At 39.4% G+C, this 72,089-nt stretch overlaps 2 protein-coding genes across 2 annotated transcripts; one reads left to right on the top strand and one right to left on the bottom strand.

Annotated features, from left to right (window-relative positions):
* Positions 1-31,686: 31,686 nt before the first annotated feature.
* On the bottom strand, positions 31,687-38,579 carry C3H11orf87 (chromosome 3 C11orf87 homolog). The gene is made up of 2 exons (XM_055273029.2): positions 38,526-38,579; positions 31,687-37,421 (listed from the first exon to the last, which is right to left on the bottom strand). The coding sequence occupies exon 2, from the start codon at positions 37,162-37,164 to the stop codon at positions 36,571-36,573; it is 594 nt and encodes a 197-aa protein (XP_055129004.1). The 5' UTR covers positions 37,165-37,421; positions 38,526-38,579; the 3' UTR covers positions 31,687-36,570.
* Positions 37,626-39,789, top strand: LOC134736262 (uncharacterized). Its single transcript, XM_063636651.1, has 3 exons — positions 37,626-37,630; positions 37,679-37,852; positions 38,242-39,789. The coding sequence occupies exons 1-3, from the start codon at positions 37,626-37,628 to the stop codon at positions 38,699-38,701; spliced, it is 639 nt and encodes a 212-aa protein (XP_063492721.1). The 3' UTR covers positions 38,702-39,789.
* Positions 39,790-72,089: the final 32,300 nt, after the last annotated feature.

The following is a 72,089-nucleotide window of genomic DNA, read 5'->3' as shown; positions in this document are numbered from 1 at the left end:
TAGGTATTTCTCCTAATACTATTCCTCCCCTAGCCCCCGACCCCTCAACAGGCCCCAGTATGTGATGTTCCCCTCCCTGTCTTCATGTTTTCTTATTGTTCAGTTCCCACCTATGAGTGAGAACATGTGGTGTTTGGTTTTCTGTTCAAGTGTTAGTTTTCTGAAAATGATGGTTTCTAGCTTCATCTATGTCTTTGCAAAGGATATGAACTCATCCTTTTTTATGGCTGCATAGTATTCCATGGTGTATATATGCCACATTTTCTTTATCCAGTCTATCATTGATGGGCATTTGGGTTGGTTCCAAGTCTTTGCTATAGTAAACAGTGCCACAGTAAACATACGTGTGCATGTGTCTTTATAGTAGAATGATTTATATTCTTTTGGGTATATACTCAGTAATGGGATTGCTGGGTCAAATGGTATTTCTGGTTCTAAATCCTTGAGGAATCACCACATTGTCTTCCACCATGGTCGAACTAATTTACACTCCCACCAACAGTGTAAAAGCATTCCTGTTTCTCCACATCCTCTCCAGCATCTGTTGTTTCCTTACTTTTTAATATTCACCATTCTAACTGGCGTGAGATGGTATCTCATTGTGGTTTGGATTTGCATTTCTCTAATGACTAATGATGATGAGCTTTGTTACACATGTTTTTTGGCTGCATAAATGTCTTCTTTTGAAAAGTTTCTGTTTATTTCCTTTGCCCACTTTCTGATCGGGTTGTTTTTTTTTTTTTTTTTCTTGTAAATTTGTTTAAGTTATTTGTAGATTCTGGATATTAGCCCTTTGTCAGATAGATAGATTGCAAAATTTTTCTCCCGTTCCGTAGGTTGCCTGTTCACTCTGATGATGGTTTCTTTTGCGTGCAGGAGCTCTTTAGTTTAATTAGATTCCATTTGTCAATTTTGACTTTTATTGCCATTGCTTTTGGCATTTTAGTCATGGTGTTTTAGTCATTTGCCCATGCCTATGTCCTGAATGGTATTGTCTAGGTTTTCTTCTAGGGTTTTTATGGTTTTAGGTTTTAGGTTTTACTTTTAAGCCTTTAATCCATCTTGAGTAAATTTTTGTATAAGGTGTAAGGAAGGGGTCCAGTTTCAGTTTTCTGCATATGGCTAGCCAGTTTTCCCAACACCACTTATTAAATAGGGAGTCCTTTCCCTATTGCTTGTTTTTGTCAGGTTTGTCAAAGATCAGATGGTTGTAGACGTGTGACATTATTTCTGAGGACTCTGTTCTGTTCCATTGTTCTATATATCTGTTTTGGTACCAGTACCATGATGTTTTGGTTACTGTAGTCTTGTAGTACAGTTTGAAGTCAAGCAGGGTGATGCCTCCAGCTTTATTCTTTTTGCTTAGGATTGTCTTGGCTATACGGGCTTTTTTTTTTTTTTTTTTGGTTCTATATGAAATTTAAAGTAGTTTTTTCTAATACTGTGAATAAAGTCAATGCTAGCTTGATAGGGATAGCATTGAGTCTCTAAATTACTTTAGGCAGTATGGCCATTTTTATGATATTAATTTTTCCTATCCATGAGCATGGAATGTTTTCCCATTTATTTGTGTCCTCTCTTATTTCCTTGAGCATTGGTTTATAGTTCTCCTTGAAGAGATCCTTCACATCCCTTGTAAGTTGGATTTCTAGGTATTTTCTTCTCTTTGAAGCAATTGTGAATGGGAGTTCACTCATGATTTGGCTCTCTGTCTATTATTGGTGTATAGGAATGCTTGTGATTTTTGCACATTGATTTTTTATCTTGAGACTTTGCTGAAGTTGCTTATCAGATTAAGGAGTAAAAACAAGTATAGTTTTTTTTTTTTTTTTTTTTTTTTTTTTTTTTTTTAAGACGGAGTCTTGCCCTGTCGCCCAGGCTGGAGTGCAGTGGCGCGATCTCGGCTCACTGCAAGCTCCGCCCGCTGGGTTCACGCCATTCTCCTGCCTCAGCCTCCCGAGTAGCTGGGAATACAGGCGCCCGCCAACACGCCCGGCTAGTTTTTTTTATTTTTAGTAGAGACAGGGTTTCACCGTGTTAGCCAGGATGGTCTCGATCTCCTGACCTCGTGATCCACCCACCTCGGCCTCCCAAAGTGCTGGGATTACAGGCGTGAGCCACCGCGCCCGGCCAGTTATTTTATATTCTGTTGGATAATGCAACTTCTGTACCAGCTGTGGTTCTGCTTTTATTCATTGTTTTCTTTCTTTTCCATGGGTCATTTATTGATATGAGACTGATGACTTTCTGGAGTTCTCATTATGATTTACAGTTGAGCCACCAGCTTTGTTAACCATTGGAGATCACTTTTGCTGCATTATAGCTGTCAGGTTATCAAGTAACTAGAGAATTCTAATTGTTCTCTGGTACCTTGTGACTGGTAACTTTCTGTACCTTGTGAATCTCCCTCTTCCCTACTGGTCTGCGCCCAGTCTTCAGAGCACAGCCACCTTGCATTTGATACAGGTCTTTAAATGACTCAAAGGCAGTTCTCTCAGCTCTCTTGCCCTTTCCCCAGGCCTTTGGTAGCTAAATTCCTCAAGGGCCTCAGATGGATTTCTCTCATGTTGTATGCCCTTTCCTTTTTATTAAGAGTGGATAACTTGCATTTGAAGTAAATCCCCATGTGCTTTAGAGGTTGTCTCTTTCAGTTCTACTGTTCTATTTCCAGCCTGTAGTATACTACCCCAGAGACCTATGTGAATCCCTGAGAGAGAGTTGGAAGGGGGATGCAAGTTGACTCAGTGGCTGGGGCTCCTTAGAATTATAATCTTTCATGCCTATCTACATGTTCTTGAGTTTCTTAAAGTTTCAGCTAATTTCTCATTTTAAAAAAAACAATGGCAGATTCCTCCTCATATTATTCCATCTGGGATGAGACTAGCCATGGATCTTCTGTTTTATGAAAGACTTGTCATTTTCTAGAAGCTAGTTAATTTAGGTTTTGTTTTATATCATATCTGCAGCTCTTTGATGAATTAAAAATAGAAACTTATTTTTAGCTTATTAAAATTGTTTTAGTTATTAGAATGATTTTTCTACCAATAAAATCAATCTTAGAACCAAAGATATGCCCCTCAGGAGAGATCTATAACCATGCATCCCAGTATTCTATCTCAAATTTAAACATCAGATATCATATCATAGGAGGTAGTGAGGGCTACCTTTGACATTAACTACAAATGCTATGAAATTCTCATTTCCTTGAAACTATTTTAGATATTTATTTACAGATCTTTTTTCTTGACATATTTATATGTAAGCTTTACAATAAGTCCTAACAACATCATCGATAGCTTCTTGGAAACTCCAACTTGAAGTGAAATAATGTAGAACAAAATTGACAAAATCAGTTTTTATCATAGGCTAATTGCTATAAACAAGAGTTAATTTCTAAGGTATATTTCTGCTTACAAAAACACCATCAAACTTCAAAGTAAGCATCAAAACACTTCTAATATTAAACATTGAAATAAAAAAGAGCTATGCATACATTTAAGAAAGATTAATAAAAGCAAATGAGATAATTATTTACCTAGTTATTCCAATTCAGGGTTGCAGGTGGCTAGAGCCTATCCTGGCAGCTCAGGGTACAGGTGGGGAACCAACCATGGACAGGACGTCACTCTACCACAGGATGCACTTACACACATACACCCACACTCACTCAGGCTGTGAGGCTGTGACAATTTACAGATGCCAGTTAACCTAATGTACACATTTTTGAGATATGGGAAGAAACCAGAGTACCCAGGGAAAACCTACACAGACATGGGGAAAATGTGAAATCTCCGTTAAAAAAATCAATTTTTTCTCATCGACATTACAACAAAACATTGAAGGACCTGTACTATCTCTGGGGGTTAGTATATATTGTATGCTCACTATGCAGTGTATGAAGCATTATTTTTTGGAAAATAATTTGTAATCCCTATAACTAGTTTTAATGTTTCTGTACTTCTTTGTTCACAATCTCAGCCAACACTTACTACAGCATGTAATAATGTCTTCATACTCTCCCCACAGAATGTATTTTTAGCTCTGTACTTCTAAAGCCACGAAACTCTAATTAAAGTAATATCTAAGTATTTGCATATCATGAGGCTGCTCATATTTTCACAGATGGTTCCTCTCCATTGTCAGATGTCTATATTTGCTGCTGGGCCGTATAAATCCTGTGACAGCCTCCTCAGAGTATCATGCTGCTATGGGAATAAATGTTTGTTTGATTTCCTATTGTTTTAGGGATATCTATAGAACTGTGTGTGGGCCTCATTAGAACACTATTCTTCTGTGCCTTATGTTAGAGTCACTTGGATGTTTGGCTGTGTATGTTCCTCCCTACTAGGATGTCAGTACTTGGCTATCAGGGACTGGTCTTTTTCAGTTTTGCATTCCGCGTTCCCAAAACAGTCGGAGCTGCTACACAAAGCGTATACACTTTGTACAGCACACAAAGGTATCTGATGAAAATGGTAACTCAGGGTTGAAAGTGACTACTAGCTCTACTAAGCAAGCTTTGTGCCTTGGTCCAGAGCTTGAATAAAGGTGTGAGTTTTTATTATTCTGCCAAATGACTTATCTCATAAATTATCCTTCTAGAGGTGGTGACTTTTTAAAAAAAATTCTCAAAAGCACAATAGTATTGAGTGCAGTGCCTTGCACATAGTAAGTGATCAATGTATATGCATATTTTCTTCAGTTGAATTGAATCCCATGAAAAGCGTTAAGTTGTAACTCTGCCTTTTTGTTAGTGGTTCTAGGAGATCAAAAATGCTATCAGGAGTCCTTTAAATTTGACTTTCTAAGGAATTCTTTCCATATACCCGAGCAACTCTGCTGTATTTCCATCCCAGCAGAGGATATTCTGCCCTCCAGACATGCTAGAAAGTTCTGGAAACATAATACACACGTCCCATAGAGAAAATTTTTATCATTAATCCCATACACATTCCTGAGTTCAAGATCAGTTGCAAATCAACAGAGCAGACTTCCCCCTACTTATCCTTTCTCCAAAGTTCTGTAAAGTAGAAAACCAACATAAAAGAACACAAAAGGGTATTTCCTTTATTCTGGTACTTGCATACAATTGTGCCTCAAGAAAAGCTATGTCTGTAGCTAATCTTAATGGCTATTGCAATCATTCATGGAGTCTTAAATACACTTACTCGCACACTGGATCCACATGAGATACTGACTCCATGCCAAGTTGCAATAAAGGAAGCATATTTGTTTGTTACCTACTATGCTTCATTTACTATACCAGGTATGAGTATATAAAAAAGAATAAAACATAGATCCCACAGGAATGCTATAATTGTGTCAGAATGGCAGTGGGAGAGATAGTGTAAAATTTCTTTGCAGGAAAAACTGTATGAAAATGAGCTTCTCATTTCATTATCAGTATTCACAGACAGCTGACAAATTTGTCTCAGAACTCCATGAGAAAGAAGACCCTCCCCTTGTGAAGGTCTAATTTCTATCTGAGCTCTAGATTCACTTCATTTCTGACTCTTTGGGACCTCACTCCAGCAGTTATTTTCTCTCTCTCTCCTCTCTATAAACTTTCCCACTCTTCTTGATACGTAGCTTCAAAAATATCCCTTCACTCAGCCCATATGTCTCCTTCTGACCATCATCATGCATCACATGGAGGGCTGTAGCAACCTTTTAGGTCATCTCCTTGCCTATGGACATGATTTCCTATGCAGCCAATACTATACTGCTAACATCCAAATCTGACCATGTTACTCCCCTGCTCAAAACCTTAAAATTCTCCCTAGTACAAAAACTTAACTTTTTTGCATGTCAGGGTTCTTTATAATTTGACTCCACGTATCTCTGTAGCCCAGTTTCTACCGTCTGTTTTTAACCTCCTCTCCTTGCCTATACCTTGCATGCTACGCTTTAACTTTTCTTTACCAATGCATGTCATCATCTGTTGTCTCCAATCATTCATAAGAAATATCCTTCTTCTTCATTACCTATCCCTTATTTACCTTATAATATTCAACCAAGGTATCACTTTGTCTGCAATATCTTCCTTGATAACCAATTCTACCTTCATCCTGTACACTCTCTAACATTTTACACACATTTTATTTTATTTTATTTTTAACTTTTAGGTTCAAGGTTACCTGTGAAGGTTTGTTACATAGGTAAACTCGTGTTATGAGGGTTTGTTGTACAGATTATCTCCTAACCCAGGTATTAAGCTCAGTACCCAAAAGTTATCTTTGCTGCTTCTCTCCCTCATCCCACGCACCACACTCAAGTAGACCCCAGTGTCCGTTGTTTCCTTCTTTGTGTTCATAAGTTCTCATCATTTAGCTCCCACCTGCAAGTGAGAACATGCAGTATTTGGTTTTCTGTTCTTGCATTAGTTTGCTAAGGATGATGGCCTCCAGCTCCATGTTCCTGCAAAAGACATGATCTTGTTCTTTTATATGGCTGCATAGTATTCCATGGTGTATATGTACCACATTTTCTTTATCCAATGTGTCATTAATGAGTACTTGGATAGATTCCATGTCTTTGCTATTATAAAGAGTGCTGCAATGAACATTCAGTTGCATGTGTCTTTGTGGGGGAATAATTTACACATATTTTAATAATAATACCTAGGTCGCATGCAAATCGTCTGTTTCAGCATCTGCCTTCCTCACAGGCCATAAACTCCTTGAACACAGAGACTGTCTTTTTATCTTTCTATCTCTAAGAATTTTCATAGAGCCTGGCACATAATAGACTCTCAATAGATTTTTGGTGAATACATAATTTAATTTTTTTCTACATTTTATCTGTATTTTATTCTATTCTTTAAAAAGCTTACTCTGTTGCATGGGCAATAAACAATAGGGAAAGCAAGAGTGAAAGCCCTACTTAGTCATCTGAAAAATAAAAATGATCACCTATTTTACAATAAAATTGGTTAGCAATCACTTTTAAGTCCATTATTTAGGCAACCAACTGTGTATGGAGCATCAATCAGTTACTGCCATTGAAAAAACAGTTCCAAGTAACTTTGTGGATGTTACACACACACACACACACACAATTTGACAATGTATTGAAAACCTATTTTGTCCCATGTTTTTTCTCCCTTCTACAAAAATTTATTAATGGTTCACAGTGAATAGGTGTTGTGCTAGGTGATGAGGATGGAGCGATGAAGGATGAACAGACTCAGTCTCTGCCATTGGGGAACTTTAGTGCTTGTAGAATGCCTTCAATCAATGCATTATGCCCTCACTTCTCTGGAAACTCAACAACGCTTTCTTCTGTGGAATCATTGCCTGACTTCTAAAGAAAAGGTTAGGTTCTCCTGGGACTCAGTACCTCTACTTGTACCATCTATCATAGTGTCTTGTAATGATCAATTCATTTCTCTTCCCTTTGAGTATAAGCTAAGAAAAAAAAAAGAAGAGGAAAAAATGTTTTAAATTTTTTCCCAATGCTCCAACAGGGCCCAGTGAAAGGAGGCAACGAATAAGTATTTTTTAAGAAAATGAGCAAATTATCAGCTGGCATTAAGCCTGGCACTCACTGCAGTCAAATGCAAATATTTCACCATCAATAACCAAAGCCTATGGTGTAGTGTCCTGTTACTTTAAAGATAATTTCCAAAAAGATATGTTTTACCACAAAGAGAAATGCTATTTGAATTCTTCGAAGCTGCAGCTTTAACATGTAATTTTTTTATTTTTCTTCAGAATAAGAAGCAGATATAAGATTTCATTGCTCTCCTGCTGTTAACTTATTAGGTGGTCTTCAGGCTATTAAAGCCTGACATCTCATTACTGTCCTATTTATAACGATGCCATTGATTTATATATCATCTTAATGTGCCCTCTTCGTGGTAACTTACTGTCTCTCAGGAAAGAGCTAAAAATAATGAGTGTTTGCTGAACATATAACAGAATTCATTTTCCATCGGAGGCCTATAGTGAGAAGGCAATAGGAGTAAGCCATTCATCCCAGAAATTTAAATGCTAAATACTTGGAGGGGAAAAAAAACTTAAACTCCACAATAGAATCTTGACTATTTTTTTGCATTTAGATAGGCTAGATAACAATGCTGGGCAGACTGTATACCCGTGTTCCATATAGAATTATTTGCAAGATTAAGAAAATATGAAGAGCTTGATGGTATTATAGAAACACTGATTTCAAAATGTTAAATAAATTATATTTGAAGAATGTATTGTGTGCTTTTAGAGTATTGTCTGGCAATTGAATTTGGTTGCCTATGGCAAAGAACTCAGGGGATTAGAGAAACCCTAAACTATGGGATCTGGCTTGAAACTGAGTCTGGTTAGAAATATCTAAAATTTTTGTCTAGTTAGCTGAACAGACCTGTAGAAGAACAGGGAGATTAACAACTGTGCTAGAAAGTGCAATTAATATTTCCGCTAATCTTAGTGGATTAAACACGTGTATTTATCTTTGTTCTTCTCCCCAAATCTCATTAAAATTACTGTGAAGAATTTTTCAAAAATTAAAAATTCCAAATGTTAAAGCAAACAGGAAAAAATGGCAGATGAGAAAGGATACCTTATCAGAGACCTGCCAGTCTACTCTGTATAAAGCGGCAGCCCAAATCTCCACTCCCTACCTTGATTACCCTGCTTATTTCTATCCTACTTAACATACCATAAACCATATCATGTTTTAATGGCTTTATTTTCTGTCTCTCTCATTATAATTTAAGCTTCAGGTGCTCAGGAACTTTATTTCTGCTGGATTTAAACATCTAATATAATGCCTGATGTAGAGGAGGCATGTAATAAATATTTGTTGAACAAAATGTTAACACTTATTTGGAAAAAGGAAAGCAGATGGAATAAGAAAAGCTAATTTACCAGAATGAAGAAACTAAAACCTAAACTCGCCAAAAGAGATTTGATAAAATGCAAGTCAATTCCTACTAAAGGACCCCAGAAACACATGGGTTCTTCAGATGACAGAGATGTAGAATTGGGCAAAAAAGAAAAAATTTTAAGGTTGAAAATCTCAATAAGGAGAAATTAGACAGCTATATCCTCTTTTCAGCCCCAATTATACCAATAATTACATTAACTGTTAATGGAGTAAAAGCTGTAACTAAAGGGAGGAGTCCACTAGATAAGATTAAAATAAGCAAGATCCAGCTATGCGCTTGTCTACAGGATATACATTTTGAACATGAAGGTATAGGTTGAAAATAAGAGGATAGAAAAACATGTATAATGCAAACCATAAGCATAAAAAGACTGGCATAGCTAGATTAATATTAGACAAAATAGATTTTGAGAGAGTATTACTAGAGACAAACATTTTATAATTTGAAAAGGCACATAAAACAATAATGTCTATATACCTAATAAAAGCCCTTTAAAATGCAAGAAGTGAAAGGTAAGCCTAAGACAGTAATAAGCAATTATTTTCTCTTTATCTTCAGTTTTCAGAAGTTTGACTTTGCCATTCTAACTGGTGTGAGATGGTATCTCATTGTGGTTTTGATTTGCATTTCTCTGATGGCCAGTGATGATGAGCATTTTTTCATGTGTTTTTTGGCTGCATAAATGTCTTCTTTTGAGAAGTGTCTGTTCATATCCTTCGCCCACTTTTTGATGGGGTTGTTTGTTTTTTTCTTGTAAATTTGTTTGAGTTCATTGTAGATTCTGGATATTAGCCCTTTGTCAGATCAGGGATCTAGAACTAGAAATACTATTTGACCCAGCCATCCCACTACTGGGTGTATACCCAAAGGATTATAAATCATGCTGCTATAAAGAAACATGCACACGTATGTTTATTGCAGCACTATTCACAATAGCAAAGACTTGGAACCAACCCAAATGTCCAACAACGATAGACTGGATTAAGAAAATGTGGCACATATACACCATGGAATACTATGCAGCCATAAAAACGGATGAGTTCATGTCCTTTGTAGGGACATGGATGAAACTGGAAACCATCATTCTCAGCAAACTATGGCAAGGACAAAAAACCAAACACCGCGTGTTCTCACTCATAGGTGGGAATTGAACAATGAGAACACATGGACACAGGAAGGGGAACATCACACTCCGGGGACAGTTGTGGGGTGGGGGAAGGGGGGAAGGATAACATTAGGAGATATACCTAATGCTAAATGATGAGTTAATAGGTGCAGCACACCAATATGGCACATGTATACATATGTAACAAAGCTGCACATTGTGCACATGTACCCTAAAACTTAAAGTATAATAATAAAAATAAATAAATGCTCAATAAACATTCATGGAGCGACGAAAAAAAAAAAAGGTTGACTGTGCATTGACTTCTTATGGTTCTTAGAGTTAACTGAGCTTCTTGTGTCTGTAAATTTATGATTCACCAAACAAGTTATTTTCTGCTCTTATTATTTAAAACATTTTTCTTCCCCATTATCTCTTCCCTCTTCTTCTGAGACTCTAATTACATATATGTTTGTTTTTTCTGTATTATCCCATTGGGCCCTTGGCTTCGTTAAGTGCTTTTTGTTGTTATGTTCTGTTTTGTTTTGCTTTTATAATCTTTTTTCCCTCTGTTTTTCAGATTGGATCTTTTGTATTGATCTATTTTGAAATTCACTGCCTCTTTCACCTATCACTTTTATTCAGATGTTAAGCCTATCTTGTAATTTTAAAATTTTATATATTTCTCATCTTAGTTCAAGATTTTCTATTTTGCCCTCTTCTATACTTTATAGTTTCTACATACTTTTGAGCATGTTTTTCTTTACCTCATTGAGCATGACTATAACAGCTTCTTTAAAGTCCCTATCTGCTATTGTCAACATCTAAGTCACCTTGAGTATGTCCTCTGCTTATTGTGTTTTCTTTGGGGAATGAATCAACTTTTCTAGTCCCTCAAATGTCAAGTAATTTTGGATTATAACCTGGTCATTGTGACTGCTATGCTGTGAAGACCGTGGATTCTATTATATTTCTCTCAAAAGTGTTGCTATTTTTTGTTTTGGAATGCAATTAAATTGGTTGGACTCAAATAGAAAACTCTGTCTCAGGGTGGCAGTTCAAATCTCAGCTAAGTCTCTTTATCCTTAGTAGGGTGCTTTGAGTTTGCTCTGTGCATGAGTGGTTCCGGAGTCAGTCTGTGATTTGAAAAGAGTTTGCACAAAGAATCGAAAGCTTCACCTCTCTCACATTCTCCTTTCCAGGACTCTTTTTCACTTTTTTTTTTCTTTTTTTGAGACAGAGTCTCACTCTGTCACCCAGGCTGGAGTGCAGTGGCTCAATCACAGCTCACTGCCGCCTCAACCTCCCTGACTCAAGCAATCCTGTCACCTCAGCCTCCTGAGTAGCTGGAACTACAGGCATACACCACCACACTTGGCTAATTTTCTTAAACTGTTTGTAAAGACGAGGTCTCACTATATTGCCCAGGCTGGTCTCGAACTCCTAGACTTAAGTGATCCTCCTGCTGCGACCTCCTGAAGTGTTGGGATTACAGGTGTTAGCCATCACAGCTGACCTCTTCTCCTCTGAACTCTGTTGTCTGGTTCTTCATGCCACAAAATTTGTGGGCTTTCTATCAGAGTTTTGATGCTCAAGCACTGCTGGCTACAGTATGCTCTCATGCTAAAAACTGTCAAAACAGAAAACTCACCTGTTACAGCGTTTTTTTGTCCTTACTCCAAAATTTGCCTGCTCTAGTTCAGTATCCTGAGCCTTCAGGGTAGCTGCTTTTGTCTTTTGTCCAGAATTTATAGCTGTAAACTAAAGTTCAGTCTGGTAAGGGTTGACTAAGCCATGCTGGAAACAAACTCTTCTTCCATCATTTCTTTAAAGTAAAATTATATTAAGTGCTGAGAGTAAGACATAGTAATGAAGGTTAAGGGAACAATAGGTCATAATAAAAGCAATGTGGGGCCAGGTGTGGTGGCTCATGCTTGTAATCCCAGCACTTTGGGAGGCAGAGGCAGGTGGATCACTTGAGGTCAAGAGTTTGAGACTGGCTGGACAACATGGTGAAACCCTGTCTCTACTGAAAAATACAAAAAAAAAAAAAAAAAATAGCTGAGCATGGTGGTGTTCACCTGTAGTCCCAGCTACTCGGAAGGCTGAGGCAGGAGAATCACTTGAACCTATGAGGTGCAGGATGCAGTGAGCCAAGATTGTGCCACTGCACTCCAGCCTGGGTGACAGAGGGAAATTCCATCTTAAATAAATAAATAAATAAATGCAAGGTGTTGGTATTGGGTGTCTAAGAAAGGTAATAAGGGGATCAGAAAATACTGCAATGAGTAATCTCTAACTACGTGATCCCTTGAAATCTAGGAAGTACCTCGGAGATCTCTGAACAGGAAAGAAAACTCAGTACTAGAATCATCACAAACTTCAGTCTTTAGTGGAGCAATTGACAATGGTAAGACTGACAAGAGAGGGCCCATTTATTATGACTAAGATTGAGGTGCAAGGAAACAAGGCAGAAGCCCAGCCAGACCCCGAAGGAGGTCTGGATATAGTTTGTACATGTGCACATGTAGATAAAGGTGTACGTGTGCACATGTAGATATAAAGGCAGGTATGCATTGATACTGAGTCACAGTATGTTGATGAGAGCTCCTATCTTGAGTAAGGGTTGGAATCAAGAGCCCTGGATAAAGGAAAGTCTTCCAAAAGGCATCAGATAACCTTGGTTTTAGAAGCATAGAGGCTAGAGGCAGAGACTTGTTCCTTCCATTGTTATAAAACTGGTTCACAGAAATATTAAGTTTCCAATGGCTCCATTGCCTCGTCTCCTTAAGGAAGATGCTCTTGTTTTATGCTTTTTGTATTCTTTATGGCAGTGTTTATCAAGCAGGATATGCGGTCGCTTGGGCATCTTTTTAAAATGAGAGCCAGTGCCTCTGGAGTGGGGCCTAAAATCCTGCATGTCTAATTAGCTCCCAGGTGATACTAATGCTACTGTGTACCACACTCTGAATGGCAAGGTTTTATATAACCTCAATAATAGAAATAAACCCCTTTATTTGATCTACCTGTTTGCCTTCAAAACCAGATAATATCCTTCATGTTCTAACATGCCACCCTTCTAAGACTCCCAAAGAGCCCTGTGTAACAGAGCAGCAGCCTAATGATCTGATGTGTCCTAACTAGCCATATTCAGCCCCCCATTCAGCACGGTCTTCCTCCCTGCTCACCATCCTTGTGTTCTCCTCCTGTGCTTTCTCTTTCTAGCCCTATTTCCTAGAGTGTAATTCTTTCAATATAGGGATTATATCCTTTCACCTAGGTCAAGGCCCTTTATACACCCAATGTGGTCAATAAATGTTTGAGCTACCAATAAATACAATAGGTTCAATAATCTATATCCAAACAAAGGTGAACCAAGGACTTTGGGCAGCTGACCTCCTATCCCACCACACATGGTACATTTCAGTACCTTCGATATATTTTGGTACCTTCAATAAGCCAACACCCATAGCTTCTACCAGTGAGTGCAGTGTCCTGTGTATGTTTCAGCTATGATGGTACTGGGGGATTCTAGAAAAGCTCTGAAAGAAATAGTTAACCTTTGCATTAAAAGCAATAAACTATGTAAGTATTTTTGAAGTTAAATTATTGGTTTTAATGAATTTTGAAATCATCTTCACTGTTGTAGCAGAATAATGCTGTTTCTCTGGAAAGCTAGTCTTGGATAAAGTTGGATGGCTTTTTTTTCGCAATTTTTTCCCTATTTTTTTTAACACTTTAAGTTCTAGGGTACATGTGCACAATGTGCAGGTTTCTTACATATGCATACATGTGCCATGTTGGTGTGCTGCACCCATTAACTCGTCATTTACGTTAGGTATTTCTCCTGTTATCCCTCCCCCAGCCCCTACCCCACAACAGGCCCTGGTGTGTGATGTTCCCCACCCTGTGTCCAAGTGTTCTCATTGTTCAATTTCCACCTATGAGTGAGAACATGTGGTATTTGGTTTTCTGTCCTTGCACTAGTTTGCTCAGAATGGTGATTTCCAGCTTCATCCATGTCCCTACAAAGGACATGAACTCACCCTTTTTATGGCTGCATAGTATTCCATAGTGTATATGTGCCACATTTTCTTAATCCAGTCTATCATTGATGGACATTTGGGTTGGTTCCAAGTCTTTGCTATTGTGAATAGTGCCGCAATAAACATACGTGTGCCTGTGTCTTTATAGCAGCATGATTTATAATCCTTTGGGTATATATCCAGTAATGGGATAGCTAGGTCAAATGGTATTTCTAGTTCTAGATCCTTGAGGAATTGCCACACTGTCTTCCACAATGGTTGAACTAGTTTACACCCCACCAACAGTGTAAAAGTGTTCCTATTTCTCCACATCCTCCCCAGCACCTGTTGTTTCCTGACTTTTTAATGATGGCCATTCTAACTTGTGTGAGATGGTATCTCACTGTGGTTTTGATTTGCATTTCTCTGATGGCCAGTGACAATGAGCATTTTTTCATGTGTCTGTTGGCTGCATAAATGTCTTCTTTTCAGGAGTGTCTGTTCATATCCTTTGCCCACTTTTGATGGGGTTGTTTGATTTTTTCTTGTAAATTTGTTTGAGTTCTTTGTAGATTGTGGATATTAGCCCTTTATCAGTTGGGTAGATTGCAAAATTTTTCTCCCATTCTGTAGGTTGCCTGTTCACTCTGATGGTAGTTTCTTCAGGGAGAAAAAACTTCAGGTAACTGGACCTCAGACAATCATCTTGTCGAATCTCTCCACTGGTCTTTCTTTAATGAGTCTATTGTAGAGCCTGAGAAAATATCTGCCTCTGTAACCCCAGAGGAATTATTGGGTTGTCAGAGGTAGAGGAAAATGGGCCACTCTACAGCTAAGAAGAGATGCTTGGGCAAAGGTAGAGCCACTGCTCTGGCTTTCACAGGTATTCTTATAGGTAATTATTTTGGGCTATACCACACATCAACCAAAATCATAAGACTAGAGACAGTCAAAGCTATATTAACAGTTACAAGAACAATAATGTTAATAATTTACCATGGGACAATGTTTTATAAGGCAATTTAGTATGTTTTCTTAGTTGATCATACAATGACCCTGTGAGGGGCCCAAGGCAGGCAGTGTGAACCAATTTTATTTAAAAAGATAACTGAGAGCCAATAGAAAAATGATTCACTCAGGCTCACATAGCTGCTAAGTGATGAACCAGAACTCACACTAAAGCTTCCTAATTTGATATCCAGTGTTCTCCAACTACCCCATTTTCTCACCAACTCTGTTAGCCATAAGTAAACAGAGTGTAGCCACGGGTATAAAGGGGATTACTAGAAAATGGCCTTTTAGAAAGATAATTAGGTGTGTTCAAGCAAGATTTTAGTTCCTGAACCCAAAATATGTTGCTGTGCAATACAGGCAGTCTGTCTAAAACAGGCTGGTGGGTTTCACATAAACCCATCAGACAGTGGAATTTCCTTCTCACCTTAAGACTTTTCTTGATGAGAAATGCTGACCAAATGAGATCTGAGAGCAAGAATCCTCAAAATTAGTAGGAAGTTATAGGAGATACCAAAGGAAGAGATATCTATACAAATATGCCTTGATAATAGCCTATGACCACTGTGTCCAACAAGAAGTCACACTCTCGGGAGCTGGTGAGGGAAGAAACAGCCTACTGGTTTTACCAATTGATCAGGAAGCAGAATAAACATTGGTAGAGTTTTGTTCTAACTATCAAAGCACAAATGACTGTAGAATTTTGCTATTAACCGTATGCTATACATCTTATGGAAATAGAGGAGTGCTATGAAAGTCCCACTTAGATTCTCTTTACCATCAAGGCGTCCTTCCCTCAGCTGCAGGGAGTGTTAGCTGCTAAGAGGTCACAGCTGGACCCTTCTGCTGATACTCATCCTCAGCAAATGGAAGCCACCTACCCTGGAAATATCTGGAAGGGTGTACCTTCCCCCTGGAGGTGTGCCACACATACAGATGGATTAATATGAGACACAAAGGGGTTGCCCTTTGCCTCAAGGTGGAATAACTCTGTAAAGCCATTCATACTCCAGATCTCCCTGGGATTAGAGATTAGGCTTGTTCTAGGCACAGCTGAATGGACATCTTTTATTAGCTTCTGTCTCTGAGGTTTCACCTGAGCACTCTCCTGCAATAAATCACTTGTATAACAATGCCATGTCAGGCTCTGCTTGCAGGGAACCAAACCTAAAATAAGGAGTGATGCATTAATCCAAAGGGATTCTATTTTGCTCCCCCGACCCAAGATTCATTTATTAGGTAACAGGAAATCTTTTATTTTGTGTGTTCATGCTGAAGGACATTTCTCTTTTTAAAAGTAGGGTATAGTAATGACCTATTTTATGCCTTTGGGCATGTTATGGTATATTATACCTTACGGAATAATGGTTTCTAATATGTAGTGAATATGTACGATTTGCTAGGCTCTATAATAAGGGCTTTAGTATTACAGCATTTAAGTTTTATAATAATTCTCTGAAATAGGTTCTATTATTATCATTCCTATTTTGTAGATAAAGAAACTGTGACCCAGAAAGGTTAGTTATTCGGCCTTGAGATCACACAGGTGGCAAGAGTCAGAACCAAAATTTGAACCCAGTTCTACCTGACTACAGAGCCCAAGCTCTTAACCATGATATTGTATTTTCTCTCCATACCAAGCCAGTTTTTTGCAAAATGATTGCTGAAATGACCAGGTAATTTGGGAAAGTTCCTCACAAACTGCCTACTTAACATATTCACTTGCATAAATAATGAAATTCCACATCAATTTAGTTAATTGTAACATCTCAAGATCCTCCCGCCTGGAGGATCCTGGGCGAAGATGAGGTCTGACTGGGGCATTTGTCACAGGACTATGGTAGGACTTGAGGGCTGGGTATCTCTTACCCTGGGTCTCAGTGTGCAGATATAAAGTCATGCATTGGAGGAGGCTCATATCTAAAACTGGGATGGGGCTGGGCGCATTGGCTTATACCTGTAATCCCAGCACTTTGGGAGGCCAAGGCGGGTGGATCACTTGAGGTCAGGAGTTTGAGACCAGCCTGGCCAACATGGTGAAAATCTGTCTCTACTGAAAATAATAATAATAATAAAATTAGCTGAGCATGGTGGTGCGTACCTGTAATCCAGCTACTCAGGAAGCAGAGGCAGGAGAATCACTTGAACCCAGGAGGCAGAAGTTGCAGTGAGCCGAGATTGTGCCATTGCACTCCAGCCTGGGCAACAGAGCAAGACTTTGTCTCAAAAAAATAAAAAATAAATAAAACTAGGATGGTATTATAGGTTGAGTACCCCAAGAAGCAAGATCTGAGATAAGGACTTAAGTAAAGTTTATCTGGAAGAAAATTCCAGGAAGTAGCAGTAGGGGAGGGGAAACTGAGTCAAGGAGAATCTTGGGGAGACTGTATAAAACACATCTCAGAATTGGTTTATTCTAAGGGCAAAGAAGCTGGAGGTTTTACCCACCAATCTGTCATTGGTGATGGTTTCCTTGTGGGTATGTTAACTCCCTGGGACTTCTGCTTACTGTGGGAGGAAGCTCAGCACGCTCCTGCAGTCTAAGAACTTGCTCAGACAGAGTTGCGGTGCTTTCAGTAAGAGGCATCCGCACGTAAAGGAATACAAATGTCAAGGGGATATGGAGAGGAACTGACAGCATCGACCATAGGTAACAAAACTAGAACTTTAGGTTCATGTATTCAAAGGTTAGAAGGGCAAGCAGGAGGGCCGGGCGCGGTGGCTCACGCTTGTAATCCCAGCACTTTGGGAGGCCGAGGCGGGCGGATCACGAAGTGAGGAAATCAAGACCACGGTGAAACCCCGTCTCTACTAAAAATACAAAAAAAAAATTAGCCGGGCGTGGTGGCAGGCACCTGTAGTCCCAGCTACTCGGAGAGGCTGAGGCAGAAGAATGGCGTGAACCCGGGAGGCGGAGCTTGCAGTGAGCCGAGATCGCGCCACTGCACTCCAGCCTGGGCAGCAGAGCGAGACGCCGTCTCAAAAAAAAAAAAAAAAAAAAGGGCAAGCAGGAGCCATAGCGTGTGGCCAACAAGGAGTGTGTTGTGAACAGAAGAAAGGACAAAGTGAGAAAGAGCAGAACAAGTCAGTGGAAGTTGGCCTGAAGCAATCTGAAGAACATTGCTGCTGAGAAATATGCACCCAGCTTGTATAGGTGTATTGGACCCATTTAATGGGGACAGAAGTGGTAGACTATTAGGTTATCAAGTGATGATCCATACTTGGTAGTATATCTACCATTCCTAAGAACATCTCTGCATAATGGCAATAATATCTACCTACCTCCAGAGTGGGAGGCTAAATATCCTCAGACCATTTAGAAGAAAAGATTCTCATTTCTGCACAAAGGTATTCTTAACCGGAAACGCAAAAAATCTCACAGAATCAGACATGTGACAGTGTGTGTTCTGTGCATGCCAATTTAATCCTGGTTTCAAGTGCAAGAAAAATGGCTTGCATCCTGAAGCCCATTAGGGAACATTGCCCATATTGTTGGGGTTAGAATTGCTGCTGTTTTATTTCTGTATCACTCCTAAGCTAGGGTAGGTGAAACCCATTTTCTAAGAAGATTCCCTGCTTGAATGAGCCACTCTTGTAAAACTATAAAAGCAATGCTTCACTGAATAGCCAGCTATATTAGGTTGGAGGCCCATTAGCCTTCCATGGATTTACTAATAGAAAAAGAAGCAATTAGAAATCAAGGAAGTGCTAAGATGCCTAGTGAGATATTGGAGGGTGTTTGGAGACCTCATTCTGCGAGAAAATGAATGAAAATATTAGTGTTGATCTTGTGCTAAAGCTTTAATGAGAAATCTCAGACTAAGCCAATGATATTCCTCCAAACCAGTTGTGGATAGTAAAACTCAGCCTACCATTTCTGAAACAAGTTATTTCAAAACCACAAGATAAGGAGAGCTGAAGCTCAGGCCCCCAAATGTATTATCGTTTGGAAGATAAACTGCATCCAACAGGGTCGATCAGGTTTGCTGCCTGGCTTTGATCTATTTACGCCCAGCTGCCTTGAACTTTATTAATGTCCTGAGGATGAACAAGTAACCTGGGCTACATTTTTGGATAACTAATATTGTAATTTATATAGTTACTTTAAGAGTAGGTCATCTCTGATGTCCTGTGGTTGCCTTTGAAGGGCTAAAGGAATTAACAAAATAGAGGGGATGGGGGGAGGGGGGAAGGTAGCCTAAAAGGGATGAGGAAGTGCATGAGTTTGGAATCAGACAAACCCAGTAGCAAACCATGCCTCTACATGCCTCTAGCTGTGTGACTTTAGGTAAGATTTTTACCCTTGCCTAACATAAATTTCCCCATCTATAGGAAAAAGAACTAGTAGAACCTGTCTCATAGGACCTCATGGAAAGGAAAGAAAATAAAGCATCCTAAGTGCCTAACACAGTGCCTGGGTGCCTAGCAAGTACACAATAAGTGGTAGCTATCATTGTTGATGGGGAGAAACATAATCTGTATTTCAGTTGCTGTATTAGATGCACTGCATACATTTTTTAACAAAAATAATTGTATCAAAGTGAGCTTTATCAAAGTTATTTTGTAAGTAGGTGTTATCCCGATTTTAAGGGTGAGAAAGTCAGAGAATCTGAGCGAATTGTTCCAAGTCCCATGGCTGGTGAGGGATGGAGCAGGAATTAATACAGGCCTGACTGACTCCAAAGTCTAAGCACTTGGCATTGCAAATACTTCCTTCTGTGTCCTGGAGAGGTGCTCACACAAATGCTCAGCTCCACTGGGCATTTAACTGGCATGAAACATTGTTGAAGGATGTTCTTGTCGGAGTTGCCACAGCAGTGCCAAGTGTCCATCAGTGAGTGCTTGTGTATGCTGCTGCCCTTCTTGCATGTTTCCCAGGGAGAGGAGGGAAATTTTCACACTGTCAGGGGAAGTTTACACAGACCTAAATTTCTCAACAGGTCATCTGTGGCTTACAGTGGGCTACAAGAGTTTTCTTGATGGTCAGAAAAATGATCCAAAAATGCAAGTCCTTTTTTCAGTTCTTATGATACATCAATTTTTATGATGTGAGTTTTATAAATGACTGAGTAAGCCACTGAGGCCTTCAACTTAAGGGTTGCTAAAAATTGGTGTGTGTAAATTGAGTTTAACACATTACCAGAATTCACCAACAATTCGGGCTTTAACACCTGGCAAAGCTATAGTGGCCGTATACATAGAAGGGGTGGTTAGAAACTCCACCATTTCAAGAAAGGGCTCTATCAGTATTGTTTAAATTTGTTATCAATAAACACCTAGGCAGTTCTTACTATGTAACAGGCCTTTTATAAGCATTTGGAAATGTTAACTTGTTTTCAGTCTTCATAACATTCCTATTTCACTATTTTCAAATCGGAAAATTGAGGCACAGAGAAGTTATGCAAGTCACCCAAAGTCACACAGCTAGTGAGGGACAAGCTAGGATTTGAAGACAGGTGGTCTGGCTTTGGAGTCCACACTCTTAGCCACTGAATTTCTTCTTGTTTTGTCACTGAAAGTTTCTTTATGTTTCTTTTGTTGTGAATTGTTTCGGTATTGTTACAAATTAACACATAGCTGGGCTCAAAGTTTCTAATTACTAATATTTAACAACAAAAAAACACAACTACAACATAGACTGAGCATTTACTTTGTGCTAATCACAGTTATAAGCACATATTTATTCATTACCTTTTTACTCTCCTCTCTGTTTTACAGATTAGGAGACTGAGGAGTAGAGAGGCTAAGTAACTTGCCCCAAATCATTTTCACACAGCTAGTAAGTCATGGAAATGGGGGTTCAAACCCAGGTAGTGGTACTCTAGACCTAACGCTTTCAATCATATTCTACTGTAACTCAACAATGGGTCATCTGCACCTGGTGAGCTCATTCTGCATCAGAAAGTAAGGACAAGTAGGGTAAGTTAACTAGGAAGGATTTTGAACTCCTTGCTATAGGCCATGTTCAATGGTGGCAAGAGAGGTTGGTTAGAGTCAGCATTCACAAACGCAGCCAACCACAGAGAAAAATGTAGCATTTTGGAGCAGGCATAGCTCTGGTGTTAGCAAAGAAACAAGGGAAGAGAAGACATAATGCAAGAATAGAATGTGTCTGCCAGAATAGAGATACATGAAGTGGCAGCTCAGTCCTGGGCTCCACGGCCAGAGCCCTTCCCATGTGGCCACAGACAAGTAGCTTACCTTCACTCCACCTGGTTTCTTCATCAGCAAAACATGGGCGAGGACAATCCCTACTCCACAAGAGTTTTGTGAAGAGTGAAAAAAAAATAATAATAAGTGTAATGTTCCTAGCATCATTTTGGAAGCTTATGTTATTCAATGATAGTGAAATGTCTCTAATCATCTGATTTACATCATTTTCTAAATAATAAAGTTCAAATCTCTGATTCAAACACATGATAGCTATGGCCCTACCTCCTTAAGCCTTATTTGATTTTTTCCCCTTTCCTTTATATTTGGCTTCTTAAAAAAGAATAATATTGACAGTACTCTGATAAAGTATATGACCTTCTTCGGTCCTGAAAACGTAACTGATTATTTTACAGGCTACAGTGATATACCAACAGCTGTATTGGCAGCATTTTATTTAACTGCATGTGGGACTGCAATGTATTGTCTCTGGGCCACAGCTCCATTTTTATGCAATTGGTGGGTGGCTGTGGATTTTGGGTTTGTTTCAGGAGCCATTACTTTGCCAATCCAATCTGCATAATTCCATTTACTTGTCTTTGGAAGGAGAGACCTTGCCAGATCTATTGACTCTTACAGGAAGATTTGAGGGACATGAGATTTTTTGTTGTTGTTTCCTTAATACCAACAAAAAAGGAACAGACCTGAAAAAGTTAGGTCATTCCATTCAATTCCATTGCTACATGGAAGCGCACAGACAAACAACATCTCTTTTCCACAATAACAAACAGTTAAAGAGCATTGCACTGGATGGCACTCCATAGAATCCTGAAATAAAGCTGTTTCCCATTCAAATCTAGAAAAAATATATAGAAATTTTCCCCAAGATCCTCATCCTTCCTCTTCAGGCATCCCTCTGGGACAGCGGTTTCAGTTTGCATTGGCATCGCTTGGGAAATTTGATAAAGATACAAATTCCTGAGACCTGCCTCCAGAGATTCAGATTCACTAAGTATTGGATCAAGCCCAAGTAACCTATAGATTTAGTAGGTTTGACAATCTTCCTTCCCTTTTCTGTTCTCCTCTCAGATTCTCATATGAATGGGTCCCTGTACTATATCTCTAGAAGAAGTTCTCTTGACAGGTACATACATTGTTGTTGTGCTTTGTTTTTTGTTTTAAACGTGAGTTTTAAGGGGTGCTTAGACAGTTGCATGGAAATAATTCATTTGAAATTGATAAGAAAAAGTCACAGGGATGGTGTTTTCGTCTGGTAGCATGGAGAAGAAAGAGCAGAGGCTTTAGAGTTAGGCAAACTATAATTCAGTCCACACTCAGTCACTTATTAGATGGATGACCTGGGAAATTACTTAATCTCCATGAGCTTCAGTTCTTTATCTATAAAATGGGAATAATAAACCCTGAAAGTTTACTCTGAATGTTAAGTGAGCTGTTTTAGCTGGATACAGAAAAGGTGTAAACAAGGGCACCTGCCTTGTGTCTGGATAAGAGAGTTCATAATATGTGCTAAAATGGCCCATTTTAAAAATAATGCTGATGCTCTTCTTTTTTTTCCCATATTCAGCTAATTTATTTTTTATATATTTTTTATTATTATACTTTAGGTTTTAGGGTACATGTGCACAATGTGCAGGTTTGTTACGTATGTATCTATGTGCCATGTTGTTTTGCTGCACCCATTCACTCGTCATTTAACATTAGGTATATCTCCTAATGCTGTCCCTCCCCCTCCCCCCACCCCACAACAGTCCCGGGAGTGTGATGTTCCCCTTCCTGTGTCCACGAGTTCTCATTGTTCAGTTCCCACCTATGAGTGAGAATATGCGGTGTTTGGTTTTTGTCCTTGCGATAGTTTACTGAGAATGATGTTTTCCAGTTTCATCCATGTCCCTACAAAGGACGTGAACTCATCATTTTTTATAGCTGCATAGTATTCCATGGTGTATATGTGCCACATTTTCTTAATCCAGTCTATCGTTGTTGGACATTTGGGTTGGTTCCAATTCTTTGCTATTGTGAATAGTGCCGCAATAAACATACACATGCATGTGTCTTTATAGCAGCATGATTTATAGTCCTTTGGGTATATACCCAGTAATGGGATGGTTGGGTCAAATGGTATTTCTAGTTCTAGATCCCTGAGGAATCGCCACACTGACTTCCACAATGGTTGAACTAGTTTACAGTCCCACCAACAGTGTAAAAGTGTTCCTATTTCTCCACATCCTCTCTAGCACCTGTTGTTTCCTGACTTTTTAATGATGGCCATTCTAACTGGTGTGAGATGGTATCTCACTGTGGTTTTGATTTGCATTTCTCTGATGGCCAGTGATGCTCTTCTTTTTTAATAAAGAAAAAGAACAAACGTCCATCATTCTCTGCTGTGTTGAAACAGGGCCTTGCTAGAACCCCTAACTTTTTAAAAAAATCTTGTGCAGATGGCTTCCTGGAAAAATAGTGAAGGCTGAGCAGACTCCACTGAAGGCCCAACAGGTGGTGTGACCCAGAGGCAGTCTAATTCAGTGATGACTGATTGCTTTGGAATAAGTTCCTGAGAAGCTTGGGCCTCCAAAGAGGCAAAAAGCCTACTGATTAGGGGCTGCAGGAATGAGCTTCTTTTCATGGTCCACATAGCCAAGGTGGCCCTCAAACCCGAATGAAAGTGTGTAGAAATCAGTGTCAAACAGGCCTGCAAAGACCCTGTGGTCTTGCACAGTAGGGACCACGTTAATGTGAAGCCAGCAATATCCCTTCCTTTGGGCTGAGCTCAGCAGCTTCAGAGAGTTGGTTGATAAACTTTCCACACCCAGTCCCTCAGTGATAATATGAGCCATCAGCTCTTCTAAAGGCAACACTAGGCTGCCAAGTCACTCCATAAGGTCTGTTTGATGCTAGCTAGGTTTTCCATCAGGCAGACTGAGCATGAAAAATATAGCAAGTTATTTTAACAAGACATTAAAATAATTGCCATGGTTAAAATGAAAACATTATTAGTCATGTACCTCCTTATTGTTTAGTTTTTGTATTGTTTTTATATTAAATCACATGGCAGGGATAGATTGGGGAGCTACATTTTTTTCAGTAACTGAGAACTCTGTAGGTCTTAAACGTCCTGGGTCTTGGCTGCTAAAGGCAGTGTTAAGCAGGTGACTACTCCCTTGATTGAATTGGAAGGGTAGTCACATCAACCCTCCTGCAACCAAAGCTGTGCCCCAAAATATATCCTCCTGCCTGAGGTGTTGGAGGCTTCTGTGAAAATGAGAATGTTATCTTTTTTTTTAATAGTCGCAATTATTTATTAGTTACATATGCTTGTAATATTTTCTCCTGGGTTTGGATCATCTTTTTATTCTTTTTTTAAAATTTTATTATTATTATACTTTAAGTTTTAGGGTACATGTGCACAATGTACAGGTTTGTTACTTATGTATACATGTGCCATGTTGGTGTGCTGCACCCATTAACTCGCCATTTAACATTAGGTATATCTCCTAATGCTATCCCTCCCCCCTCCCCCCACCCCACAACAGTCCCCGGAGTGTGATGTTCCCCTTCCTGTGTCCATGTGTTCTCATAGGTGGGAATTGAACAATGAGAATTTTATCTTAAATCATTGAGTCACTATTGTGGATGAATGCCAAATATGCATGCTCAATGTTGCAAAGAGTATGGTCCTGAGAAGATAATGTAGGTCACAGGTGCTATTATGACAGGGGCACCCTTTCATTTTGAATGTTCAGAGAGAGATAATGAACCTAAATATAAGAGGGCAGCCCTTCAAGTGGGAGTGGGTCACAGAGCAGTACACTGGGCAGTTTGGAGACTATATGAGTGCCCTGAGGTATGTAGAAGGATTAAAAAGAGGAATGATGCATTGTGGCAATTCTACCAGAAGCTTGTTGTTTCCATACCCACTGAGAGACAGTGACATGCTTTCTAGTCAGAAAGAACAGAACCTGGACCTTTCCTTGCCTTAACTTCAAATTCTGCTGTCAGATGCGGATTTCTCTGTCTACAAGTAGAATCTTATGGCTCCCATTCTAGACATGAGAATAAAAGAAGATTGCATCATCAATGATCAGTTTGTGTTCACTCAACGTGGGCTTATTTTTATTTCTAATTGCCATTTTACCTTAGTTTCCTTGTATTATTTCATTCTGAAAGTCTTTTCTCCCTAACTGAGTCATAAACTCTTTGAGAAAAGGAACCCTGCCTTCTTTAGCATCTCCTTCAGTGTGGAAGACTTGAGCAAATGCCAGGTGACTGATTGATTACCTGATCCTTTTCCTTCAACACATGTCTGTTTGGCTTCAGTTCCTATGGCTGACTCACTGCTCCTGTACCAGCCATGAAAAGTATTAGGGCTTGGGTCCCAAAAGCAAGCTTTGTTGGGCTATTCGGCCTAACAGAGTGTAGAGAAGCGGGCTAGGAGAGAAATGCTGTATCTGCCAAACAATTCCTTGAAGATATAGATTATTGAACAATGCCAAAGATTCCAATGATGCCACTCTTATTGCCGTCCAGAAGTCAAGTGAAACTGATGACTTTCAAATATACTGTTGCTCTTTGCCTTTCTTTTGCTGGTGTGATTCTGGCAAGACTCCTTTTACAGTAGTACCAGAGTACTTTATCAGGGATATGTCCACAGGATTACAATCCATTTATTCACTTGTTTATTCAGCATCTTTACTAAACAACTGCTATGTGCCAGGCACTTTTCTAGAGATTAGAATATGACATTAGAGCACAAAGAACATGAGTTTGCTACTAATAATCTACCAGAAAATTACTCCTTCCCTTCCCCAACCATTCCTCACAAAACAAGCCAGAACACGGACTACCATACACTCATTGCCCACTATTGTTAGATATTTGCATGTTTTCTAATTTAAACCACACAATAAACCTTCATAAAACTGAAGCATGGAGAAGTTCAGAAACTTCTCCAAGGTCCCCTACCTACCAAGTGTCAGAGCCAAGATTTGAACCCAGGCCATTTCTCCATGTTACTGGCTGTGTTGGCTTTTCAACATCTTCAACACCATGGGTTCCTTCTCAGCGGTATATTGATTCTTATTCCTGTCAATGGGGTCCTATCTGATCACTTCATTCCAAAAGAGTAAAGTGAGGTTTATACTAGATCCTTTGTAATGTCATGATTGTATGCAGGCATGCCTCAGAGTTACAACAAATGGCCTAGCAGCTAATGTCAGAACACACACTTCCAGACATATGGAGCACTGCTTCAACATGACAGACTATGAGTAGCAGTTATCGGGAACTACAAGATGGTGACAGTGCTGCTTCTTGAAGCTCACACAGCAAATTGCAGACTGCTCCAGAAAGCTAGGCTTCACCACTTTCTGAACGTGGTCTGGGGACAAATTCATCAAAGGCTGTGCCAGCAAAGCCCAGAAGCTTCCTTTGAACTCCCTTTCATTAACTTTGTCACCAAGTCATGTCAGATAAGCAGCACCCAACTGGGGTTGCTCTGAGCCACAAAATAGAAAGCATAAATCTATTCTCTGCCCTTTCCTCCCCTTTTTTCTCTTTTCCCTCACACCATGCATCTATGAATCACCAACCCCATCAGTTCCATAACCTAACATGCACTTTAATATGCCCTTATTTTTCATCCCTATCTCCATTGGTTCAAACCCTCATCATTTGTCACAGGATTATTGCAGCTGCTTCAATTCCTGTCTTAATCACCATTTATCTGTTCCATACAGTGATCCTCCCCCAGAGTAGGCTATAATAAACCCAAATCTATAACTCAGCTCTATATTCAAAATTTCTCACTAGTTCCTCACCAACAACAGAAAAGGCATATCTTTAAAAGCTGCCCTTGCAGAGCCCTTAATGATCTGGCTTACTTTTACTTTTCAGATTTCTCTTTTGACAATCCCAGTATGAACAGCATAACACTTGTTGTGTAAATATACAGAATACTCATACCTCTGTGTTTTTGTATGTGCTTTTTCTTCTGCCTCAAATGCTTTTTCTTATTTTGGTGAATTGCTGCTTATCCCTCAAAACCCAACTAAAATATGGGAAACCTTTTCCTAACCTTCCCAGATAGACTTAGTTGTTACTTCTTTGTGCTTCGAAGTACTTTTTCACACATTTATTACCACACTTGAATCAAATTAAAATGTATTGGTTAATTACACTACAAACTACTCAAAGTACCAGCAGATTTCATCACTCCTCTCTACTTTGGGAGTATCAGTACCTGACACAATGTTCCATAAGCGTAAGTATTTTTGCCTCCTTTTTACCAAAATTCAGTTTGCTCATTTATAAAATTAGGAGCCTGGATGAAATTAGTTTTCAAAAATTCTTCTATACAAACAATTTTTATTCAATTAAACCTTACATCTGCATGGCTTCTTTAAGTCTTTGCTCAAATATCAGAGGCCGTCTCTAACTACCCTATTTAAAATCCACACCCCCTCCTTCCCTGCTTTGTCTTCATAGCACTTTTCTCCCTGTAATGTACTCCAGAACGTAGGTATTTTGTTTATTGTCTCTCTCCACTAGAAGAAACCCCCATGAGGCCAGGACATTTGCTTACATTGTTTACTGTTGCATTTCTGGGACAAAATGATGCCTGCCATATAGTTGGCTCACAATAAATATCTGTTGACTAAATAAACTCTCAATATTAGAGATGAAGGGTTCAAAGGGATTATTTCTTCAACTAGATACATGTATCAGTCAATGACACCTAGTCAGTGGTCAAGCAAGGATTAGCTAATTAGTTATGAGAATGTGGTCAAACAGCAAGGACTGCAGGCTGATTGACAACTGTCAGTAATAGGACAGTTTCCCTGGGACAAAGAAATGAAACTACCTAAAAGTTTAAGAACAGAACTAACCAAGGTAGACCCTGAAAATAATCCTGCCACACAGCATGGCCAATTTCCACTTGTAGATCATAATCTTTTATGCACCTCCCAACAGGAAAACTTGTGATGGTGGGTGTGGGAAGGATGCCCCAGGGAAGATTTTGCCACAAGGCAAAGGTAGAGAAGTGAGCCTTTCTCTGCCTCTCCTTTCTTTGTTCTTTCCTCCCCTTTGGAACTGAGTGACCTGCACTTCCTCCTCTCCTTTCCATCAGGGGATCTCTAAAAAAGGCTGATCCATAGGGAGGTGCAAAGACTGCTGGGAGTTATGATCTTTCTCAAGGGTGCTTGCCAGGAGACTACAACATTAATCACAGGAACTAAGCTTTTAACTTAGTTCATACTGAATTAAGGGTTCATACTTTGGCAAGCAAAGGGAGAGACAGTGTATTTCTGTCGTCATTGAATTCCTACCATGCAATTTGAAATAATCATCTACGTATATACAAGTGTAACTAACAAAATATTTCTGATATGCCTCCCAACGTAGGCTCATTTATCTCTCTTCCATATTCTAGTTTCCGTTTCAAGACAGCCATGAAGCTACAGTCAATGTATAGAATGTGGTATGTAGAAAGCAAAAAGCCCCAAATCTACACCTTCCTGTCTGATTATACCTTTGTACTAAAGGAAGTCCTTAAGGTACTACAAAGAAAAGTCTATCCCTTCCAGTCCTGGGTAATTTGGGGAGGGAAGAGAGAGGAGTCTAATATTGATTGAGGAAGATGAATTGTAAGACTCTTGCTCCCCAAGCCCCTTCATTCAGAGAAAAGTTGCAATAGAGAGGGATCCAATAATAAGCATTCTGATAGGATCAGGAAGCCAGAGTACTTGGAGGGTAGTAAGGGCTTTAGCAAGTATCTGTGTCTCTACTAGTGGGAACCCTTAATAGGGAGAGCTACTGTACTTTCCTGTTTCCAACAAGAAGGCAGTGGCAATGGGATGATGGTCATGGCAGTAGGCTACTAGAAGGCTTCTTGTTTTCTGTCATCTGAATGGAACCCAGAAATTCCCATTTGTCCCAGTTAAAGGAGCCCAGGGATGCTTAGAATATAGTAAAACAGCAAAATTCTTCAATTGGAACAAAAAGTCACGGTAGACTCAAAGTTTGAGATTCTGGAAAATTGTCCAGGATCCTAGGCTCCAGCTGGGGGTACAAGATAGGACTTGCTGTAGCATAGTAGCCACCAGTTTGGGAAGCAAACCAGACTGGCCATTCTCCAGCTGAACCAGCAAGGATTCCTTTAACTCTGCATAGATCTGAGGAGACTTTTTCCTCTGCCACCATGAGATAACATAAATTATACCCAGACACAGCCTTAGAAAGGGGCACAGGAAGGAGAAAATTTGATAATGTGGTGACTTTCTTAAGAGAACTACCAAGCAAATAGGTCCCTGTGAGGAAGATAAGATGAATTATAGGAAAATAAAGTAGCCGCATTTGTTTTGCACATCTCTATGTGAAAAGTGAGTATTTTTGTCATCTCAATGCATTTTTGCCACTTAAATATTACATTGAGGTTAGTAGCGGCTTTCCTAAATTTTTGAGATTCCATGTGCAGAAAATTTTGTACCACAAAGTGACTACAAACCTCTAGGCTAAAATTTAAAATCCTGAGTTAAGGTCATGATCCAAGAAGAGAGAGGATTTGCAAATGCACATAGAGTATATTCAGCATAACTTAGAAAAGAGAGGTTAAGAAAGGTTATCACAAGAGCTTCTTCTTGTTCTGTAGAGTCTTAAAAAGTAGAGCCACTTTTTGAGAGAGGGAAACCCAATATTATCAGCATCAGTTCAAGCCTGGAACATATCTGGAGATGGTATTTTGGGAAGAAGTGATTGGATTTCAACAACTAATCAGAAAGATAATACACAGCTAATATTTGATAAATTAATCCACCCAGAGAGATTGAAGGAGTTGGGGAATGGAACCATGCTAGTCTTATAAGAGCTAGCTGAGTTACTACTCATCCCTCTCTTGAGCCAAACAGCTGAAGTTAGAGCACATATACCTACTGGGGATAAAGAGGACAATGGCTAGGGATAGGGTTGTATCACCAGTCTTTACTTGCTGCTGCCTTTACATCGAGTAGCTACTCATCTCCCCTCCAGTATTCAAGATCCACTAGAAGTTTATCCAAGCTCAAGAAAAGTATTTCCTACCCACTATCTGCAGCTCCTAAAGGGTGTAAGGGATAGGGTGAAATAATGGGCCAGTATTTGGAAGAGTTTGTGCCTTCTTAGGGACAAATAGTGATATAAGGTTTAGTAATCAGGTTTTCTAGCCAATTTAGAGGAATTGAGTAGAATATGAAAATAAATGCAAGATAATCAACCTCCCACCTTCATGGAAAAGGGAAGGGCAGGAGCTTAATCATGAGTACATGTCCCTTGTAGGAATATGGAGATTTACTGTGGTGTGTGGCATAATATGTTTCAAATATGTCCTGATTTAGGATCCCTTAGTAATAAGCTTACCTTTCTGTCTCTTACACCCTGTCCAACTGCCATTAAGAGTTAATCATAATGCTGACATCAGGAAGAAGATGATTAAGTCCATTGCAGAAGCAGGAAACTAATCATAGTAGGAGGAGTCTTCGGTAGAGAAAAGTAGACACTAAGGGAAATATTTGCTTCTTGCAGTCTGGGGCAATTTTGAGAAAAATAAGAGAAAAGTGAGGCAGGTGGCTGTTAAAACTTGCATGCTCCTCTTCGCAGATATTTAGGAGCTAAAAGGAGTGATGTTGCCTTGAAAACATCTAAATAGCTTTGGAGAAGCTCAAGGATTGGAGATAAATGGCAAACTCCTTTCCTTTAAGTATATTAGTGTGGGTCTCAAGACCTCAGAAGAAACCCTCATGGCACCATCTAACATGAAGCAAGATTAGCAGAATTGAGGTGGAGGAGGAGGTGGATGGATGAATAATCCCAAAATAGACTGAAGCTTTTCACCAGTAGGTTCATGGCATGCAGGGCACCCAGAAGTTCCTGAATCTCCAAGAAGGTGACAATGTGTGAGAGCACTGTGGACCTATAGATGGCCAGGGTCAGGATGTATGCGTTTGAGATGGAGGACAAAGTCCACGGTGTAAAATTGCTGTGGTAAATGTCAGCACAAAAGCCAGTAGGACAATAGCACTTCAAACTAGGGAGCAGATCCTTTTCAGCAGGGTTCAGCTAGGATCCATCAGAATTTACAGAAGTTGGAGGATACCTTTCCCCTAACTGGCACAAAATCATGTCAGCCACATCCCTTCCTGATATACCTGATTATATTATATTAGAGAAGTGGAGACAGAGAAAGAGGAAATCTGAGAATTTAAGCATATGACCTCAAGATCCTGAGCATCTGTGTAAAGGAGCTGCTACATTATTATACTGGACGGTTTATTGGGTTGTCCTAAATTTTATACACATCCCATTTCTAAGATGTGGTTGGTTTGTGAAGAAAAGCAGATGAGTTATAAAAATTTTTTGAAAACAATATAATTTCTTTGAGCATCTGAGTATAACAGAATAAGTAATTACGTTATCCTGGTATATTATACATTAAATTGGTAAGGAAATAGTGTCCAAAAAGCCAATTAACAAGAAAACTCTTTTATTGATAGAAAAGCAAAACAAAATTTCCATGAATTCTAATTGTCTTTTTTCTTCTGTCTATCGGATATACTCAAGTTCAAAAGTCAGTTTTTCTGTTGTTATCCTTGTCACTGTTGTTGCTGTTCATCTCTCTACAGAAACAACCGCTTGTAATCACAACTGAAAGGGAAATATCCCTATCGCAAATGGGTAGGATCTCCTTGATAAGTCATTGTCTCCAAATAAAATTGATTAAATTCTTATTGTCAGCTAAGCATTCATACATGGCACAGTTGTATTATTAGGTTGGTAACATTAATAAGTATTGATGTCAAGCCTCATTAGCTGTTTCTCAAATGTTACCAAATAAATAACAAACCAAATCAGAATCAGATTTATGTTCATTCCAGTGATTAAACACTCTCTTATAGATTGGGCAATTTATTCTAATATGAACTGAAACATCTGTAAGTCACAATCACAAGTTCCAACAAAAAATGGCCCAAATAAGTAGGCCTTTCAGATTCAAATTCAAAGTTCAGATTCACATGGGAATAGGACTAAGGAACCTGATCAGATTATATTAAAATTTCTGGTTCGGATGTAACCTGTAACTTCCACATAATATCAGCTAGCAATTGTTCAACTTTCACCCACAGAAAAGCATTAAAGCATATGTCTACATGATAAAAAAATAAAAATTTAACCATTATCTAATTAATACAATTGATACAGATAGAAATGGTGGAAAAGTCAGATGTCAAAGAAGTTTCTTAAAGCTAATTTATCCATATTATCCAAAAATGATTTATCAAACTAAAGAGATAATGGTCATATTTTCACTTTAACTTTAGCTATGCAGATGTAAATTGTATTTCTACACAACACATAGGTTGAAAATGAAAAAAATCAAACCACAATCCAGGTTCCAGTTTTGTGGTCTAGATGGCCCTAAACCTCTTCTGGATATTTTTGCTTTCCATCTAGATATTTAGACCACATTGATATGGTCATAAGTTTATTATCATTGCTACATTTGAGTCACTAACCTAGGAAAGGAAGCTTATCTAATTACCAATTTCCCAAGCTAACCAGGACTCTCCCCTTTCATTATTAAAGAGAAAGTCATTCAGATTTGACCCCAGAGAAATAAGTGCATGCACATACCCGACTTTTCAGTATCCTCTTTGGGTAAGAGGATGGAACAACTATTTTGGTTTCCATCTCATTCTTGTAATGACAGAAAAGAGAATACAAAAAGTCAATTGTAAATTTATACAAAACGTATGCATATATAAATACATATCTATGGGTGTATATAAAGTCTAAATATTATATCCATCTACATCTTTAAGATTCAGAGTCTTGTACAGTTGACATAATAGTATTCTCTCTCCAAATTTTCTCATTTTTAAAAACGATAAGAATCAAGCATGCCACCTTATTAATACTGAATAGCAAGTGCAGAAGTTAAGCTGTAGCTATAGGGGTTTGAAGCAATTAGTTTGACGGGACATCAGTGAATAAAATCCTTAAAATAAATTTAGCTATTTCCAGATTGCCTTTTGTTTCATAAAAATGAAAACCTAAATGCCCTGTTGGTAGCATCCCAAACTCCTGAGACTGCCAATTGAGCTCTATAAGAAGCAGTGCTCTAAACAGGGTCTGTACAAATTGCTTGGATATGTGCTTATTGAAATAATTTGGTGTGGAAACTGGCTTACTAGAATTTCATGTAATTCTCTATCTCATAAAAAGAATCACAAGTGATACCACTGGAAGCTTAGTTCTGAGTATATTAAGCTCAGTATGAAATCTGACTCACAAACTGCATCATCTTTACACAGAGCGCTATTAAAAATATTAAACTACAGTCAATTAATGGAGAAAGGCATACACATTTAAAGGTGCACAATAAAAGTGTATTACAGATGTGTGCCCATGTTGAGAGGTATTGAGATCATTTGTTTTACAATATACATAATGCTTTTATTTCTCTTGTTCCTTGCATTCCTTTGGGGAAAAATGATGTAGGACAATTTCATAATTACCCCCACAGAGTGTACAGGCTGCTCCTTGGAAGGGGATTATTATTGCATGCCTTGAATATACTATGATTCATAAGGCAAGAACATATGCGTAGCTTCAGCACCAAGAAAATGGAATCGTTATCCAGCACTGCTCACAACAGAACATCTTATTGCTTTAATAAAATGGGAAATTATTCGCTGTAGAAAGTGCACCAAATAAGGGGAAGAAAGTAATATCCATGCACTTATTGGAGCTCATTGGGAATGATGAAGCTCCCTTCTGGGTCCCTGATTCTATTCAAATTTCAAGTCCAAAAGTCATTCTATAATAAGGTATTAAAGAGCTACCACTGGATGAGGGTAAGCTACAAAAATCAGTGGACTTTCTTCTTCACAGTGCCTTAGTCATTCTGATGTACAGTGTAGAACTCTGATGCACTACAGGATTCCCTAGTGGTCTGAGGGAGTTAATGCACTCTTTTACCTATTACTAGGAAGTGACAAAGGCACTGGAGAAAAACTGGTTCATTGTTTAATATATTGTACCCAAAGATTATACCTGGTCTTCCTAATATTACAAGATGGCATGCTTCAATGATGATCTTCAGTGCTTCAGGAAAGGTGATTATCTTATGGGTGATTAAAATTAAGTTTATTAAATTATTTTTATAAAAGATGCAGACTGAGCTTGGGCAATTTAATAGATGACCAAAAATATTAGAGGTAATATTTCCTCTGGATAAGAGCACATATGTCTGGACCAAGTAGACAATTTAGAACAATGAGTTGCTTGGGAGAGGGATGCTCATAGGGGCACTGTTGCCTTACACCCTGCAGGATAGTAAGGACTCTCTTGGTAGAGCTTTTTGCAGATCATTTTCATTCATACATTTTCCAAAAATTTGAATAGCTGTCAAAGGCTTGACTTCCAAGAAGAGATGCCACTGCATATAATTAATATTGTAATATGCTTCTGGCTTCTTCTGTCATTCAACCAAAAGAAACAAGGTGGTAAATAACTATAGACTAATTCTATTTCTAACATAGATGGCCTTGTCTGGCATTAGAAAATAATAAAATATTTATCTTATTTTCTCACTTTCTTTTTTTCTCAGTATTTTTGTATGTTCAGTGAAGTTAGGACAGACTGAGAAAGAGAGCCTTTCCTTTGCTGCAGGCACAGATTTGCAACTAAACAAACAAGCTGCAAACATTTTTATCCTATAAGTTATTACTGGATCTAGCTTTTCTTGAAATTCGCATGTCCTGTCGTCCAAATTGCCCAACATCCCCACCAGTCTCATCCCCAACCACATACAGTACAAGCAAGCACACACACCACTGCCTCCAGGTGGTAACTGCATGCAGGGAGAACTACAGGCACTGTTTAAATATTAACCATGTTTTTAATAGATGGCATTCTTGCACATCCATTATTTGTTTGTTTCTGTGGTTGTGTTTTTTTCTATTATTTGCAAAAGAAAAAATAAAGCATGTGTGTCATCTTTTTATAACAGTCTACTACAGAATAAGGTACAAAAGAACACTTCTGGAAACAGCAGAAGCCAGGTCTGCACCACTGAATTTCTCATCCAGTGGTAACCATTATATCAACAGCTGGAAATTAAGAACAATTAATATACAGTTTGGAGGACATAGTACAGAACTATAGTTTTTTTCTGTATTTGGTACCAATATAATAAATATATAACAAAGGTGCACTTGTTCTAAAAATGAAACAGAAACATTCTAGTTGGTTAGATACTGCACTTTCAGTACTGCACATCACCTAATACTTTTTTTTTTTTTTTACAAAAAAGGTAACTTATGCAATGTTTAATAATAAGAAAACCAATAGTACACGCTAACTCGATTGTAGAAAAAGAAGAAAGAACCCAACCAAAAGCCAGAATAGTCACTTTCCAAAACAGCCCCTCCTCTGCCTTCACAACTAGAGGAAGTAATCAGAACGGTGAGGCGACTTCAGCACCAGACCTGGCTGGACAGCTCCCAGATCCTTTGTAAATCCTGAAAATGTCACAAGTCAAAGGTGTACGGGTGGGGGCGGGGCAGGGAGTGAAAGCATTAGCTTTTTAAAAAAACTAATTTAAAGATTTTAACGTACTTATGCTCGGCCAGCGAGGGTCATTTTAAAAAGTAAATTAAATGCTCTGTCCTGGAAAAGGTAATGGTTAACCAAAGAGTGAGAAATGGGCTGACTGGCGAGGGGTACCTGTCATAAACGCTTTCCGGGGACTATTCTCTATGGCCTCTTGCAGTCCTGGTGCTTAATGTAGACATTTTCTTTGTAATATACTATTGCCTGAGCCCGGCTGAGGGTGGGAATGGGGAGGAGAGCTAAAGGAAAAGTGAAAGCTTAGGGGTCAGAGGGGAAGGAAGGAAACTAAATCTTAACTTGACAGCTATGTACATTACCGGGCCCCCTCCCCTCCCTTTGCTCCGGGAATCAATGCCTTTTATATATTTGGTAGCTTGTGCGGTTTCTCCTCCTAATTGAGGGGAGCGCGGGGTGGAATGGGAAGATGCATCCTTCATTGACAATTAGAAATTATGTGATTTGTCATGCGCTTGGATTGTGTTATTAGTATTATAATAATTACTATAAATATTAATAAAGTATTATCAGCGTTATTTCTTCTTCCGAGACTTTCCTCACCCAATATTTACAAATACCGCACAGTGCCTCGGCGGAGGAGAAACAAGAGTAAGGGGAGGGCAGGTAAGGAAACCAGGAAGAGGAAAGAGGGGCCAGAGGAAAATAGGAAGGAAGGAGGAAAAAAGCAAGGGTGGCAAAGATGCTGGAAACGAGGACAGGGAACGAGAGGGGCTAGACGATCAGGACAGTACCACCGTTTGCAAAAGGCCCTCGCCAGCTGTGTCCAAACAGGAGGAAGCTGCGTGTGCTCCTTGGGGACTGGAGGCTGGCGGTGGAGGCGGAGGAGCACAGGGACCCTGGCACGGGAGGCCAGGGGACGAAGAGGACGACGACGAGGCGTTGGAAGGGGCGCAGAAGGGAGAGTCCTGGGGCTGCCTCTCCAGCCGGGTTTCCTTTGCGTGGGTTGGGGCCTGCCTGCCGGGTCGGGGCAGCACCCCGCCACCGCGGCTGCCGCTGCAGTGATCCCGCTCATATTCCTCTTGAGCCCTCTGCATCTTCCGCTTCTTCATCCTACGCTTGTGGATGTGGAAAGTGGAGAGGGACAGCACGATGAGGCAGAAGATGAGGGTAACCAGGACAATCAGCACCAGCGTGGAGGAGAAGGACTGGAAGAGCTGCTGTCCCACCTGCGTGATGCAGGTGCCGCTGCCACCTGCGCCTGGGCCGCGGGCACCCGTGTTGCCGCTGCCGCTGGCGTTGGGGGAAGCAAAGGTCCGGTTGAGGAGACACGGCGGCAACGCCAGCCTCAGCTCCTTCGGCGCCCTGGCACTCATTGGCGCGGGGCTGGGAGGGGCCGGGCCCACTAGGCTTCCCCTCTTGGGCACACTGTTCCCACCAGCCAAGAAGAGGACGGAGCCCACGCCACCCAAAATTGCTCCCCGTAGCGGGAGGGGGTGTGCGAGCGAGCCAAGGACTAAGGTAGCAACTGCTGGCAAGCAAGGCGACCAAGGAGTGAGCGGCGCCCTAGAGATCCTCGCCGATACCACCTCGAACACGTCTCCGCGCGCCCCTTTCCTTTGCAGGCACCAGGCTGCAAAGACACAAAGCTTAGTTAGAATCTCGGCCGCTGCCCAGGGGAGTGCTGTCGGGAAGGATCAACTACCACCGCAAAGCGGCCCTCTGGGCACACTGCCTGAGCTGGGCGCTGCCTGTGTTTTCGGTCAGCGGACCCCAGTCTGCCCGCCCGTGGCCGTGCACCAGAGCCACCAGCAGCCTGCTCACGCCACTCGACAGGATGGGGTCTGCGCCGGCACCGCGGAGGTGCAGATTACTCAGCAGATAAGGCAGCCTCCCTTCGGCCCTTCACAACTTTATAATTGCAACAGACACGCAGCCGCTTCACACTGAAGTCCCTACTTCCCAGAGCGCCGGCTCTCCTCTTTTCTGCGCCCTCTCGGTGGATGTCTTCGCCTGGATCCTACCCTTCCCAGCACGCACTCCGGGCCGCCGCGCGGGCTCCGGGTACGCAGTCCTCCCTTCCTTTCCCTCCCCCTCCAGACTCGCCCTCCCTGGACAGCGTCAGATCCCTTGGGTCCCATTCCCAGGGGGATACCCCTGGCACCACATCCCACTCTGCCTCTATCCGCGACCGCGGCTGACGCGCAGGAACGCGCTCCATCTCGTCTCCAGCCTTCTTCCCTGGCATTCTCCCCGCTCCAAAAAAAAAAAAAAAAAAAGCAGCTGAAGCATCTTTCTCAGCTGACACATTCCCACAAACTGCCCCCTCCTCCCCATTTCCCTGTGCCCCCAACTTGGCAGTAGCCTGATTCTTTCTAGAGGAGCTGGAATGGAAAGGGGAGGGTTCCCGCCTGCAAAGTTTGGGGAACGGACCTTCTTTCTGTCCTTCCCAGACCCAGCCCAAAGGCCCCGAGGCTTTTCCAGCGTACCGGAGCCGGTAGACCCGCAGCGCACAGGAGAGCCTCCTTGCTGCTCCCAAGAGGCAGCTGCAAACTGTTGCACTGCGGAGCAGCGAGGCAGCGCGCAAGCAAGCCGGGGCAGGGGCCGGGGACAGGGGCGGGGGCTGGAGCTATGGCCAAGGGTGGCTGCCCAGGCCGCTTGAGCTGTCCTCCCTACTCGCGCCCGGCCGTCAGGCCACCCGGCCATCAGAAGCCTTTAGTCACACCTTGTCTCTTACCTGGACCGCCAGCTGGCTGCAAGGAGGGAGCCCCCGCCGCGCGGCTGCAGTGGCGGCTGCAGAAAGCGTGGAGTGAATGGGCCAGAGACCGAGCCGCGCTGCTGCCGCCGCCGCCGCCGCCTTCGCCGCCGCTTCAGGGAGCTGAGCTAGCAGCCTATTGCCAGAGAGGCCGGTGACGTCAGGCAGCCACCGCCAGGGCTCCAAGCCACCCCTCAGGCCCCCACCCACCCTAGTACCCCAACACCTTGTCCTAGCATAGCAAGCCTCTGACACACACTTCCCAGTTCCCTGCCCTTCTCCAGCCCAGGAACTAGGAGAAGCAACCCCTACCCCCACGCTGCAAGCAACCCACATTTCTCACTCCCTTGCCTAGGAAGAGTTGAATCTTCAGTTCTCCAGCTGTCTGATTTCTTTCTAGAGCTGACCCTTTGGTCCCAGAATCACACTTTTACACTCTGGATAGCCATCTACCATCGGTGCACAGATCAGACTTTCTCCCTGGTGGCTGATGAAAATTTCCCCCACCCCTAATTCCTCTCTGTGCTGCCCCTGTTTCTGAACATAAACTGCGTGCATTAGAGAGATGACAGGGACATTTCTCAACACAAGTGTGACAGAACCCAAAACACAAACCTGAACAAATTAATCCAAATTAGCCATTTTTCTCCACTGGAGTTTCCAAGTTATCTTTCGCTCCATCTGATTCATGATCCTCCTTCTTGCATTCCTCACATCTTCATCTCCAGGCCCCAGACCCACTCAATGTATTAAACACTCCTATTCTGACAATCTAGACACTCATGAGCACACAAAGCATAGTCTTACAAGGAAGAAATACGAAATTATTCACAGGAAGGCAAAAATGAACTGCCTTATGAAAATTCCAAGTATTTGTAGCTTGCACAAAGTACCCCTTCATTGGCCCTAATTCTTGGTAAAGTGTTTGGAGCACAACCTTTTAGCAAAATGCATAGAACTTCCAGAAAAGAATTCAACAGCCTCCCTAAATCTTGGAAGAGATTAGTTAACTATTGGTTTAGGAGCCTTGGAAAAATATGAATAGTGCATTTGGTTACAGAATCCAGCTTTGAAATGGAGTATGCTCATTTTTCTGTTGGAGAAGCTAACTGGGAACAGTACCTAAAGACATTGCATGGTCTTTCAAGGCACTCAGGTGTCTTACTAAATGTGTGTTTTCTTCTTTCCTCCTTGTCTTCTTTTCTATCTTTGAGTCTAGCACAGTGCCTGTAGCTTACTTGATAAATTGAATGATGCAGTGTATGTTGTTGTGCTTTCCTGCTATGCATTGGAAATGACTGATGCCCAGTTATCTGCTTGTATTTGCTGTATTTGTAAAGAAAGAGGGTCTGACATGTGGAGGAAAGGCTGTCTGTAATCTGGGGTCCCTTCTTCTGACTCTGTGTTTAGGGTCACACAGTTACTGATGTCTGCCTCCCGCCCCTACCCCAATGCTAACATCACCTTCCTGCCTGGAATGAGAGCACCAGATGCCTGCAATAGCCACCTGCCACATTTGGACAATTTGACTTTGGTGGGCTCAGGGGATGGAATGGTGAGCCTTTTTTTTTTTTACACTGTGACTAAGTGACACTTTACCATTGATGCCTGACAGGCAATGCCCCATTTTTTCACACTCGCTTTGCTCCTGAAAAGTTGAGTCTAATAAACATTTTGTAAAGCAAATCCAATTTTGGATTCTCCAAAAAGAGATCTGGCTATTTCAAGAGAGTCTTTAGCAAAAAATAAAAAATTTTTTATAAATGTTATTTTGTAAAGCAAAGAATTTTTATGTAATTAGAATTAACTCTTGGCCAGGCACGGTGGCTCACGCCTGTAATCCCAGCACTTTGGGAGGCCAAAGCAGGTGGATCACCTGAGGTCAGGAGTTAGAGATCAGCCTGGCTAACATGGTGAAACCCTGTCTCTACTAAAAATACCAAAATAAATAAATAAATAAATAATTTAAAAAATTAAAAAAAATTAAAAAGCCAGGCATGGTGACAGGCGCCTGTAATTCCAGCTACTCGGGAGGCTGAGACAGGAGAATGGCTTGAATCTGGGAGGCAGAGGTTGCAGTGTGCCAAGATTCTGCCATTGCACTCCAGCCTGGGCAACAAGAGTGAAGCTCCATCTCAAAAAAAAAAAAATTAACTCTCAATGGTCTGTTTTCTAGATTTGAAGGAATTAGTTATTGAGTTTTCCCTATGGGGAATATACCTTTACAACATGTTGTAATGGGATTACAATATGTATGTAATGGGATTCTTCTTGCACGCCAAGCTTCTAGGACATGTCAGAAGGCTTCCAGTGTTATTCGTTTGTTACAAATGATAGCCATCTGTTATATCAGGAGTGCTAAAACTGTGTGCATTATTTTATACACCCTATGAAAAGACAAGATCTTAATGTGGAGAACTTACAGTCTACAGCAGATGAATGTGATTCACCAGAAAATGGTATTTAACTAGAAATGATTTAGGTAGATTAAAGACATTAGTTTTCAGGTCAAAAGCATAATAGTACCCTTTTTTGTCTTTTCTCTTTCAAGAATAGTCAGTAGGTTCATAATTTGTTCTTACCCAGAGGACAAATGTGCGAAATACATAAGATTTGGATGTCATTGGGTAGTGTGTTTGAAACCCAAGGAAGAGCAATGACAGCAAATATGGGCACCTCTTGGACTGCAGGAATTGATCCCACTGAGTTGCCACATGATTTTGGCACATCTGGCTTAATGGCAAGGCTTCTTCCAGACAACACCATTGTTGCCACTATTTTCGCCACCAAACTTCACAAGCCACACTCCCAAGAGTAGAGAACCAAGAAGCTCCTGAGATTCCTATAATCTTCCCTTGTAATGGGAAAGCCCCTCTGGACGTAAGGGTGTTCCAAATATTTAACAGCATTTAATATTTGCTTTCAAGTTTAATGAAGAATCTCGATCTAACTTAGAGAAAAGTGCCACATGGGCACCTGTACCTAAATCTAAGCAGCATTGAATCAATAATAATAATAGCTGTTATCCTTATTTGCAAAACACCTACTATGTACCAGGCTATAGTAAACCCTATATTATCATTAATCTTCTCTACAACCTTGCAAGGTTATTTTTGCCAAAATACAAAATTATTCATTTACTCATTTGTTCAACAAAAATCTGAGTACCTGCTATAAGAAATGTGAGAAAACTAAAGGTCAGAGTGTTTAAAAACAATGTCTAAATAACCCACTGAGAAGTATATTACCACATATATTATTGGGCTGAAACACAGGTAAACTGATTCCAAAGTCAGTGTTCTTTTTATGACTACTTTTCATGACTAATGGCTTTTCCCTCTCTCTTTCCGTTTCTCTCTTTAAAACACACTTATTTTTATTTTCATTTTACCTCTGTCTGCTTCTGATTGGGGTAATTATGTAAAGCTAGAGAAAAGCAGAGATGCTTGGTTGAAGTGCAGGAGGGAAGATGGGAAATCCTCATTGTTCAGCTCCTTCCTTCCAACCAGGAGCCGTCTACAGGATCTCCACAGATTCCTCTGGACTGAACAAAGTCTAGTTTGACTAAGGCAGGTCATTCTAAACCACAGTGCAGAATGATATATGCCAGTCTCCTCTTAGATTTACAGGGACTTTTCCAGAGAATGTTTAGCTGCTTTTGACATTTTGCCTAATCTTATATCTTGTCTAATCTGGGCCCCTGCATACCTACAGAGGTATGCTTATATGTTGTCATGTTACTATTAACTACTGCCCCACCCAGTAAGTAATAAACAAAGCTCAGAGTGAAGCTCTTGACTTTGTTCTAGTTATCTAGTTTTATTCTAGTTCAGTCTTCTCATCTGCAAAACGGGAATAATAATAGAATCATTTTTGCAGTGTTATTTTAAGCACTGAGCATATAGCAAGCATTCAATAAATAGTAGCTCATTACATTATAAAGAAAATTACTAAGGTTGATATTTTATCCCTGGCAATAGAAGCATTATATTGTTTTGGACATCAAAATTCAGAAAAAAACTTGATAAGTATTAGTGTCCTTTATGGGAAGATGACTAGAAAGATGAAGGGACTGAAAAGAATGATAGATAAGCAATTCAAGGAGCTGGGAATATTAATCGTAGAGATGGAAAGATGTGGAAAATGTATCATAGCCTCTTAAAATATTTGGAGTATCATCAGTAGAAAATGGATTATGCTACCCTACATACTCAAGAGAGAACAGAAATATAGTGAAACAGATGTAGGATAGGAAGCCTCTTTCAATTCATTATTTCATTATTTAGAAAGGAAAGACTTTTCTAACCACGTAGCCTCAGCAGTCTTCAAAGTGGAGGAGTCAATCCCTGAGAATACGTTAGACATTTCCAAGGGGAATATATGTATAGTTTTAAGGGAATTATTTTCCAAGTCTTCTACCTCTATATGTACTTCTCCCCAAAATGTACCTATCTGGATCAAAATTTATCTTTTGTCACCTCTCCTTGCAATTGTCCTATTTCACAAAAGAAAAACGTATGTTTCACCAGTTTGCCACCTTACTATAGTACATTTACTCAGGGTGTGAAAACCTTTGTGAAACTATGAAAAACAATACCTTGAGGATGTATAACTCCTGAGAGAGGTGACAGCTGTCATCTGGGGGACAAACTATCTATGTATCAATTTATCTTAGAATTAGAGTTTAAAAGTTAGGTGGTTGTCAGAGGAATAAAAGTATTCTGGTTTATTTAAATTGAAAAATGGATCCAGACTGTTTTTGGAGACAGTAAGCCTGATTTGTCTATTTGGATTGACAGTTAGAACTGGATTTGCCTGATAGATTGTATGAAGACATCCTATACAAATTGAATGAGTTAAATCTGTTGATCCAAAGTTTTGACAAAATATATTTTAAAAACATATAGGATACAGAATACACCAGACTGGGAAACTCATTTATTAAACAAATACCCAGAGTGTCCCTACTGTGTGCCACAAATTGTGTCAAGTGCTTGCTACACCAGGGATCAAGGAAAAGTCTCTGCAGTTGGGAACTTACATTCCAGTTACACACGTGATCACATTCTGATTATCTGGCCAGAAGAAGAGAATGTTAACAATTCCCTCTTTTCCTAATATTTTTAAATGAACTATCACTCCTGTCAAAGAACTGAAGAATGTAAACCAAGTAGACTGATAGATGTGAAGTTAAAGAGGCAGATGGGTAAAAATAGATGGACCAGCAGATGTCAAATATTTGATAAGATCTTTGTGATGAACAGATCCTGGATAATGAGAGTCCTGGATCATGAGTGGCATATGCTTCTTTCAAGTGCTGTAGGGTGTAAATCTGCTTTTCATAGGAAAGATAAACTGAAAATACTTCCATCATCCGGAAAAAGATATGCCTAGATCAGGGTTTCACAACCTTGCCACTATAGGAGTTTGGGACCATATAATTCTTTGTTGTGGGAGGCTGTCTAGTGCCTTGTAGGCTGTTGTGGTTAGCCGGATTCCAAAGATGGTCCCACAAGATTAAATCATTAAATCCAATGGTTATTTAACAACAAAACTAATCTAGATATTTCTGTGACTTTTTTTTTTTTTTTTTTGAGACTCGGTCTTGCTCTTTCATCCAGACCAGAGTGCAGTGGTGCGATCATAGCTCACTGCAGCCTTGACCTCCTAGGTTGAAGCAATCCTCCTGCCTCAACCCCACCACGTTGCTGGGACTACATGCATGTGCCACAATATCTGGCTAATTTTTAAAATTATTTTTGGGTAGAGCTGGAGGGTCTCACTATATTGCCCAGGTTGGATGGTATGATGAAAATTTTTTTAGATTTAATCAAAGTCCCAAATAGCTAAACTTAAGATATGGAGATTATTCCAATAGGCCTGATCCAATCAAGTGAGCTCTTCAAAAGAAGAGGGTTATTTTTCCCCCTGCCTAGCAGAAGAAGGGAAGTCAGAGATTCAAGGCACTACGGGGATCAAACATGCTATTTTTGATATTGAAGATGGAGGGGCCACAAGCAAACCAGTGTGGGTTTCCTTTAGGAGCTGGGAACAGCCTTTGGCTGATAGCCAGCAAGGAAATGGGGACTTCAGTGCTACAACTTCAAGGAACTAAATTTTGCCAACAAACGTGAATAAGCTTCCAAGTGGATTCTTCCCCAGAGCCTCCAGATAAGAGCCCAGCCTGGCTGTCATCTTGATTTCATCTCTTTGAGACTCCAAGCAGAGAACCTGGTCAGGCCCCCACCACTTTCTCCACCCATCAGACCTCTGACCTACAGAACTATCAGGTATAAACATGTGCTTTGTAAGCTACTAAGTTCATGGTAATTTGTTATGCAGCAATAGGAAACTAACCTGGATGCTTAGCACCATTCCTGGCTTCTACCCACTAGATGTCAATAGCACCCCTCCCCAGTTGTGACAGTCAAAACTGTGTCTAACACTGCCAAGAGTCATGAGGGTGAGGGGATAGCAAAATCATCCCTCGTTGAGAACCACTGGCCTAAACATACAACTTGTGACTGTACAGTTAGAAAACAATGGTTCAAAGAAAGAGATGGGTGTCTTCTTGAACCCTACCCGTATCTTATGACAATTTAATTGATTATTTTCTCTGAGTTGTTTAATTGAGAAACTCTGATGTAGAAAGAAAACATCAGGCATTCTCTAAGAAATTAATCTGCAACAAAAGCAAAAAGCATTAAGTCCAGGGATCAATCAAGAGGGTTTGAGGGAGAACAAATAGTGCCAATACAATTTTTTTCCATGGTGAATGAAATTTCATGCAAAGAAAGGGGAAGTGATCTTGCTAGATTTGAGTATCATTTTTTGAATTTTGTTTTCTATGATACATAAGTCCACAGCAAGACAGAAACACTTGGTTTGAGTCACATATCTTTTAAGTTGGTATAAAATACACAATGCTCTGGAAGACTCTGATGGAACACAGTGATAGCGACCTATTCCACATTGTGGGTGGCCATCTCAATTCTTCCTGTTTCTCATTTCCTTATCAAGCAATATTACTGTATTAATTTTAAGACCCAAGAGACAAAACCAAGTGGGCCATGGTTTTCAACTTTTTTTTTTTTTAAAGGCAGTTTCACTCTCTCACCTAGGCTGGAGTGCAGTGGTGCTATGTATCTTGGCTCGCTGCAACCTCCGCCTCCCAGCTTCAAACAATTCTACTGCCTCAGCCTCCTGCATAGCTGGAATTACATATACCCACCACCACACTGGCTAATTTTTGTGTTTTTAGTAGAGATGGTGTTTCCCCATGTTGGCCAGGCTGGTCTGAAACTCCTGACCTCAGGTGATGCACCTGCCTTGGCCTCCCAAAGTGCTGGGATTACAGGCGTGAGCCACCACTCCGAGCCTCGACTTTTATGTCTTAGAGTCTTTTTTATTGTCTCTTTATCACTTTATGCTTGAACAAGAAAACAAATGAAGAAATGTGAATATGGCTTTAAAATAATCTGGGAGTTATTAACCACAAAGTATGACTGACTAGGAAGAAACACATGGGACAGCTTAGATTTCTTCCAGCTCAGTATGTTGCCTTTTCTCTACATCAATTGCTATCAACTATGCTTTTTATTACCATAACAGGACATACAGAGAGTAAAGCCAGAGTGTTTCTGAGGAAGACAAAAACAACAATAAAGTAGGATTAGTGACATGTTGAAAAGGCACATCTGACGTAATCAAGTGAAACTTTGTTTCACTGTCCCTTCAGATACTGTACATAATTTTTTTCAGCTGCTAGGTTAAAAAATGATAGATTTGGTGACTTTTTGAATGACTTTTAGTTAAAACACAATCCTACAACCTTTTAAATCATAAACACAATATTAATCCAGTAGAGCATTTAGTCTAAGACACTCATAAAAATTCAAAATTTATTCTCTTTTTCCCAAAGCTTGGGGTTATTTTAGACAGAAAGCCTGGAGCATGAAAAGGAGTAATATCTAGCTTCTTGTCTATTTCTCTGGCTTTTGTTTCTTTTTCTTTTCCCCCCTCTGCTCATCCCTAGATTACTAGCTGGTTTCTTATATCTCGGTAGTCAAAGCAAGTAAGACAAAAATGGTAACAGCATAAGAACATTTTACTTAGATTGGTTCTTTACACTCCTGGGGCCTGAGAGATGTTTAGATTGGCTCAGGATGAGGAACTCTTTCCTTGACCTGTTTACATTCTACCTGTTTTCTCAGTTGTCACTGCTGACTATTTCTTCATCTATTAGGAATCTCTAATTTATTTCAGCTCCTTGTTGCTTAATCCTAAGAGAAAACTTTTGAGAAAGAACATTCAACACCTACCCAATAACTTTTCTACCTGAGGAAAAGGAGCTGGGAATTTATGCACCAACTCCATCTCATTTATTGCATGCCATCACTTTCTAAGTATTGAGGAACTATCCTAGTAGCATGTTAGAATCAATTCCAAAAGTCCTTCCCAGTACATTTAGCTGAAACCATGAGAGAATGTCCCCATTTCCCAAAATTCTCTCTTTCCAGCCTTCTGTTTCTCACTGCTGGGCTAGCATTCTCAAAAGTTCACTTTGAGGTATGTTCTCTCTGATTCTTCCAGGAAAGATTAGCCAGTTCTTGCAGCTCATTTTTTAACAATCTTTTTTTTTTTTTTTTCCTGGAACAGGTAAAGTATTTTCCCAGGGGTTCAAGCTGAGTTTTGACCCAAGTTATTGTCCTAGAATCTGTGGGGGAAGTACAGGTAAACCTTAAAGAAGACAACACCTTATGAGGTGTTTGCCTTAGGTGAGTCTTATTTCTATTTTCTAGGCAACAAGAATATGACATCTTATAACAATGGGGAGTGAATGATTTCCACATGCCTAGAGGTTTGGGAGAATCTGGAAGTTCAAGGTTCCCAAGCACATCTATCTCAAATATCCCCATCTCAGGTCTCAGGCGTACTCCTTTCCTATCAAGGCATAAAGTCTCTTATCTTTATCTTGAAGGTTGAGAATTAAGTCTTTGCAATTCTCTCTCTCTCACACACTCAGGTCCCAGATATGATTTTCAGCTGGATCTGCTCTGTAGTCACGGGAAATATATTATCTTTAAATGCTGCATAGTCTTTTGAGTTTCACACTGAACTCTTATTTTATGGTCAGATGAATCAAGGCTGTCATTTTTTTTCCTTCAATGCCACTATGACGAAAACAATTCCACAGTCTTCATAATTACCATTGCCACCATATTGAAGAAATGCTAGCAATATTACACAAGGCTATATCCTACTGTAATTCAGTACAGATGAGAGTAGTGTGATAACCACTACACTACAGAAACACATCCAGATGAGAGCATTTGTAATTGAGATGCTCAGTATGCCAGGAATGATCAGCACTTCTCTTATCCACACCAGTAATGGGGCCCTTTTGTGATCTGGCTGGCTAGTTCTAGAATCCCATCATGAGGGTTTTCTTCCTTGGTCTTTTTCTAGTGCCGATTGCCTTAGTTTGGGTTCCCCTAGAATCAGAACCTGAGACAGGGATTTGAATAAAAATAGTTTGTCTGGAAGTTGTATAGAATACCAATAGCGGAGTGAGAAAGTGATACAGGGAAGAAAAGACAACCAATAAAAGGCAGACTGCTAAGTCAGCTACCATGAGAGTTTATGCTCACAGGGACATTTTGGGAAATAGTGCCAAATACATGCCTCAGGATTATTCCAGATTAGAAACAAGGGAGCTGTGGTATGTGTAGGTGTATAAGTGCACTTCAGTCTTACCTTACTTCCATCTAGTTTTAAGACTGCTCCAAGGAGGAGCTAATTCCCTGACAATCTGGCCTGCTTTACCCACAGGCAGGGTGGCCTCCTCTAATTTCAGAAAAAGTCCTTGGGAACAGTTACTAGTAATTAGAAGTCAATAGCAGCTCACTGAAATAGAAGGGTTTAAGAGATATAGGTGAAGCACTGACAACATCTGTTACCAGTTCCTCCATGTGGCTCACATTTGCTCTATGGAAAACATTCATGTACCTTTGCCTCGTGGGCTCAAAGAATGCAAATCAGTGCAATTACAGCAAACTTCTCCTGTTCTGCCACCAATGCAACCTATTTGCCTTTTGTCATCTAGGTTTTCTGCATGACAATCAGACCTAGGTAAACAGAGCACCCCTCTCCACCAACTGTACCAATACGCACACACCACACACACACACACACATACACGTATACATATATATGCCAGGTTTTTGGCACCATTTCCCCAAATTTCCCTGTGAGCATAAACTCTCATGGAAGCTGGCTTAGTAGTATAACTTTATTGGCTGTCTTTTCTTCCCTGTATCACTTTCTCACTCCCCTACTGGTATTCTATACTACTTCCAAACAAACTATATATGTGCATATCTCCAAAGGACCATATAAGAATCTGCCCCCATTAGGCATGAGGCAAAAGAAAGGGTGGAAACTGTTAGTACAGCAACAGCCCACTCCTAGGAAATCTTTTCAGCAATCTCCCCACCTCTCCCTATGTGACTTCTTTTAGCTCTTTGATATGGCTGAGAGACCAAGAATCATGAAGGTGCTTATTGAAAATTTCTCTTATAAATTATCATACAGAAATATGAGGATTGTTCTCACACTTTCACTGGTATTTGACATCTTTCAATTCCACCCCTCAGTGGAAATGAAGGCAGCATGAATTCTAGTTAATATCCTTTTATAGTAGTAATTGATACCATAGCTTCAATCAACACTTCCTGAGGGACAAAGACTTTATAAGCTTAAAGAACATGTGGAAATTTCTCAAAGAAGTTATTTCACAGAAGATGGCGATGAAAAGGGGAGGAGACCACAGATGTCACCATTATTTACAGAATATCAAGTACTTTCCATGCATTTCCTTTTAATCTTTACAACAACTCTATGACCTAAGATTGGTTATTCCCATTTGTGTGGAAGAAACAGCCTCATAGACTTACCCAAAGTACACACTGTTCATAATTGGCTGGGTCCGGACTAAAATGTTCTACCTTCTGGCTCAAAAACTCATGATTATTCCATTACACCAGGGACAGCTACCACAGACTCTAAATACTGCTAGGGGCTAGCAAGAGAAAATAATTTGTATGATGTATATGACAAAGTATAAGAGAATAAAACTGGGGAAAGCATAGTTCAGTGCTGATGAAGCAAAACAAAACACTATGGCCTTGAATGAGACGGGGCCCCATGAGCTCCTAGTTTGCTAATTCAGACCAACACCCATGTAGTGGATTCGAAGCCAGACAAACTTAGGTATGGACTCTAACTGAGCCGCTACTATCTGAAAACTTGAGATGAATCATTTAATCTCTGTGAGACTTAGTTTCTACCCCTGTAATGTGGAGATAACCAATTTCTCCTTTAGAGTATAATGTGAAAATCTTAAAACATATGTGGAAATTTTCTAGCATACAGAAGGCACTCTGCAAATGGAAATTCTTAAATTCTCCAATGTATAGTAGAATTCCAATCTAGGCCCCTCGTCATTTCTCCAAACCTCTATTCCTCGTGATTTTATAGCATAAAGAGAAGTAGGTGATGAAGAATGCCTAGAGTACATAGAGTTTCTACACAGCACTCATGGATTATTTCAATTTATGGAAGTAGGACAGCAAGGCTAACTGACATAAAATCAGCTATTGCCTGATTCCAAAGCTGAATGGTCAGAGGAATGCCATGTGGAAGAAGAGAGAGGCCACTGCACATTCAGGTCTGATGGTTGCATGAGAACAGGAAACACAGGTTAGTTCTGACTCCATTCTAATAACAGTTGACCTATATTATTGGAAACACAGGTATATTTTTTGTCAAAATAAATTTATGATAATTATTAACAGCAAAATTAAACCAAACATTAAAAAGGACAGATATCCTAACAGATAGTCTAAGTTATATTATTTCTGTGTCATAGGATTCACTTTGGCATGATGGTGCTGATTTATGAAGAACTTTCAAGTGCATTACATTTATTCTTAGGAATTTAATCAGATCATCCAAAGAAGCTGACATTTCTCCTTTTTTAATGGGAGAATAAAGCAAACTCTTGGGATTATGATGGTATCAGATCTCACAAAAACACATCTTGCTCTTAGATTTGAGCTTTCCAGCAAGGGCATTGAAATATAATACACTGTAATCCATTATCTAAATCAGGTATTATGTCAACAGAAGTTCATTTGTTTCCCATAACATTAACACAGTTCAAAATTATTTCCATATCCATCACTCTTCATCAACAATAGCAAGTGGCCATTAAGTTCTCCAGCACTATCTAAGATTTAATTCATTAGAAGCAAAACCTAAGGAGAATTTAAGAAGCCTAATGTCCTTTCCAGACCCATAGTAAGTTTTTACTTCAACAGTGATGGGACAGAAGGCCTCTCTAGCTTCAGTCATGAAAGGCATAGAGGAATGGGAGAGAAAGAAAAAAGAACAAGAATAGCAGTCTGTGGACCCTAATGACCCAATGACCTGTTCGTACCTTTATTACAACAGTAACTAGAAATTATTCATCTACATGTACAACTCCTTCCATGCAGAGCAAGGCCCTGGATGGCAGGCATTATGTTTGATTGCTCTCTGTACTGTCTAGAGTAGCTGCATCATAAATAAAAGCCCCACACATGCCCAATTCCATTAGTAGCTTTTAGTCTCCTTCCAAAAGTTGTGCATACAAAGAATTAAGCAGATGGGTTTCAGTTTTGCTTCTTATATGCCCTCTGGTTCATCATCTTTCTGTGAAAGTGCTGATGAGCATCAAAGTAGTCAAAGGAGGAAGCAGGAGTAGTAGGCAGAGGAAGCACCCCCAAAGATCTGGGGTGTGGAAGTATATCTGAAAGCCCTTACTAACATGTCCTTATGCTAAACCCCAGACTACAGAAATAATAAGGGAGATATCAGTAGAAAACAGAAAGGGAAGAGATATGCACCCAGCAACTACTATCATATGTAGGTAGCATTTGCAATCATGATTCCACTTAATCCTTGTAACACCCCTTAGGACCAAAAATTATCTCCATTTCATAGATGGAGAAAATGAAAGATTCAATAATTTATCTAAGGGCACACAACTACTACATGATGAAGCCAGGATTCAAACCTTAGTCTGCCTGTCTGAAAAGCCTTCTCTTTCCATTAATCCAGGGTGCCATTCTGACAGATATTGAGTAACAGTTCATTGAACGTGTGGATACTGCCTCCATAAGCAGTGGCTATGTCTTCAGTTGGCTGTATCACTTGAGCACCAGCAGCTAGAAGGCTCAAAGGTTAGAAAGGGGAGAGCTGGTGTGAACTGCACATGCAATCACTAGAACCCAAAGGATTAACTTGCTCTTTGCAAGGTTATGGCTCCTGTGTTTTCAGTGATTCAGCACCCAATAAGTCAGCTATAGTCAATTTTATGCAATGCACAAGATTCCTATTAATAGTTTCCATTCCATTAAAATGTATTAGATGCTTTACTAGGTCTTTTATAATTAGTATCTGTTTACTTGCAAGTCAGTTGTCAAAAAAATCTTACAGGCTGGGCACAGTGGGTCACGTCTGTAATCCCAACGCTTTGGGAGGCTGAGGCGGGGGCAGATCATCTGAGGCCAGGAGTTTGAGACAAGCCTGGCCAACATGGTGAAACCCCGACTCTACTAAAAATACAAAAATTACCCGAGCCGAGCCTGGTGGTGGGTGTCTGTAATCCCAGCTACTCGGGAGGCTTAGGCAGGAGAATCTCTTGAACTCAGGAGGCGGAGTTGCAGTGAGCCAAGATCATGCACACTACACTCCAGCCTGGGCGACAGAGCAAAACTCCATCTCAAAAAAAAAAAAAAAAAAAAAAGAAAAAGAAACTTACAAAAGATTTTATTTCCACCTTTTTATTCGATACAAGGCTTTGGCTCCATTTGAGATGTCAAGTGGGACATCTCAAATTTGCCTCTTACACAGCCCATTCTCTCTCAATATTTGGCAACAAAAGATGTCCTCAGAGGATTTTCATCTAAGAACCAGACGCCTGCCTACTCCTGGCTTATTTCAAGTGAAGAACACAAATCCTAAACACTGCCTAACAGAGGAAATGGGATCAATGGAAATTCAAAGGCGACTTCTGGAAGGCCTGCCTAAAGCTTGTTCTCATATGACACCTTGTCCTACAAGAAGCCTCTCTTAACCATCTCATTAAAGGACATCAACTCTTTTAAGAATTGTTTAGCATTACCTCTCAGTAGGCTACATAACCCCAGAGGGCATAATTGGGGCCAGTGAGAAATAGCTAAGAAGCTGATTTTGATTCAACATAAGACCAAACTTTCAAACAATTATTGTCAAATGAGGAAGTAGTTGAATTGGGAGAGATTCAATATTAAAGTCTATTAACTCCTAAGGTCAAAGTTATTATTTGATGACATTAAATTTAATCAGTGACCTTGCAGAGCCTAAGGGAATGGGACATGGGAGAGCTAAGTTTTGGTGAGATCTTCTGGCCTGGAGGGCTGTGGCCTTGTACTCTTGGTGCAAAGTCCTGTAGAGTCTGGGATGGTCCCGGGTGCCTGAAAAAAGGCTTGTAGAGGGCCAGACCCAGATGGTCATCAAATTGAACCACTTATGAGAGAAAGTACCGTGTGTTAGATGTCAGGAAAGAATCAGTTACCACAAGCTCACTCTTGATTCTCTAAATCAAAAAGTAAAAGACAAGCCCATCCACCAACATCCTTTCCCCAAATCAAACAGATCTCCAATGGTGGAATCACAGATTATAAATTACTATTGCCAGAGCTCATGGAGACCCAAAAGCAAAAGCTTCTCAAACAAAGACAAGGAGGCGTTCAGGAATGGGCAGGCAGCACAGTGAAAGAATGGAGCATGCTTGGCCTAGGATGAATCTCCTGGCCACGGGCCTCCCATCACTGGCCTGCATGCTGTGTCCCATCTGAAAGTGGCAGGCCCACCAACACAGAGATAATGACCCCCTGCTCCTTAATTTTGATGACAGTCAGTCCTACTTAGCTGCCTGTAAATGTGCATATGAGTCTGATCATATTCACCTCCCTTGACTACATCTCTCATACTCTGCTGATATTCATGTAGGAAATTGTGTGACAGTTTCATAGAAGAGGCTCAATGTCTAAATGGCAAGTCTACATTCCCTGTCACTTGGTCTTCTGCCTCCATTTTGATTTAATATGACACCATGGCCTTCATTCTGTCCCACCTTCAAAAGTACTTTAGAAAAGGCACAGGCTTTGGGATCTGACAGACCTGAGTCTGAAATCTGTTTCTGTCACTCCCAATTATGCAACTACGGGTGTACCAAACTTTTTAAACTCTCTGAAACACAATCTCAATTTGTTCATCTGTAAAATGGGAATCATCATAACTCCCTAGAAGGTTTGAGAACTGGGATCAATGAGGATTTGAGGGGGAGGATTAAACAAGATCCCAGGAAATGTTCAATAAATGTTTGTTCTCTGCCTCTTTTTCCCCTTTCTCTGCCTCCTTAGACTACACCATGACCTTTAAGAGGCCAGATCTATCCAACAGTGTGTGACACTTTAAAAATAGAATACATTTTCAATGATGGCTATGTGATGTATATAAAATAAAGTACCTCCTGCCAAGTAAATAAATAGAGGAGAGCATGTACTCATTACTGTTCTAATTTAATCTGTCTGAGTGCCTGGAGGTCTTTGCGAGGTAAATATTATTTTCACTCCGACCTTGGGTGCAGCGTTCCCATTGAATTTATCTCAGTTCATCCTTTTATGTCATGCTGAAGCCTTCCTAATAGACTGAAAGCACTTTGGTAAAAACAGAAATTAGCAGGATCTAAATAACCAGTAAATACGTGGTTACTTGGATGATTAGAGCATGGGATGTTCTGGGTAACTTCCTGTTCTGCCTATAAACACTTAGCATGTATGCCTAAATTACCTATTTTCAAAGAATAAAACCCATCAAAACACACAACCAGTTCTGAACATGAGATATTTAGTGATGCCACTCAGAGGCTGGCAGGGACATGGGACTCACCAGAAGGACTGTCAATAACTTTGGCACAAGAGAATGAGCAGGACTGTGCTCTCACATGCTCGGAACATTTTTTGAAAGCAGCTTTGACTATGATCTGTTTACTTGTTTCTAGTTGCTTCTTTACCAAGATTTATAGAAAAAAAATTTGTTCTAGGTTCTCCTCCATAAAATTTTTTTAAAAAGTATTTACGTATCCTGCTCAATTTGGACAATTCAGTAGAAAATGAGACCTGCTCTTGTTCAATGGGTCATTGATGAATGAGACAGTCTGTACTGCCTCAACCCTTCTAGCCTTCTGCCCCTACATGAGTAGACCCAGATGTTCAGGAACTCAATGCTGTTTTGATATCCAGACACAGTTTATTTTCATAAGAAAGAACTTTTTTCTTTTAAAGCAAATGTGAATTCATTGTAAAACATATTTAGGAAATACAGCCAAAAAGGGAAAAAAAGAACAGTATCTGTAATTTACCATTTGGGGATGACTACTGTTAATACTTTTGAGAGTCTTCTTTCTAGACATAAAGAAAGATATACTTTTCATAAGTGGGTTCATAATAGATAAACTGCAATGGTATCTACCTTCTTACCTTTTCAACAAACTGTTATGATCATCTTTTCATGTTAATATTCTTCCTCAATGCACATTTTAATGATTACAAAGGATTTCATGTATCATAAATTAGTTTATTCTGAAATCAAGCAATATTCATCTTTAAAAAGAAAAACGAATAGTTTATAGCTAAATCTTTGCTTACATCCATTTAGTTCCACTGGATTAATTCTTGGGAGTGGATCTGAAGAACCAAGGTCATTTTTTTAAAAAAATTACACATTGTCAAACTTCTCCAAAGATTTAAACCAAAGTATACAATCCACTGGCAGTTTGCTGCTGTTTATGTGTCTGTTCCCAAGAAGACTGTGAAAGTCTTGATGTCAGGGTGTGTTGTATTCATCTTCATAGCCAACATTTTTTATGTTTTTGCACATTAAGTCACCGAAATATTTGTCAAATGAATGAATAATTTGATGACTCTTCCATTGTTTGAATGAATGTGTAATACAGGCAAGTTTGTGGAACGTTCCTAGGGCTCAGTTTTCTCTTTGGCAAAATGAGAATTTTGTGTTATATGCTTCCTACCATTCTATGATTTCACATCTGTTGTGTGAAATGCAGTGACCAAGATACTCTGGGGAGATTACCCATACATACAATATATAATCGTAGCGATGGGACATGAACACATATATCACATGTAAGCTAATTATAATTGAATAGAAGTATACATAGATGTGCTGAATACTCAAGAATAAGGCTAGATGATATAATGGGAGATTATTATTATTATTTTTTTTAGATGGAGTCTCGCTCTGTCTCCCAGGCTGGAGTGCAGTGGCGCAATCTCGGCTCACTGCAAACTATGCCTCTATAATGGGAGATTTTTGAAAGATGATGCTCAGCGAATCAGACATCTCTTGCTTTCTATCTTTAAAAAAGTCCCTTTTTCACTCAGGATTTTGTGTTTTATTGGTATCTAGAAAACAGGAGCCATAATTATCTTGAAACTCAGTGTCCTTCAGTTATTCCACCCAGGGCAAAGCTTATCACACTAGGCTTTAGGAACATTTCAATCGTTTTTAAATTGCCTAGGATAGAATTGTATTTGTTGATTTTTATGTTCCTTGACATCCTGGTACATTGGTGGGGAATGGGTGTAGACTGCTCTAGACTATCCATGCAACTACTATGCTTACCTCTATAGCACTTCTTTTCCAGGCCATCCCTGGTTAAGTATGTACAATCAAAGGCTTATCTGATAGTCACAGAATCATTTGGTTCCCCTGATCACTCAGTTTATTACTTTATTAATTCATGGTTATTTATTGAGAATTTGTAACGTTCTAAGCTAGCAGGGGGGAGGATGCAATTTGGTGTATACAACAATGGCAGATATAAACATGATCCGTTGGACAAACAAAGGAAAAACTCACCAATCTCTGGAAGCCAGGGAAAGTTCTCACAGAAAATGACTCTTGAAAATGATTCTTGAGATGGTACTTGAAGGAGGAGCTCAAGCTTGTTAGGTAGATGGGATTATGTGGGTAAGTGTGTGGGAAGAAGTGGGATTCAAGTAGAGATATAGCACAGAAAAGGGTGACAGAATCGTGGGTTCATCACTGGTGAGCAGGTTTCCTATCAGTCTCCCACTACCCAAACCTCTCTCCATCACACTTCCACATTTCTCCTCACACAGACCATCTAGTGAAGAAGCAGAGTTCCTGATTCCATCTCCATTCTTTGCCATAGCTCCAGAAAAGGTCTTGCTGCTCTCCAGTGATAGCTGGCTCTGTGACCACTGCTTCATCCTGAGTGCCTCCACTTGGCCACTGTGCATAGACCCTAGCTGATCCAGCCTTTATGGCATCATGAGTCATGTAGTCTCCAACTTACAGAAACCTCATTTTTTTGGTTTAAGAACTCCCTGTTCCTGGGACAAGAGGCCAGGGCACTTTTGGAGCAATGTTAGTCACTGTTACCTTCAAAGAATTTCTTTCAAGCTCTGAAGCCAGATTTCTAGATGAGGCACACGTTTTCCCCACTTGTCTTATCAGATGACATGTCCAGAAGGCAATCTTGCTTAAACCAGTAAACTTGCCTGCACCCACATCCATCCTGAAATCTTTTTAGCTGTCCCAAAAGAAGAAGCATACTTTCTTCTGCACAAAACTCTTCTCTTCACCTATGTCTTAAACAAGTGCTTCCCAAATCTAAGAAAGATAAAACTCACTTGAAAACCTTGTTAAAAATATGGGTTTCCAAGGCACATATAGCTGAATCTGAATTATCTGAATTCTCAAGGGTACAAGTCAGGAATCTATAGTTTCACAAGCTCTTGAGATCTTTTTCTTGGTAGTAAAATATTTCATGCAAAAAAAAAAGGTGATGGGAGATATGTATTGAGTGTACACCCTAGGTGATCTCATAAAACTAAGCAATCTCTAATCTGTAGATAGCATTTAGGACCCATTGCTCTGGATCTCCAAAGCTTCCTGCATCTCCAAGAACCAGTCACTGTCAGTTCAGGGGCCTCAACTTCATCTTCTCTGCAGATGCCCTCCTCTCTCCATCTAGCAATGGGTTCAAGAATCTCACATAAAAATATCCCCTCTAGACTCTTCTTGCTATCCCTACCTCTTTCTTTTACAGCTTTCTTATGCTAGCCATGAAAGGAAATAGCTTCATTCCACATTCTCTCATCAACCATTTTGATTTCCATGCCAACAACTTCATGGAAATTATTACGATTATTTTGAGATGGAGTCTTGCTCTGTTGCCCTGGCTGGAGCACATTGGCGTGATCTCGGCTCACTGCAAGCTCTGCATCCCGGGTTCACGCCGTCCTCCTGCCTCAGCCTCCGGAGTAGCTGGGACTAAGGCGCCCGCCACCACTCCCGGCTAATTGTTTTTTTGTATTTTTAGTGGAGACGGGGTTTCACCGTGTTAGCCAGGATAGTCTCGATCTCCTGACCTCATGATCTGCCCGCCTCGGCCTCCCAAAGTGCTGGGATTACAGGCGTGAGGAAATTATTTTTTTAAAAGTTCATTCATAAGAGCTGATGATTTCTATTTCTTTAATCTGATGCATAGAATTGAGCTTTTCATCCTCTACAGTCATGGCAAACTTTCATCGACATTCTATGAAAATATTCTTAAAAATATTTTTTGTTGCATGCTTTCTTTGTGCTCATTCTAATTCTACTCTTATCTGCCTAAGGTACCCACCTAAAAACCCAGCTTCGGTGTGGTATTTTTGTATACGTATATATAATCAAATGCAAGTACATAGCAAAATACATAGCATTGTTCGTTCATAGGTATAATTTACATAAATGTTACCATGCTGTAAAAAATAATTTTCTTTCTTTGTTTCAGGTGTTTTTAACATATATCTATGTTGTTATATATAAATGTTTTATTTCTCTAGACTTCTTAATAGTATTCTATTCTGTACACATACCACAAATTTACTTATCCATACATGAATGATGGACATTTTGATTACCTTTATTTGCCAAGATATCCCTGTGATATTACATCTATCTATCTATCTATATATATATACACACACACATCTATATATACACATCTATATATATATAATATATATGTAGGTATATATATAGATGTGTGTGTATATATGTGTACATGCATGTGTATATATATATATTTTTATATATAAATTGTGCTTCCTATGAGCAAATTTATTTTAAAGATTCTCAACCTTGGCTATATATTAGAAATCACCTTGAAATTTCTTTGTTTTTAAATACTGATGCTTGGAGACCTCACCCCTCACCCCTCACCCTCCCCACCTCAAACCCAACTCAGTTGTTCTGGGGTGGGAATTGTACATCAGTATTTTTATTAAGGCCCCAGGTGATTCTAACATATACATGGCAGTGAGAATTATTCTAGGGCATTGCTCTTCAAAGTATTGTTCACCAACCAGCGGTACAGACATCACCTGGAATTTGTTTTAAATGCAGAATATCAGGCCACACGGCAGACCTACTCAATTGAGATCTGCATTTTAACAGAATCCTCAAGTGATTCACATGTGTACTAAACTTTGAGAAGCACTGGTCCAGTTTGTCCTCCCAGGAATGAAAATATTGCTTTCTAATGTATACATATATTTGATTACACCACCACCTGATTGCTCAACAAAATGACAAAATGACTGTCATTTTGTTTTATCCTTCCACCAGTACAATCAGATAAATTGTTAGCCCATATACTTAAAAGCATATTCAATTTTAATAGTTGATTCACTGTCGAGTTCTCTGTTGTTTTTATTTTTTAAACAGATTTATTGTGGCATAATTTATATACAGAAATTGTACATATTTAATGTATACAATTTGATAGTTTGGACACATGCATACACCTGTGAAACCATCACCATAAGCAAGGTAATAAACATATCCATCACTTCCCAAAGATTCCTTGTACCCTTTCATCTTTTATTAGTTGGTTGGTTGATTTTGTGTTGTGTGTGTCTAAGAGCACTTAACATGAGATCTACTCTCGCAAATCTTTTAAGTGCACACTCTTGTTAACTATAAATACAATGCTTAACAGCAGATCTCTTGAATGTATTCATTTTGCATAGCTGAACTTTATATCCACTGAACAACTTCCCCATTTCCCTTCCACTGGCCCATGGCAACCACTATTCTAGTCTCTGCTTCTATGAGTTTGACTATTTTAGATAATTCTTACAAGTGGAAACATGCAATATTTGTTCTTCTATGACTGGCTATTTCACTAAGTAGAATATTATATATTTCACTAAGTAGAATATTTTCCAGGTTCATTCATGTTGTCACATATAACAGGATTTCCTTCCTTTTTAAGGGCTGAGTAATATCTACTGTATGTACATACCACACTTTGACTATTCATCCATCAATGGACATTTAGGTTGCTTATATATCTTGACTATTGTGAATCATGCTTCAATGAACATGAAAGTGTAGATATTTTTTCATATCCCGTTTTCAATTTTTTGGATATTTACTTAGAAGTGGGATTGCTGGATCATATGATAGTTCTGTTTTTAATTTTTTGATGAAGCTCCACACTGTTTTTCAAAGTGACTCTACCGTTTTACATTTCCTCCAACAGTGTACAAGAGATCCACTTTATCCACACATTTGCCAACACTTGTTAATATTTTGTATTTTTGATAGCAGCCATCCTAACAGGTGTCAGATTATGTCTCATTATGGTTTTGATTTGCCTTTTCCTTATAATTAGTGATGTTGAGCACTTTTCCATACCTGTTGGCCATTTGTATGTCTTCTTTGGAGAAATGTCTACTTAGTTTCTTTACCCATTTTGAATCAGGTTATTTGTTTTTAATGTATTTGTTATTACTGAGTAAAAGGAGTTCTTCATATATTTTGGATATTATATATATGGTTTGTAAACATTTTCTCCCATATGCAGATTTTTTTATTCTGTTGATTTTTTTTTTCTGTGCAGAAGCTTTTTAATTTGATATATTTCCATTTCTCTATTTTTGCTTTTGTTGCTTGTGCTTTTGGGGTCATATCCAAGAAATTATTGCTAAAACCAGTTTCAAGAAATTTTTTCCCTGTGTTTTCTGCTGGGAGTTCTATAGCTTTTGGTCTTATGTTTAAGTAAGTTTTTAGTCAATTTTGAGTTGGTTTTGGTGTATAGTATGCGTCCAATTTTTCTCTTTTGCATGTGGATTTCCAGTTTTCCCAGCATCATTTGTTGAAGAGACTTTTCTTTCCCCATTGTGTATTCTTGGCAAACTTTTTGAAGATCAGTTGAGCATCGGTTTATTTCTGGACTCCCTATCATGTTCAGTTGGTCTGTGTGTCTGTTTTTACACTGGTACCATACTATTTTAATTACTATAGGATTTAAATATATTGTGAGATTGGGAAGTGTGATGCCTTCAGCTTTCCTTTTCCTGAGATTATTTTGGCTATTTGAGATCCTGGTGGTACTACATGAATTTTAGGATAGTTTTTTCTATTTTTATTTTTAAAATGTATTTGGGATTCTGTGGGGATAGCAGTGAATCAGTAAATCATTTTGGATAGTGTGGACATTTTAATAATATTAAGTATTCTAAAATCCATGAACACATGACATGCCATTTTATTTAATTAGGGCTTTTTTTCCAGCAATGTTTGTAGTTTTCAGTGTACAAGTCTTTCAACTCCTGGTTTAAGTTCATTCCCACGTGTTTCATTCTCTTTGATGCTATTGTAAATGTCTTTAATTTACTTTTTATATGGTTTGTTGTTAGTGTATAAATACATAACTGATTTTTGTATGTTCATTTTGTGTCTTGCAGCTTTACTGAATTTGTTTGTTTATTCTAACAGGTTTTTTAGTCAAGCCTCAAGGGTTTTCTACATATAAGATTGTGTCATCTACAAACAGAGACAGTTTTACTTCTCCTTTTCAGTTTGGGTGCCCTTTAGTTCTTTTTCTTGCCTAATTCTTCTGGCCAGAACTTCCAAAACCATGTTGAATAGAATATTAGCAGTGGGCTTGCTATATGCTCTTATTATGCTGAGGTAAATTCTTCTACATCTAGCTTGAGTTTTTTATCATGAAAAGATGTTAAATTTTGTCAAATTCTTATGCCTTTATTGAGACGATCATGTGAGTTTTATATCTTATTCTTTTAATGTAGTATATCACATTAATTGATTTGCATATGTTAAGCTATCTTTGCTTCCCAGGGATAAATCTCACTTGATCATCGTGCATGATCTTTTTAATGTGCCGTTGAATTCAGTTTGCTAGTATCTTGCTGAGTATTTTTGAATCTATAGACATAGAGGTATTGGCCTATAATTTTCTTATAGTGTCTATCTGTGGCTTTGGTATCAGTGTAATGCTGGCCTCATAAAACAAGTTTGGAAGTGTTCTCTTCAGTTTTTTGGAAGATCTTGAGAGGGATTGGTGTTACTTCTTTAAGTGTTTGGTAGAATTCTGCAATGAAGCCATCTGGTTCTGAGCTTTTCTTTTATGAGAGATTTTTATTATTACTGCTTCGATCCCCTTATTTGTTAATGGTGTGCAGATTTTCTATTTCTTCATGATTCAGTCTTAGTTAAGTTGTATGTGTCTAGAAATATATCCATTTCTTCTAGGTTACACAGCTTGTTGGCATATAAGTGCTCATAGTAGTCTCTTATGATCCTGTATATTTCTGTAGTGTCTGTTGTCATGTCTTCTCTTTAATTTCTGATTTTATTTATTAGAGTCTTCTCCACTTTTTTCTTAGTCTAGCTAAAAGTTTCTTTAATATTTTGATCTTTTCTATTGTTTTCTTGTCTCTATTTCATTTATTTCTGTTCTGATCTTTGTTATATCCTCCCTTCTGCTAACTCTGGCTTAGTTTGTTCTTCTTTTTCTAGTTTCATGAGGTGTAACATTAGGCTGTTTATCTACAACCTAATTTTTTTTTTTAATTTAGGCATTTATCATTATAAATGTACCTCTTAGAACTGCTTTTGCTGCATCCTGTAAGTTCTGCGGTGTTGTGTTTCCATTTCTGTTTATCTCATGTATTAGTCCATTTTCACACTGCTGATGAAGACATACCCGAGACTGGGAAGAAAAAGAGGTTTAATTGGACTTACAGTTCTACATGACTGGGGAGGCCTCAGAATCATGGGGGGAGGTAATAGACACTTCTTACATGGCAGCAGCAAGAGAAAATGAGGAAGATGCAAAAGCAGAAACCCGTGATAAAACCATCAGATCTCATGAGACATTCATTACCACAAGAACAGTATGGGGGAAACTGCCCCTATGATTCAAATTATCTCCCACTGGGTCCCTCCCACAACATGTGGGAATTATGGGAGTACAACTCAAGATGATATTTAGGTGGGGACACAGAGCCAAACCATATAATCTCAGATACTTTTACATTTCCCTTTCCATCTCTTCTTTGAACCATCGGTTGTTCAGAAACGTGTTTAATTTCCACATATCTGTGAATTTTTCAGCTTTCCTCCTGTTACAGGGTGAGCATCCCAAATTCAAAAATCTGAAATCCAAAATGCTTCAAAATTCAGGAAACATTTTCTTTGTGCATCAGGTTGATGCTCAAAAGGTTCTCCGTTCTGGAGAATTTTGGATTTCAGATTTTTGGATTTGGGATGTTCAACCAGTAAGTATATAATGCAAATATTCCAAAACCCAAAAAAATCCAAAATCCGAAACACTTCTAGTCATAAGCATAAGGGATACTCAACCTCTATTGATTTCAAGTTTCATACCATTGTGGTCAGAAAAGATACCTGATATTATTTCAATCTTTTACGTTTATTAACATTTATTTTGTGACCTAACATATAATCTATCCTGGAAATTGTTCTGTGTGCACTTGAGAAAAAATGTGTTCTGCTGCTGTCAGATGGAATGTTCTGTATATGATTGTTACATCCATTTGGTCTACAGTATAGCACAAGTCCAATGTTTCCTTACTGGTTTTCTGTCTGGATAATGCATTCATTGTTGAAAGGAATGCTGAAGTCTCCTACCATTATTGTATTGCTTTCCATTTCTTTTCTTTTTTTTAAGACAGGGGCTCACTCTTTCACCCAGGCTGGAGTGCAGTGGCATGACCTCAGCTCACTGCAACCTCTGCCACCCAGGTTCGAGTGATTCTTCTGCCTCAGCCTCCTGAGTAGCTGGGTTTACAGGCATGCACCAGCATGCCCAGCTAGTTTTTGTATTTTTAGTAGAGACGGAGTTTCACCATGTTGGCCAGGCTAGTCTCCAACTCGTGACCTCAGGTGATCCACCTGCCTAGGCCTCCCAAAGTGCTGAGATTATAAGCGTGAGCCACCATGCCCAGTCACTTTCCATTTCTCCGTGTCAATGTTTGCCAGTGTATGTTTAGGTGCTCTGATTATATATATGTATATATATATATATATATATACATATATATATATATATGTATATATATATATGTATATATATATATGTTGTTATATATATATGTGTATATATATGTATATATATATGTGTATATATATATGTGTATATATATATGTGTGTGTATATATATATACATATACATAACTACATTACTTTCTGATGAATTTATCCTTTCATTATTATACAGTATCTTCACCTCTTGTAACAGTTTTTGATTTAAAAATGTCATTGGGATTTTTATGGGGATAGCACTGAATCTATAAATCACTTAAATTTTTCCTGCTGTAAGTATAGCTACCCCCATTCTCTTTTGGTTATCATTTGCACAGAATATCTTTTTTCATCCTTTCACTTTCAGACTATCCTTAAATTTAAAGTGAATTTCTTATAGACAGCGAGGAGTTGGGTCTTGTTTTTGTACTATGCTCTATCTTTGGATTAGGGAGTTTAATCCCTCTATGTTTGTTTACAGTAATTATTGATAGGGAAGGACTTACTGTAGCTATTTTGTTCATTGTTTTCTCTCTGTTTTGTAATTCCTTGGTTCCTCTCTTCATTTCCTGCTGTATTCCTTTGAGTTTCATTGATTTTTTTTGTAGTGATACGCTTTCTCTTTTTAGTTCAGTGTTGTTTTAATTTACATTTCTCTGATTACCAGGTATATTTATTTTTACTTGTAGAGTCGAGGTCTCCCTATGCTGCCTAGGCTGGTCTGAAACTCCTGGGCTCAAGCAATTGTCATACCTCAGATTCTCAAAGTGTTGGGATTACACACCTGAGCCACTACACCCAGTTTCTGATTACCAGTTAGATGGAGCACCTCTTCATACACTTAGGAGTCATTTTAATTTCCCCTTCTGTAATTGCCTTTTTCCACTGATTTGTAACATCACCTCTACCTTATAGAAAATTCTTATACAAATTGTACCTGTTTCTGGCCTCTACTATGTTCTATTGGTCCATGTATTTGCACCTTCACCAGTAACTTGCTGGTTTAGTTATTATGATTTTGTAATATTTCTTAGTATTTGATAGGCCAAGTCTGCACTTCCTGATCTTCTTGCTTTCTTTATCATAATATTTCTTTAGTATACAGGGACTTTATTTCTCCATATAAACTTTAGAATAAGTTTATCATACTCCCTCAAAAAAGGCTTCTTCATTTTCACCATAATACTTCTTTAAATTCCCATGAGTTTTGTGGATGATTTATTACTAGGTATTTTTATAGATTTTCCTCAATTTTAATTGGTATCTATTTTATATTACATTTTTAGTTGGTTATTATTAATTGGTATAGAAAATGCTACTGTTAATCTTGCCAGGAACTTTGCTACAGTCTTTTATTAGTCTAATATTTTGCTGATTTCCTAGGTTTCTATTGAAATTATCTGCAAATAATGTAATTTTTTCTCTGCCTTTCCAATGTTTATGCTTCTGATTTCTTATCTTATTGTATTGGTCAGAATCTCGAGGATTTTATAGAACTAAAAATGCACCTAAGGTTTTCCATAATATAAAATGTAGATTGTTAATAGTCCTCTGATAGGTGAATTTAATACACACATTTCAGTCCAGTTGAACAATATGTTCATCTTATTTGGTCTCTCTTCAGGTTTTAATTCTATTTACAATCATCCTTCTTGAAATTTGTCTTTTATTTCATCCTCTACTGGTTTTCTGGCCGTCTTCGGGTTACTCCTTTTCAACATACTTCCCAGGTTTGTTCATTCATTCATTCACTTATGCAACAAGTGTTTACTAGGGACATCATATATGCCAGATTTCTCCCACCATTCATCTGCCTCATTCTTTAGCTTTGTGTATACTCCTCCTGGAAAAACTTACTTCCATGGCCCTAACTACTATATATCATAGATGCCCAAATCTATTTCTATGTAGTCTATTATAGATCTACTATTATATATCCTGAACACAAGGCCTGGATAGTCTACAACCAATTTAAACTCATCATGCCCCGCAAAGAGCTTCTTTTGCATTCTCCCCCACTGGGTTAACTGCACTATTTGTTATGTAAAAGTCAAGTCAAAGAAAGAAGTGCTTCCTCTTCTAAAAAGCCTTCTTCAGTTTTTCCATGGGTTACAACACTTTCCTTTTTGGTTCCTTTGGTGTCTTGCTCACCTTCCTAGATGAAGTATAAAGGTATTTATACTTGCTATAATAATGTATTAAGATGCCCATTCCTACCATTGGACTAGGAGCTCTCAGAGCAGCGGGAACTCTTTCTTTCCATTGCTGAGTCACAGAGACTGGCAGCATTGATGCTTGCTGAGTAAAGACTGGTTGTTGTCCACTGTGTGAAGTAGCCCTCGTTTTCTCTTCTCTCTGAGGCTCACAATTCTTATTCAACACTATTAAATAAATAAAAAGACTCATTTTACCAAAAGTAATGTGAGAAAGAGAAGGTGTTTCGTTACATTAAACCACAGTTTCAAAAGGAGAGCAAGGTGAAGAAAGAGGAAGGGTATTTAACCCAGGGCAGGTTAACTCCTGAGGTAAAACGGGCAGATTCAGTTCCCATGCCCTTTTCTCACATATGTCTCCTTCCATTACCTTCATCTCTACTGTTCCTTCATGCTTAGGCCATAAAGGTGAGTTATGTTGTGCTTTTATGTGGTTTATTTAAAATGTATTACCACTATTTGCTTATCAACCAACTGGAGAAAATGAGTAAAGAGCTGAAGATGGGGGAAAGAACTAAGAATTGTGCGCCCTTGAAACATTTTGAGAAAACTGAGTTCTGTCTATACCCTATACCTGGGCATCTCAAGAGGTCTGGAATACGGGGTCAAGGTGAAAGCTGCCTTGCGAAATTTGCAGGAATCTGGAAGAGATATAAAGATGTGTAAAACCCTAATTATCAGCATTAAAAGGAAGCTTACTTGTCATACATTACAACATTTCTTATTGAAACAGAAACATTACCCTGCCTGGAGTCCTTCTCACAATCCTAGAAAAAAAAAGAGGAATAAAATCAAGCAGAAGAAGATTTTGTTCTTCCATGCAGATATGTTGAGGGTGTCCTACATAGAAGGAAAGAGAACCAGGGTAGAAACTTAAGATAAAAATTAATGATAAAAATTCATGCTTTGAATCAGTGACATTTAGCAAAGTGATTAGGCAGTGACATTAAACAAGTTCCAAGGCCATTTCCAAGTGATTTCTGTGGCCACCTGTGCTGCTCAGGAAAACCATGTTTGAGGTGGGAAAAAAAGACTCGATCTTAATTAAAACCTGAGGGTGCTTGTAATGGAAAGTTTAGGATAGAGTTGTTTGTTTTTGCTGTCAGTATATATTTGTTTAAAAAAAAGAAAAAAAAAGATGTTCTTATTACCCTAGGGAGCATAATGAAGGAAAAATAATTGGCCAGAATATATGGAAAGTATGGAGAGAAAAAAGACATTAATTGTGTTCTAGAGTGAAATTGTCCACCTCTGACAACTGACTCTCAGGCAGATCTGTCAGAGTGAGGGCTGTGCCTTTCATCACGATGACTTATGTGTAATTACTCTCTAATCCCATGGGTTTATCAAATGTCTCTTTGGCTGTCCAAAATCATTGTCCAGAAACTGAATAGCACCTGCTAGATGCAGCCAGAGTGAGAGCTTCCCTGCAAGTAATGCCTGGTTAGTAAAAGTCAGATAAACCCCCCTTTTCATAGTCATCACTGCCACTTTGCACATGCTTCTCCCCTGCTGCCTGTTAGCTGACTTCTCTCATCCCCACCCTTCTTCTCTTCAGGTCTCTGGATATGCTCTTGCTTCTCATACCATGGCTATCATATTACTTAAGGGAGGGAGATCTGCTGTCCTCAACATATTCAAGATTGCCCTAAGCCTCCACATCCATTTGGCAGATGTGTGGGAAGTTTTTATGGGTCCAGGCTGAAGTGGCAAATATCATTTACTTACACGTTCCACTGGCCTTCCATGTGGTCACAGCTCACTGCAAGGAGACTAGGAAATGTAGTCGAGAGGGAGAGGAAAAGGAAACAGATTTTGTGAACAGCCAGTCAGATACTGCAACATTACTCCCTCTAGTTTCCACTTTAGCTTCCCCCTTGGTGTTGACTTTCTGACTACCCACTTGGTGTAATTCAGCAAAGTCCTGTTATTGGAAACAACCTCCAATAGAGTAAGCCTAAATCTGAATGATCACCTTGAATTCCTGAATTCATTTTTGTCAGCTGCCACCTGCAACACAAGAGGTGGACTTCTCAGACTACCTAGCAAGAGGTAAAAGGAGAGGAGGAATTAGGGTGGGCGGTGGAGAGATAGGGCCTGCTGTCCTTACAATCTGTTAGGAGAATTTTGCAAACACCTCAACCCCTCAGTGCCAGAATAACGTATGGGCCATTCCCCAAATAGCAGTCAAGGACTCAAACATATAGGGAAAGCTTGAGTGAGGAGTAAAATGTAGCACAGCTCAGGGCCTCTGTTTTGCTTGTCAACCCATGTTTCTGTGCTCTGAAATTCTAGGTTACGCAGCAGCTTGAGAACAAGATTGTTGTCAGTAATTTTTGCCAATGAATTCTGAGTCATTTACCTTGATTTACGAGGAATGAGAAGAGAGAAACTCTTCTCCTTGCATTTATTTAATCAGTTGAAACCACGTGGATTTTTAGAGACAGTCTTAATGTAAATTACCCAAATGGTTCAGCGCCACTAGATACCAAGTCCAAATTCAGCATGATTCTTAAGGTAAGAGTGAGATTTTTGACAAAATCCACTCTTCACTTAGAGAATTCCCTTCTCCCCTTTTTCCTAGTTGGACTGTAGAAGTTCTCAATAGTGGCACTCTTGACATTCTTGGCCATATAATGCTTTATTGTGGGACAGGGAGCAGTCCTGAGCAATGTAAGATACGCAGCAGCATCGCAGACTCTTCCCACTAGAAGTAGCACCCTGTAAGGTGCCAGTAGCATTCACTTCAACAAGTGGTAACAATAAAAATGTCTCTAGATATTGTCAAATGTCTGCTGCAGAAAGCAAAATTGTCCCTAGCTAAAAATGGCTTAATTGGAGAGAGGTTTGGCTTGCTCTTCTCTAAAATAAAAAATTCCAAATAAGTGCACTTTCTTAGCCTATTGCACAAAGAAATAGTGATTTATAGGATTACTTTTTAGTATGTACTTTATGTACTTTATAGTATATACTGCCTCAGGACAGCACATACACACCACAGAAATACCTATGAACTGATTTTAACTGGTTAAGTAGCCATTTTCATTTAATGTTCAATGAAATTAAGGACCATAATGTATGGAGAAACTGATCAGAAGAACAGCAGGATAGTGCAGAAAACAGAAGCTCATGGGAACTACTAGAGGAGGGAGGGGGCCTAGTGCTGAAAAACTATTGAGTACTATGCTCACTACCTGGGTGATAAGATCAGTTATACCCCAAACCTCAGCATCATGCAATATATCATGTCTCAGCATCATGCAATATATCATGTAACAAACCTGCACATGTACTCCCTGAATCTAAAATAAAAGTTGAAATTATTTAAAAATAAATAAAAATTCAGATTACAAAGATAAATGAAAAATCGAAGTCAGTAATAAGAGAAATGATGTGCAATATAAGCACCTCATATCCATGAAGCATATTTTACATAAAAATATGCACTGTTTCACTTGTCCTTGCAGCTACACTTCCAAGTATCGTAAACAATAAATATTTATTGGTTTTTGAATTAATTACTGAAGATAACATCCCAATTTCTCAGATAAGGGTGTTGAATTTCTGAGTGGTTAAGTAATTTTTCCAATGTTAGAGGGACAGAAAGAAAGCGGCAGAGTTATGATTCAAACTCAGATCTGTCTTACTTTCAAGCTCATGCTTTTTTTTTTTTTTTTGAGAGAGAGTCTTGCTCTGTTGCCCAGGCTGGAGTGCAGTGGTACCATCTCAGCTCCTTGCAACCTCTGCCTCCTGGGCTCAAGTGATTCTCATGCTTCAGCCTCCAAAGTAGCTGGGATTACAGGTTTGCACCACCATGCCTGGCTAATTTTTATATTTTTAGTAGAGATTTTACTGCATTGGCCAGGCTGGTCTCGAACCCCTGACCTCAAATGATCTGCCCACCTCAGCCTCCCAAAGTGCTGGGATTACAGCGTGAGCCACCAGGCCCAGCTCATGCTCTTTTATATTCCCCTGCAGCCCTGCTTTATTCTCATTGTGAAAAAAAAAGTCCTGGGAAGGATTTTTTCACATGTTGATCAGCAATCCAGCTGCAAAAGGAAGCCCTGCATGTGCCAGAGCCCATCAAAGGCACTGCAAATTTGCATTAAGCCACTCAAGAATTCTCTCAAGGAGATACTTGGAATCTGTCACAGAGTAGGCAGAGTGAAAAAGAAAAAGAGAGCTATTGTTGCCAAAAGTAGATGGAGCCTATTATCAAATATGCTGTCATTACTTCTACAAAAATAAAAATAGACAACTGATGTTTTGCCCCTGAATAGACTAGAATGGCTCCTAGAGATACTTCTGAGCAGGGTCCCATCTTTCAGTGTTTCTGTTTTCCAGACTGACCCAGTAGTGCACAATTTAAATAAAGATACCATTACCTGTCCATCTTCATTAACCACAGCTACCTAGTGGTGCCACTACATAGGCCTTAAAATGGCTGGGAATGTATAAATAGTCATTGTTTACTCCAAACTGATGGCATCCCTTGGAACTACTCTCGTCCAGACCGTCCTTAGAACCTAATGCTGGGTTATCTGTTCGTATATAGTAAGGGTGAAAATAATATGCAGCAAGTGACAAATAAACATGTGAGAAGATGCTCCACATCATGTCATCAAGGAAATGCAAATCAAAACAACAGTGAAGTATCACCTTACACTTATTAGAATGGCCAAAATCCAGAACACTGAAAACACTAAATGCTGGTGAGAATGTGGAGCAATGGAATGTCATTCATTGCCGGCAGGGATGCAAAATGGTACAGCCACTTTGGAGGGCAGTTTGGCAGTTTCTTATAAAAGTAAACATACTCTTACCATACAATCCAGAAATTGTCCTCCTTGGTATTTACCCAAAAGAAGTGAATGCTTATGTCTATGCAAAAGCCTGCACACAAATGTTTATAGCAGCTTTATTTATAATTGCTAAAACTTGGAACAAACTGAGATGTCCTTCAGCAGGTGAATGGATAAATAAAGTGTAGTACTTCCAGACAATGGAATATTATTCAGTGCTATAAAGGAGTGAGCTATCAAGCCATGAAAAGACATGAAGGGAATCTTAAATGCATATTATGAAGTGAAAGAAGCTGATCTGAAAATGTTATATACTGTATAATTCCAACTATATGACATTCCAGAAAAGACAAAACTACAGAGCAATGAAAAGATCAGCGGTTGCCAGTGGCTAATGGATAAAGAAGGATGAATAGGCAGAGCACAGGGAATTTAGGATGGTGAAAATATTCTGATACTACAACGGTGGATACATGTCATTAAACATTTGTCGAAAAACCCATAGAATGTATGACACCAAGTGTGAATCCTAATGTAAACTGTGTGTTTGGATTATAATGATGTGTCAATGTAGGTCCACCAGTTATAAGAAACATACCACTGTGGTGGGGGATGTTGATAATGGGAGGAGCTACACATGTGGGGGCACAGACTATAGGGAATCTCGGTACTTTCCTCGCAATTTTGCTGGGAACTTAAAACTGCTCCAAAATATGCTGTGAAAATAACAGATAAATATTAATTTGGGTCCAGCTATCTGTCTGTCATTGGGATACGTGCTAGGGGTGGAGAGCACAATGATAAAATATAGTTCTACTTTTTAAGCAGAAGCTTATCCATCCAGGTAGATGCAGCATATCTACATGGGAATGGGATATTGCAATACATGAAGAATTCCATGTAAGTTTGCATTCTTGGTCAGCAAATATTCTTCTCCTCCCACTGCGGGAAGAGTAGACTTCTATGCCCAGCTGGTCTCGGGCTTGGCCACATA

This window comes from Symphalangus syndactylus, chromosome 3, assembly GCF_028878055.3.
Source record: "Symphalangus syndactylus isolate Jambi chromosome 3, NHGRI_mSymSyn1-v2.1_pri, whole genome shotgun sequence".
Lineage (NCBI taxonomy): Eukaryota > Metazoa > Chordata > Mammalia > Primates > Hylobatidae > Symphalangus > Symphalangus syndactylus.
This window is presented reverse-complemented; position numbering and strand designations above follow the sequence as displayed.

Coding starts and splice junctions, on each gene's coding strand:
- C3H11orf87 (XM_055273029.2), bottom strand. CDS start 37,164: ATGAGTGCCAGGGCGCCGAAGGAGCTGAGGCTGGCGTTGCCGCCGTGT.
- LOC134736262 (XM_063636651.1), top strand. Junction 37,853..38,241: donor GGCCGCCGCGCGGGCTCCGG/GTACGCAGTCCT, acceptor TGTCCTTCCCAG/ACCCAGCCCAAAGGCCCCGA.